At 40.1% G+C, this 72,089-nt stretch overlaps 1 pseudogene; it reads left to right on the top strand.

Moving 5' to 3' along the window:
* The first annotated feature begins 40,712 nt into the window (after positions 1-40,712).
* On the top strand, positions 40,713-70,818 carry LOC117078427 (annotated as a pseudogene).
* The last annotated feature ends 1,271 nt before the right edge of the window (positions 70,819-72,089 follow it).

The raw sequence follows: 72,089 nt of genomic DNA, 5'->3' as shown, positions 1-72,089 counted from the left end.
AAAAAATACCAAATGCTAGAAATAGATTACAGAAGAGAATATCTGAGGGCAAAATGCAAGGAGAGGGTTATATTCTCTAGCTTATTGGAAATAAAACCTTCTTCCTAATAATCTGTAGATATTTGCTATTATTATAGCTTTGAGTAGATACCATGTTTACATGGTTCAAAAGTCAAAGCAGTATAATAAGGAACCCACATAAAAGTCTTATTCTAACCCATAGTACAATTCACCCCACCCCTATCCTTATAGACTATGATTTCTTTATGGAAATGCAATAAAATATATATGTGTATATACAGTGTATCACACTTGCACACTGTGTGATACATATATCACACAAACAGTGACATACTATGTATAATGATTTGTACCATGTGCTTTTCACTTAGTGGTAATATTGGATATCTTTCTATATCAATGTAGTAGGAGTGTCCACATGCTCTTTTACAGCTGACGAGCGTCCTCCAGTGGGAATGTACATACCATAATGCATTTCACACCTTCTTTTTTTTTTTTTTCGGTCCAGGCTGAAGTACAATGGCGCAATCTCGACTCACTGCAACCTCTGCCTCCAGGGTTCAAGTGATTCTCCTGCCTCAGCCTCCCGAGTAGCTGGGATTTCAGGCATGTGCCACCAAGCCTGGCTAATTTTGTATTTTTTAGTAGAGACAGAGTTTTTCCATGTTGGTCAGGCTGGTCCCGAACTCCCAACCTCAGGTGATCCGCCCACCTCAGCCCCCAAAGTGCTGGGATTACAGGCGTGAGCCACTGTGCCTGGCCGATAGGCTATTTTTAAACTCTTACTTATTTTATTTAGAAGTAGTATTGGTTCAGACTTCTTTGGTTTTAAATGACAGAACTCAGCTTAAACTAGATTAAAAAATGAGATTTGTTAGAAAAAGACTTGAATAATTTGCATCATCAGGAAGAACTGCAGGAACTAGGGAAGTTCTGTGAACCTCAGGGCCTGGAACTGGGGTCTAGACATGCTAGAATACTCTCTTTTACTCTCTCTGTCTCTTACACTTTTCTCTGTCAGGGTGTTTGGCGACTATGGAGCCACATCCTTACAGAGGCAGGCCCTAGAGGAAAACAGATCTTCCCCTACTGCTCTACCAGAAAAAACCGCAGGTAAGATCTTGGGTTGACTTGGATCATAGGGACATCTGATGTAGTTTGGATATTTGTACCCTCCACAGCTCATGATGAAATTTGATCTCCAGTGTTGGAGGTCGGGCCTCGTGGGAAGTGTTTGGGTCATGGAGGTGGATCCCTCATGAGTGGCTTGGTGCCCTCTCATAGTAATCAGTGACTTCTCACTCTACTGTATATTCACCTGAGAGCCGGTTGTTTGAAAGAGTGGTTGTTTAAAAAAGCTGGTTGCATAAAAGAGAGCTGGTTGTTTAAAAAAACCACTCCTCCCCCTTGCTCTCTTTCCTTCTCTCTTGCCATGTGGCTGGCTCCCCTTTCCCTTATGCCATGAGTGGAGCTCCTTAAGCCCTCACCAGAAGCAGATGCTGGCAACATGCTTCTTGTACAGCCTGCAGAACTGTGAACCAAACAAACCTTTTTTCTTTATAAATTACCCAGCCTCAGGTATTTGTTTATAGCCACACAAAATAGACTAGGACAACATCTCTTGACCAATCACCATGGCCAGGGGGATAGATTACTTAATATAATTCAGTATTTGTCACATGTACCACCCTTGGAATCAGGGGTAGGATGTATTACCTAGAGGAAAAAGAGAAGCATAAGACAAATAAGACTACAGCCATCACAGCTGTGATTGTCAAGCTTGAGTAACCCTTGGTCCTATTTAAAGGGCAGAACATCTCAGGGACTGCCATCCCTCTGATTTAAATTAGGTTTATTATATATTACTTACATATGGAAAAATCTAACATGTGTAAGAGCTCCTAGCTCTTAATACAACAATAAAAGGAAAGTCAATTCACAAATTAAATAGAAATAAATCCATAAAACCAATAACATTGAAATAATCACCATTGATATGATGTGATGATTGATGTTATTTTGTGGACATTAATATAGGACTTGCAACTGAATATGACACAGATTTCTTTTGAATTATTTGGTATGCTTATACTACTAAGTGATAACTCAGTCTCTTTATTTTTTTCCCATTCCAACTACTATGAAATCTTTGCTGTTACAACAAACATCTGGCCTTTGCTTCTTTTCTTTACCCATTAGCTCAGTACAATTCAAGTATCACTGCTTGGAATCTCCTTGATCTTAAATAAATAGGAGACTCAAGCCCAGGAATCCTATGTCAATTCTCTGTTATAAGGTGGCCATCCGGATGATTTGTAACATGCCTACCTAAAGGTCTTTTTAGATAAACATCAAAATGAAAACACAAAATTTAAATATTCACATAGAAAACTCATATCCTCCTAGGATTATTTCTGGAAGTCCCAGTGGGGCAAACAGTGGACTACAGTATAATGTAGGTACAAAACTAAAGGTTTGATTACACAGAGAAAGAGAGCTTGATCTAAGACAAAAATAGGCATTCCTGTAAAATTAGAAGACTTGCCCAGCAAGTGGGAAAAATCTGTACTCAGGTACTTTAGGGAGCTGGGAAGTCCTGTCACCCTCAGAAATCAGCTTAGTGCGTGGAACAGTTGAGCTGGCCTGCATCAAAAAGGTCCTCTTACTCAGAGTGTGGAGAACTTTAAAAACAAACAAAAGAAGACATTTGAAAGGACTGGAAAATAGGCGTATTTTTTAAAAAAGGAAATGAATTGGTGTTAATCAGATTGAGGATGAAAAGAAAGAAGTAGAGTCAAATATATGAATCAGGATAATCAGTTCATCTCTGTAGGAGGAAGAGAAAATAAGCAACCTTCACTTGCAGGTAATTACCAATGAGTAAATAATACATGACAGTTAGAACGTGTGTCAATGGAAGAAAATGGAATTCCTTTGCCTACAGGTAAAAAGCAGTCATCTGTTTATGTGTGGAAGCGAGGCAATAAATCAAAGAATCTTGAAGCACCACTTTTAAGCATAATGGTAGTGTCTATGGCGCTCACTAAGGGTTGAGGTAAATGGGAAATGAACTATAGGTACCTTTGGGGAATTGAATCAGTAGACAGAACTTAAGAAAAGATGAACATCTTTTCCCCAAATCTATTTTAACTGGTGGAAGATTTATATTACAGATGTGTTCATGGAAGAAATGGTTGGACCTCTTAGAAGAAAGAGAACGATGAATTCTGCTATTTTGTCTACTCTTAGAAGAAACTGACAAGTTTTGTGTGTTCACTTAGTTAAATGAATTGTTTGGGATTAATCTTATTGCATTGTAGCTGCAAGACACACAATCTGACATTTTATCTGTTTGGAGATTTTTCTCCAAAATCAACCCCGTCCATATAGCTAGGATGACGTTGTTTTCTGAACCAGAAATGTAACACATGATTTGAGAAGAACACAGTTGGGACTAGTGATGTGGATATTTATATTTATTCATTCAACAAATATTCACTCATTGTGCACCTACTATGTGCCAGGAACTATTTTAGCTACTTGGAAAATGGGAATGAATCAAACCTGCGAAGATCCCTGCCTTCATGGAACTTACATTTACTGTGAGGGGATGGAGAGTAAACAATGGATATTTTTAAAGTAAGTAAATTGTATAATATGTTAGAAGGCAATGAATGCTACTGAAAAAAGAAAAAGAAAGCCAGACAAGGTGATGAGGCATGCTTGTCATGGGGCAAGAAAGCAGGTTGCAAGATTAAGCAGAGTGGTTAGCATAGGCCTCTCTCTCAGAGAGTGAGTTTTGAATAAAGACTTAAAAGAAATGAGGAAAGCAGCCAGGTGCCTATGGGTGCGGGAGGGGGGTGAGTGTCACAAGCAGAGGGGACAGCCAATGGAAAGACTGTGAGAAAGAACAGCAGGAGGACAGTGTGATCAGAGGGGAAGGAATGAGATACAGAGTAGAAGGGGAGAGGCAGATCATGAGGGCCTTGTAGATCACAGGAAGGCTTTGGCTGTTACTCTGAGGAAAATTGGAGTCACTGTTGTTTTGAGCAGAGGAGTGTCAGCTGATTTCTGTTTAAGAAAGATTACTGTGGGCTTGGGCATGGTGGTTCATGACTGTAATCCCAGTGTTTCAGGATGCCAAGACAGGAGGATTGCTTGAAGCCAGGAGTTTGAGACCAGCCTGGGCAAATAGCAAGACCTTGTCTCTACAAAAAAAAAAAAAAAAAAGGCAGATGTGGCAACATGTACCTGTAGTCCCAGCTACTCAGAAGGCTGAGGTGGGAGGGTCTCTTGAGCCCAGGAGTTTGAGGGTACAGTAACCTATGGTCATGCCACTGCACTCCAGCCTGGAGTTAGATTCTGTCTCTAAAAAACAAACAAAAAATGATTACCGTGGCTGCTGTATTCAGAATCACCTGAAAGCAAGTGGCATACATGGTTCCCATATCCATGAATTCAATGACCAGAGCTTAAATAACACTAGTCCCCGAAGAACACACTTCAAATCTTAGTTACCATCAAATATTGACTAATTGCATCAAGTACAGATTGGGTTGATCACTCTTTTCAGTCCACAGATCACTACATAAATAACAGATGCACGTCATGACCAGTGACTAATCATTTCTTTCAAAGTTTTTTCATGTCCGTTGGTGACTGTTTGCTATTCACATTACTCAGTTCATGCACAGACAGCAAAGTGTGTGCTTGTGTCATCTTGTCTCACAGTGATAAACTCATATGACATTTTATAAAAATGAATAATCAAGAAAGGGGAAATTGGCCAACAAAGATGCAAATACAGCAAAGAAATGAAAAATTATGATGCTGAAAATGACATTCAATCAAAAGTATACGGAGTTATAAAAGAAATAACTGACCGTGGGACCATAGGAATGTTGACATTGGCACCATTCCAGAAACCCTAGAAATGCAGCCAGAGAAACTTAGGGAAGGCGAACAAAATTGACATAAATGAGAAAGTTGTAACAAAAAGGATAAAGATGTCCCAGAGGAAGTAACATCAGCAAACAACTTCACATTGAAGGAACTCTTGGAGATGTTTCACACTATTAAAAGTACAAAACATAAAATGTTGGAAGCTGATCCAAACTTTAAAAGGAATATGACAGTTCACAGGCATAAAAATGATGCCGCTGGGTATTGTAAGTTATAAAATGAGAAGAAGAAGGCAAGTACTGTTCAAACTACCACTGATGAGTTTTTTATAAAGGAATAAAACATTTTAATGCTCAATGTTTCCAATGCTTTAAATTACACTGTACTAAAAAAGTTAGTTTCACTAATCTGCTTCCCCATATTTGATCCAGTTTTACTAAGTTATTCGATCCCCCATTTAGTACAGTGTAACATATATATTACATACATATATTATATAAATTACATAATATATAATATAAATTATGGATCAAAATAAATTAGTAAAATATATATAATACATAAAACTCATAAATTGTACATTTAATAAATTATATATATATTTGTGTTTTTTGAGACAGACTTTTCCTGTGTCACCTGGGCTGGAATACAGTGGTGCTATTATAGCTCACTGCAACCTCCACCTCCCTGGCTCAAGGATCCTCCTACCTCAGCCTCCTGAGTAGCTGGGACTACAGGCTCATGTCACCACACTCAGCTAATTTTTGCATTGTTTTAGTAGAGACAAGGTCTCACTATGTTGCCCAGCCTGGTCTCAAAATCCTGGGCTGAAGCGATCTTCCTGCCTTGGCCTCCCAAAGTGTTGGGATTACAAGCATGAGTCACTGTGCTTGGTCATTCCCCTATATATAAATAATGGAATGAATAGTAAAGGAGTTTTTTTAATGTTTTGGCAAAAATTTTTAAGGGTGACCAAACCATGGCACTTTTTCCATGATTAAGATTGCTTTGTACTGTTTCAGTTTTCATTTTCAGCATCCACACTACCATGCAGTAAGGACTGCCTGTATTTGGTGATAATGACTAGATCTGGGTTTTGACCATGGAAGTTAGTGGCTGTGGTGAAGTGGAGGTAGTCTTGTAGTTGAAGACTTTTTGGCCCTCCTTTTCAGTAGAAAAATCTAGAATCCATAACTGTTGGCAAAAAGAAAAAGACTGGAAGAAAAGGTGGCAAAATGTCATCATGGTTACTTCTGGGTGCAGGAATTGCAGGAGACTGAAATGAAAAGAAGTTCATGTGAATCGTTAAAACAAAATAAAACAATAATCCACAGGCTCTGGGGCCAGACTGATGACTAACTGCATTAACTTTGAGTAAGTTCCCTAGCTTCTCTGTGCCCTGAGACCTCATCTATGAAATATAGATAATAGTATTATCTATATGACCTCATAGGTTTATCAAGATAGAATTGATTAATACTTATAAAACATTTATAAGTTTGGTATGTAGTAAGGGCTCAATAAATGTTAACTATTACAATTATTATTGACATGTATACAGTTAAAAATAGAAGGTGTATTTTTTATTCATTCTCTACATTTCCACTCTTCAGGAATAATCATTGTTAACAATTTAATGGGTATCCATCCAGTTCTTTATTATGCAAACACACATACATATACATATATGTGTGCATAAATATATACACATACATATATGTGTATATGCTTATATATGTGTATATACACACACATACATATTTGAAATATAAATGGGATCATACAATGAACACTATTAAACAGCCTGCTCTATATATTTAGCAATATGTAAATATATCATTGACATCCTTGTAAGTCATAATGCAGATCTGCTTTTTTTTTTAATGGTGGCATTTGTGTTCCAGAGCATGTACTATATTTTATTTAACCATTTCCTTACTGATGAATACTTAGATCATTCTCAAATTTTTCACCTTTACAAATAATGCTGCAATGATTTTGACCTTCTGCATATTTTTAAACATTTATATGAGTGTTTTTGCAGGGCAGATTTCTACAAGTGAAATTGTTGAGTCAAAAGGTGTATGCATTTATAATATCTGCATATACTTCCAATTTCTCCTCCAAAGAAGTTGTACCAGTTTATCAATATATAAGCATGCCATTTCCCCTAGGGCTTCATGCACTCTGGATATTATCGATCTTTAACTATTTTCCTACCTATTAGGCAATGTGGTATCTATCTCTTTAGGGTTATAATTTGCATTTCTCTGATCGCTATTGAGGTTGAGCATCTTTTCATATGTATATCGGTCATTTGCATTTCCTCTTCTGTGAATTGCTTGCTCAAGTCCTTTTCTGTGAGTGATTTTCTTTTTTATTTATACTTTTCTGTTTTTAAAAAGAAAGGGAAATATTTTGTATTTTTTAAGTAACCTTGCGATCTCTTCTTGATCAACCATATAGCAGTGGAAAGCATTTACTGAATTCAAAAGAAAGGAAAAATAAATTTATATTTCTTGCTATGAGTTTCTTTGGGGGGAAGGGGACAGGAAACAATTTTAATTGCTAATTCTGCTTTTCTCAATATAAAAACGACCCTCCTTTCATTCCCTGGGCCTTCATACTGGAAGACACTATTTGGTCATTTCAAATTCATCGTGGACTTCTGACACATTCTTCTAAGTTGCTCAAGTTTAAACTTGTAAAATTTAACTCAATAGTTAATAGTTTAAGAGTTTTTTTTTAAAGCCATTTTTGAGGTTGATACAGAAGGAAGTACAGGGCTGCACAGTTATTTCATATATTCAGACCCACTCTAACAACCCATTCTAACTGTTCAGACAGAGGCAGATGTATTTTTTTCTCGGAATTCTTTCAGAATGACCTCATAATTGGGCTGCCCCTGTAGGCTCAGCATTGAAGAATAATGAGTTTTTGAACCGTGAGGAGGACATGTTTTGAAACAGAAGCAAATAGTGAAGATTATTTACAATGCTGTCATCAAGGGAATCTGTGCTAGAATGGCTTGAAATGCTTCTGGGACTGAAGCTGGGTATGGCCATTGCAAAGAGTCCAGAGTGGCAATGGCTGGCTTTTCCTAACTCTTCCTGACTCCATTTTTCCTTCACATGGGTAACACACTAATTGTTGAACAGCAGAGAGGCCAGCCCAAGCTAATTAACAGTCTGGCTTAGTGACAATTTAGTTGAGTTCCATTTCTTCTAAAAGATACTTCAGTTGTTCAGGGGAAAAAAAAAAAAAGGCATGGGGTAGGTATGTTTATGTTACCTTATTGTAACGTACACATAGGGGCATTTCTGTAGCCAAACACAGGAAGTATTAAAACTTTAGTAACCTGGTACCTCCTAGACCCTTTTCACTCATATATTGCATGAAAAGACATGCAGATGCTTTCTGACATTTTTACTCAGTGTCTTGACTATTAAATTCACCTTGAGCATTGTGTGTAATGTTGGATCCACCAGAAAGCAAGTATTTACCTTTACCATAATTAGTATCAAAGAAGTGTTATTAATATTTCAGGACACAAATTTAGATTACTAGAATCTGAAGCTTTAAAGGTCATCTGATCTAATCCCCCTCCCAGGCTTGAGTATGCCTTCCGGGTCTTCCGTCCCCCACACCCACCCCCCCAGCTCCCACCAAGTGGGAGATACATCCTCAGTTCAGCTAGACTCTCTCCAGTGATATGGAGATATGGAGATCACTGTTACATGAGACAGCCCAATCCATTTTTAAATAGCTCAGAGAGGTAGAAAGTTTTTTTTGTTGTTGTTTTGTTTTTTTTTTATTTTTATTTTTATTTTTTTTTGAGGCGGAGTCTCGCTCTGTCGCCCAGGCTGGAGTGCAGTGGCGCAATCTCAGCTCACTGCAAGCTCCACCTCCCGGGTTCACGCCATTCTCCTGCCTCAGCCTCCCAAGTAGCTGGGACTATAGTCGCCCGCCACCTCGCCCGGCTAGTTTTTTTTTTTTTTTTTTTTTTTTTTTTAAGTAGAGACGGGGTTTCACCGTGTTAGCCAGGATGGTCTCGATCTCCTGACCTCGTGATCCGCCGTCTCGGCCTCCAAAGTGCTGGGATTACAGGCTTGAGCCACCGCGCCCGGCCTTTTTTTTTTTTTTTTTTACTGAACTGAATTTTTTCTGTCTTTAGATTCAACCCACTGAGCCAATGGGAGTCTAGTGGTCTCTCCCAGAACATGTCTAATCTCTGCTACACATCATAGACCTATAAATATTTGAAGACGATTTTCTTCCCCCTCTTTCCTTAGCTCTACTACTGTTTCCACTCCAACAGTCAGATTAACTATTCCAGGCTTTTGTGACTTTTGTCATATCAAGCCCCTGGCTACTTCTGTAACCTAATCTTCTCCTCCCTGCCTGTGCTTCAACCACATGACCTCCTTCTGTTCCTCAAATATGAAGTGCATATTCTCTTATATTTTCTTTTCCCACTGATGGAAATATTCTTCCCTCACCTAGCAGCAAGGTTTATTTCCTTACTTCATTTTGCTCAAATATCAACTCCTCAGAGAAACCTCTCTTGACCTCCCCCATCTCCATCACTATCCCTTTCTCCTCATGTATGTTCTTCATAGTATACATCACTCCCTGAAAGATGATTATGTATCCGTTTTTGAGTTTGTATATCTCTCCAGCTAAATATAAGTATCATGAGGACAGGGACATCTGTCTTGTTTAGCATATAGTAGGTGCCCAGTAAACATTTGTTGAACAAATCAATAGGATATGATTTTTAATTCCTTTACCATTCTGATGACTCTCTTGACTTTGTCCATATCTCTGTCAAAGTGCAGTGGCCAGAACTGAGAACAGAAACCTAGCTATGATCTAACCAAAGCAGAATAAAGCAAAATAACCACATTATTTAATCCATGAGTATATCCTATGTAGCAGGCACCATCCTATGTCATGGATATATGACAGTGAAGAAACTCAACATGGTCCCTGCCTCCAGAGAACTCGTCTAATATCTTATAGACATTAGTCCAGTATGATGAAATCTTAAGATCACATTTGCTCTTTTGGAGGTTATATCATACATCACACTGGAGAATTTACAGTCAATTAAGACTTTAGCTTATTAGAATTTGGGGGCTCAATTCAAAATCACGTATTTTTCTAACTCTTAAACTTCATTGATTAAATTTCATCCATCATTCTATTAATTCAGATTATTGGGGATCTCAGTTCAGTCAATCTTAACCCTAGTCTTCCCAGCTTGTGTTATATCTAAATTTAATAGGTGGGCCTTCTACATATGCAAGTCATCTATAAAACATTCACTAGAACAAAGATAAAGACAGACCTCTGTATCACACCACCAGAAGATTCCTTTCACCTTAACACCCAAGTCACAATACTTACAAATGCCTTGATGCTGTTCAGATTTTCTGCCTACCATGTTTTCATACTTACCAATTTGAAAACCCTGTTAAAGAAGGACTTGAGGTTAGTCAGACATACCTTGTTCCCAGTGAACCCATGTTGGGTACCAAAGACTGTTTCTGGACCTGAGAAACCACTATAAATTCTGTTAGGTAAACAGAACTTTAGTACTAAATTTTAGTTCTGTTTTAGTACTTTAGTATTTCATTTGATATATTTATTTGATCTTAACATCAAGCTGTTTGATTTGTTATGTCCACAATCTAACTTTTTGCCATTTTTGAAAATCAAAGTAAATATCCATTTCCTTGATTCTAGATCTTCTCCTATTTGCTCTGATTCCTCAAATTGTGCCATAATAGCATTCTTTCTCTCTTTTTTCTCTCTCCTTGTGTTCTTTTTTCTAAGCTTTCTTAGATGGGGGCACAGTCACCTAGGTAATGAGCTTAAAACACATTTAGATAGCACCTATGTGTTCTCTTACACTCATCTCAATTTGAGGCTTCTGCTGCTTGTCACTAAGGTTTTCTCTAAACTTTTCTGTCTCAGCTCATTGTCTTTTACGAGAATGCAACTAATTTGGAGTTCTGGGGTTCTGCTTTTCTCGTCTTTCATCAGCAATACCCCTCCAGCCCGAAGCAGCACATCTCTCCCCTGACTTCTTTGTTCTTGCTCAGAAAAAAGTTAAAGCCCAATGCTTTTATCCTAGACATTGTCTCCTAATCTCAGCTCATTGGAGACTTTTGCCTTTCTGAAGTTATTTACATCAGCTGGTGATCCTCTTCAGGTTTGTCCTTAGTCTCATTTCCTACCCACTCTCTTCACACTCTGTTCAGCCACAAGCACCTCCTTGCTGTTCCTTGAAGATGCTAAGCGTATCCCCAAATCAGGGCATTTGCGTTTGATGAAATTTCACACCTGTAATACTCTTTACCCAGGTATTTGCAAGGTTTTGCCCCTCACCTCATTCAGATCTCTGCCCATCATCGGAGAGGCTATCCTTGACACTGTAGCTGAAACAGCAAAAACGTATTTCCACCTCTTCTGGTCACTCTCTGCCCCTTTCCCTGCTTCATTTTTCTTCTCTACTATTATCGCTATCTGATATATTTATTTGGCTACTGTTTGTCCCCTCTCACAAGTGGCACAAAAACAAGGATCTTTGTCTATTTTGTTTATTGCTACAACAGTGCCTGTCACATAATAGGTGCTCAATAAATATACGTTAAAAATTAGTGATGCCTAGGTATTTCTCTTAGAATATTGTTCCATGAGACCTACATATCATTTTTTCACCTTCAAGCTGACTTTGAAGACCCTAACAACAAATAATACTGCTATGAGAATATTGATTGAGAAGTGGCTGTAAATACCACTTACCACTTAGAATTTCTATGAACTGATCCAAATGATGTGCAAAGTCAACTTGAAGGTCTAGTACAGGGTGGTACAAGTGGGATTGCGGTATTCACTGGAATTTAGTGAGACAAATCTAAAGACTGGAGGCAGAAGAGGCTGTCTTATCTAAAAGGAGCGTATCTGCTAGGTGAAGTCATATGCCATATTAAATTGATATTCACTTAGATCGATAGGTGTTGACACAGAAAGAAGTCCATGATACTCTGTTACATTTAAAAGGCTGAAAATGGAACATGTGCAGTGTATTTCCATTTGTATGCAATTGAGTATGTACACACAGGTATCTGGAGGGATATATTAAAACATTAATATGGTTATCTCTAGATGCTGCATTTTATCTTAGATTTTAAAACATTATTTTTGTTTCTGAGTTGTTTGATTTTCTGTTAAAACAATGGTGTGGATTATTTACTCCCCTTTCCAAAAAGTATGGAGGTTTTTTTTTCAAAGGGTTCACAGGAACTGGAAAAAGTGTTGCCTCTGGAGAGTACTGGAGAACTAATAAAGAAGAAGGGGCACTCACTTTTCACATAACTTGCCATTATACTGGTTGATTTTATACCATGTGCTTGTGTTTTTTTTTTAATATACATGTGATTAGAAAGCTTTGAATTTGAGAATGCATGTTATGTATATTATATGTGGGATGTTAAAGGTCACCTGACCAGAAAGCAGCTGAAAGGTATTAAAATTGTGATGACACTTTCTGGAACCTAGAGAAAACAACTAGAGAGACTGTGAATCTAGAATTAATTCTGACTAATGGGGGGAGTGGTTCAGAAAGTGGAAGTGATGAAAATGTAACAAGAGAATGAATGAAGAACCACAAAGTCTTTGACCACCAGAAAGGGTGATATGGTCTGGCTGTGTCCCCACCCAAATCTCATCTTGAATTGTAGTTCCCATAATCACCATGTGTTGTGGGAGGGACTGGGTAATTGAATCATGGAGGCAGTTACCCCCATGCTGCTGTTCTCATGATAGTGAGTGAGTTCTCACGAGACATGATGGTTTTAAAAGGGGCTTTTCCCCCTTTTGCTCAGCACTTCTCCTTCCTGCTGCCACTTGAAGAAGGACCTGTTTGATTCCCTTCCATCATTATTGTAAGTTTCCTGAGACCTCCCCAGCCATGTGGAACTGTGAGTCAATGAAACCTCTTTCCTTTATAAATTACTCAGTCTCAGATAGTCCTTAGAGCAGCCTGAGAACAGACTAAGACGAGGGGTATTGGTGAGGTCTAATGTCCAAGTTCATAGCATGACTGTACAAGAGAAGATAATTCAAGAGGGTTGAGAAGCTCTCTAAAATGACACTCTGGCTACAACTACAAATTATCTATATAGAAGAAAATGTAGAGAGGTTCTTAAGGAAACCAGATAATTTGTATAGGGAAGTCTCAAAACTCAGATTTTTAAACATTAATATTTTAATAAAAAAGGGGCTTATATTTTACTGGGCAGGGAAGACAGTAACCAAAGAATATGTTGGATTATTATAATTGATAAAGAAGAAAACCAAGGCAGAGTAAGGGGGCAGAGGCTGACCAACAGGAGTGCATGTTAGTGTGTGCTCTTTCTGCTATAGTGGTGAGCATGGCCTTTTGGATGAGGAGAAATTGGGAAGAGATCTGAACTAAATGAGAGGGCAAGGCCTGCACGTATCTGGTAAAGAGCATTCCAGGTGGAGAGTTCAGAACATTTAAAGGTGCTGATATAGGAATATGCTTGGTGTGTTTAAGGAACCACAAGGAAGTGAATGGAGCTAGATCAAAGTGCTGGGACAGTAGTAGGGATGATCTCAGAGGAGTAGAAGGGAGCCAGATCACACAGGGCCTTGTAGGCCATGACGAGAACTTTTCATTACATTCTGAGATGGGTTAGCACTGAAAGGTTTTGAGCAGAGGAGTGGTATGATCTGACAAGAATGGAAGGAAGGGGGAGCATTTTAGAGGCTACTCTATTAATATAGGCAAGAGATGTTAGTGGCTTGGACTGAAGTCCCAATGATAGGGCTGGGGGACAGAGTTACTTTTCAGATATATGTTGAAGACAGAGTCAATGTGATTTTTAATGGGGGTAGATATAAGATACTAAAAAAAAAAGAGAGAGAGAGATAAAGGTCCAACATAAGTCCAAGATACTTGGTCTGAGTAACTAGATAAACAGTGATTGCATTTATTGAGATTAGAACATTTGAAGGATGATCAAGTTTTGGGAGATGGGGATCTAGAATGGGTTTTAGACATACTGAGTTTAAGATATCTATTCAAGTGGAGATGTTGAGTTGAAGATACATTCATGAGTGTGGAATGTAGGGAGTGGTCTTTGCTAGAGATGTAAATTTAGGAGTTCTCAGCATATACATCTTTTTGTGTGTGTTTTTGAGACAGAGTCTCACCCAGGTTGGAGTGCAATGGCACGATCTCAGTTCACTGCAACCTCCGCCTCCCAGGTTCAAGCGATTCTCCTGCCTCAGCCTCCTGAGTAGCTGGGATTATAGGCGCCCGCTACCAGGCCCGGCTAATTTTTGAGTGTATACATAATATTTAAAGCTAAAGGACTGGAGAAGCAAGTGGACAGGGCTGCTAATTAAGCTTTTCTTACCATCATCATCCCCCTTCCTTTTCCCTACCTGTACTATACCTCGCCACAGGGATAATTATCACTTGGACATATTCATGTACCTTTTCAATGTGTTCTGCTCGACTCTTTTGACCGTCAGATGACAAAAAAAAACAAAGGGAATGTGGTCAGCATAGAGAGTAGGAATTGAACACAGGAAAAATAAGCAGCCACTTTCATGAGATGAATTCTGGGGTCCTGAGAAAATCTATTACTCCCAATATGTGGTAGCTTCCTTAGCTGCTGGCAGAATCCTCTGATCATTCCTGCCCCACCCCACCCCACCCCCTTTTTTTTTTTTTTTTGAGATGGAGTTTTGCTCTTGTAGCCCAGGCTGAAGTACAATGGTATAGTCTTGGCTCACTGCAACCTCTGCCTCCCGGGTTCAAGCGATTCTCCTGCCTCAGCCTCCCGAGTAGCTGGGATTACAGGCATGCACTACCACACCCGGCTAATTTTGTGTTTTTAGTAGAGATGGGGGTTTCACCATGTTGGTCAGGCTGGTCTTGAACTCTTGACCTCAGGTGATCCACCTGCCTTAGCCTCCCAAAGTGCTGGGATTAGAGGTGTGAGCCCCTGCGCCTGGCCTTATTATTTTATTTATTTTTTTTTTTTGAGACTGAGTCTCACTCTGCTGCGCAGGCTGGAGTGCAGTGGTGTGATCTCTGCTCACTGCAACCTCTGCCTCCCAGATTCAAGCAATTCTCCTGCCTCAGCCTCCTGAGTAGCTGGAATTTCAGGCACGTGCCACCACTGCTGGCTAATTTGTATAATTTTTTTTTAGTAGAGATGGGTTTTCACCATGTTGGCCAGGCTGATCTCAAACTCCTGACTTCAGGTGATGTGCCCGCCTCGGCCTCCCAAAGTGCTGGGCTTCCAGGCGTGAGCCACCACACTCGGCCTTCTGATCATTTCTTTAGCTAATCTGGAAGTGGAGAACTCTTGTTGTTGTTGAACATTCATAACCTCTAGAGGGGAAATTTTGCAGGCCGCCACACACACACACACACACACACACACACAGCTTAAAGAAAATAAACTATTCAACGAATCTACTTTTAAATTGAGGAAACATTGATGGTTAACCACAGAAAGTATTAAAATTATGTTTCACTATCATATAATGGCTGGTTGTAGAGGGGAGAGAGGGGAAAGAAGGAACAGGGATGTCCTGTTTCCCTGCCCCCGCCCCACCCCCCACTCCCCACAGACACAGCAGAAGAAAAGGTGAAGAAGTCATGTTGTATTCCTATTTTATACAGTGTAGTGTTCTAGGCCTTGTACATTAGGTCAATAATCCTCACAACAATTCTATCATTGGACCCAGTTTACAGATGAGGAAGTTAAGGCTTAAAGAGTTTAAGTCACTTGCCCAAATTATCATATCTAGGTAGCAAGTGGCAAAGCCAGTAATCCAGCCTGGGGTTCCCTAGACTTTAAAGCCCATGTGCTGCCGAACAAGGTAGAGAGGTGCAGGAGGTGATAGTGTTCATCAGAGGCCACATCCTGGGGCTCTGGGATTCACAGTATTTATTGCTTGTTACCCCCCTCTTTGAAATGCTAATTAGCTATTGTTCCCTGCTTGTTAAGTGCTTTCATCCTTAAAGCTTTACAGGTTTTTTCTTTTTTCTTTTTTTACTAAATGAGGCAACCATCATTTCCCACAAAGCTGCAAACTATTTTCTACCCTTAGGCCAAATAAGCAGTCATCCCAGGTTTAGGTAAAGCCCAGCCCAAGGACCTTATCTGACCCCCCATTCTCCCAATGGTAAAGGTTTGAATTCCCATTAAAATGCAGATGCCTCTAAAAGGAGTTAACACTAGCACTGTCGGGTCTCTGCAGTCCTAGGGTATATGATTATATGACCTTTTCCAAGGACAGGTTTGAATGGGGATGAAGTCATATTTGCAAAAGAACCCTGGAAAGTGAGCTGGCCCCAGCCAGGAGAGCATATGTACACACCTCCCCCGTCTCCCCACATACCAGGTGGATTTAAGGCCGTTTAAGAGGAGGTGGCTTCAATTTAGCAATAAGAAGCCAGTGTCATCGCTTACAAACTGTGTGACTATTTGGCTAGTGGCTGGGAATCAGGGAGTCAGGACAGGATCTGTGTCCTGAAGGGTAAAGCAGAACTGTTCATTCTAGGTTTTGTCGGGCCTGAAGGAGTTTCTTTCTACCAATTAACCGCATTAAAGTGGAACTTGGGCTTCCAAGACAATGCAGGGGCCCCATCTAGGTACAGCCAGAATAGTCTAAAGTCTTAATGGCATTTTTTCCCCCTTTCAAGTTGTTAGAATAAAACGGTGTGTCATATTTATCCCTTCTTCTGCCAAGAAAGCTCTACTGATGTTCTCAGTTGAAATTAATTTTCCCCTTCCCATATTCCATAGCCTTTTGCTTGCACTTCTATTCCAGCGTTTCCCAGTGTCATCCTTATTAGTGTTATTTATGTGCACGTCTGTCTCCTCTTCCAGATCATGAGCTCCTGGAGGGCAGAAACTGCAGTTTATTCATCTCTATCCCCCATGGGCTGCACACAGGGCCCCGCACATCGTAAGCACTCAATAACTGCTTGTTGAATTGAATTATTACTCTGCACCGCTGTTGTTGTGATTGGCATTCATTCATTTAGTCCATTTGCCCCTTAAAAATCTCCTGCCAAGACTCAAAAGTAAAGATGCACCAAGTACAAAGAGACGCGTTTTTAACAGTTGATGTTTTTCACTTGTTTCATTTAAAATGGACCCAAATGAAAAGAAATGTTTTCTTAGGTCTTGCCAGCTAGACAGAAAAGGTTATCAGCAGATTAAGAGGAGTGTTCTCAAACAGCATCAAGTGTCTTTCAGTGTGCCCAATGGGTGAAGAGCTTTGTGTGGCCGTAAAAGCTGGCTTAAAGGCTACTTGGATTCATTCTGACATATGTCATATTTTCAAGAGAGGTGTTGAAAGCAGAGTCAAACAAACAGCCAGTCAAAGTGCCGCTCAGTGCACTGGAATTGGCATTACATGAAAGCGTTAGTGAGCACCTCGGTGAACAAGGTTGCCCCCAGGTCTTCCCCGGGAGCTACTTGAAAAGTTGAGAAGTGTACTGGGGGTCTCATCACATAGTCACATTCCCTCCATTCCACGCCATGTAGCTGGCCTCACGGACACTTTGTAGTGACTACATTCTAGCTGTCAGGTTGTATTTATCTTCAGTGCATTGATGCTATCAGTTGAAAACAGCACATCTTTATAGACCGACACATTTTAGGAAACTCCATGGCATGTAAAGTACAGATTCCCCTTGCTGTTGCTGACATAATTGAACATGGAAAGGGAAGACCTACTGTCTGCAGCACCAAAGGCAAGAAAGAGTTAAGGCAGGCAGGCAAGGTGTGAATATTTACTGTGCACCTACTATGTCCTGGTCCTGGGCTGGTGGTAACCACAACAGACAGTATTAGTCCTTGCGGAACATGGAGCTCTAGGCTGGGGCAGGGGGTTTGGGGGAGGGGGAGGTAGAGAACGGACAGGGCAGAGACAGGCATTTGAAAAGTAATTCTATAAATCATGAACGAATTCCACATATAACAAGAACTCTTGACAGGGATCCTAAGAGAGTTTGTAAGAGAAAAGTCAGACCAAATTTACAGGGTCAGGGTAGGTTCCTCTGAGGGAATATGCTTTCAATAGAGGCCTGAAGCATGAGTAGGAATTAACCAGGTGAAATACATGCATGCACGTTGGAGGGGGTAGTATTTAGGGAAATGGGACAGCATTTTCAACAGCACTGCAGTAGACAAGATCATTGCACATTGGAGGATTCGGAAGAAGGCCATATGCTTGCAGCATGGGAGGTGAAGTGAAGTGCTACAGGTGTAAGAGGTGAATTTAGAGAAGTCAGCTGGATTGTGTAGGGCTTCACATCTGGTATTTGTTTTTAATCTTGAGGAGTGACGGAGGAACAAAGAAATAGCTTTCAAATGCTATTCAGCAGGAATAGAAAAGGCAAGGGAATGAACTGCTGATACATGCTACAGCATGGATGAACCTCAAAAATATTATACTAAGTGAAGGAAACCAGTCACAAAATACCCGATATTGTTTGATTCCACTGATATGAAATGTCCAGAAATGGTAATGCACATTAGTGGTTGCTCGGGAGTGGGAATCGGGAATGGAAGAAAATGGGCATGAGATATATTTTGGGGGTGATTAATCCCATTATAAAAATTGAATTATGGGAATGATTGTACAATGCTGTAAACTTATTTAAAAATCATTGAAGTATATACTTAAAAACAAATCAATTGAAAGTTAAAAAATAAGAAATGAACTTTCTGCTCTCCGGTGTAAGGAACGTAAGACGTGTCAGATAAGGAGAAGAACCCTTCTTCCCATGCAGCCTAAACCACCCCAAGGGCTGTGCAGGTCTCAGACCCCACTCTTAGTCTCTACGGGCAAAGAAGGCTACGAGGAAATCTGTTGATTTCCTTGGTACGGTTAGCTCCATGTGGAGAGTGGGCACAAGCAGACCATATCTTCGGAACTATGAATTGGGCGCAAAATAGGGGTGGTTATTTACCCAAAAGATAGCTGTTATTTTCGTAGATAGGGAAACAGAAGTGTCCATGATCAGTCATCAGAATAGAGTGATTAGAGCTCAGTGAACACCTCTGCTTTCCAGAAGGTACACTCTCACATTGGTTCCTGGCCAGAGAGCCAAAGGAAGCTGGGCCATGATAAGAATTACAAGCTAACTGCCCATCCAGGTGTTAGGGGGACAGTGCCATCATTTATGAGCCTCTATGGTCCCTTGGCCTCTTCTGAGGGCAGCCTCTATCTATTAAATTTCAATAGTTTTCATAATAGTCATCTAATTAGGGGATTGAGAGTGAAATCAGGGGAAATCTGTGCCTCATTCACTGGAAAGCAGTGACTTTCCTGTACTGTGGATGAGAGACAAAAGATCATAATGATTTTCTGCCCTTCCCAAGGGAACAGTTTGTAATAGTCTAAAGCAATCAAGCAGAAAAATGCATTGGCTTTCCCACTCTGCAGTCCTAGGGGAAAGTATTATAAAAGGTCACCAAATTGCTATATTTGTGTAATTAAATCCAACACTTTGATCAATTCAATGAGGACAGCATTCTCTGTTGCCTTTGAGATCTGTAAACCAACTCTCTCTTCTCTGGCTTTGCTGACTTTCTAGCTGATGTTCATGAGTAACATCAAAGGCTCGCTTTTGATGAGAGCCCCTATCTTGCTTTCATACAACAGAATTGCACATGGAAATAATAAAATGACAAGAGTAAAGTTGAAGGAAGTGATAGGAATACAGAGGGAATGGCTTCAAATAAATGAGTTTCTGAATTACAGGCACCCTATAACCAGTCTGCTACTTGGGGAAGATTTTCCATGCGCCGTTTGATGAAATCAATGTTCACTTGAAGAAATAGACCTTCTGCTCCTCCAAGTTCTCTTTGCTGTTAAGTTAGCAATGAATGCCACCAAAAAGGGTATGACCGGACAAGACTAGACAAGACCACCATCTGTTCCCAATGGAAGGTTGCGCAAACAGTCTCTGTTCTGCCACTGAGATGCTCTCCGTGTAACTTTGTCTTAACTGACTTAACTTCTAGGAGCTGTGCTCTCTCTTCCCCCAGTCCACATTCTGCTTAGAACATAACTAACTGCACTTTTGTATTTCTTGGTCTCTCCTTCTGGTCTTCCTTCTGACCATCGGGGGATGCCAAAGAAAGAGCGCTCATTACACTTGCAGTGAATACCAAAAGTTACGAGTCGGAACTTGGCAGAAGATGAACCACTTACTGGTATGATGACCTTGGGCAAGTTACTAAAACTCTGTACACCTTCGTTTCTTCATTTCCAAAATTAGGATAATAGAAACAACCTCACAGGATTGTTGTGAGATTAAAAGTAGTTCGAAACCTGTAAGGTACTTAAAACATTGCCTATATCACAGTAATTGTACATTCTTCATTAAAGCAACCACTGGATTGAATACCTAGTATGTGTAGAAAGTGCTGTGGGGCATATTGTACATTACGTGGAGATTATACGAGTGTATGAAAGGCAACATAGTATAGTGGAAAGAACGTGAACTTGGACTCAGAAATCTGGTTTAAATCACAACTCTAACTCTTGCTGTGTGACCTCAAGCAGATAACCCAAACTCTCTGATTCTGTTTTCCCATCTGTAGCATGGGGTCGATGACAACTTACATGGTTTGGCTGATAGTTAAATAACATAATGCACATGAGAGGTTCACAAATCTACAGGGGGAACACCTATAGCCTAGTACATGAGGGATGAATAAATGTAAGACTGATTTTTCTTAGGCATGAACCATGAACCTCTCACCAAATGCACCTTCATAGCCAGGAAAAAGACAATTTCAAAGCTGCCTGTGTTTTCAACCATTATGTTACTCTGGTTTACTTTTAAGTTTTCCTGCTCCCTTATTTATAGATGGAGACACTGAGGCATAGGAATACTGTTGAAAAGAAATGGCAGGCAAGGATGTGACACTATCAATTCCCATCCTCTCTAATCTTGCCTCTTTGTTCCAAATAAACTGAAATTAAAAGTGAATTATTATCACTTAATTCACAAAAATGCCATGGCATGCATTATCTCTCCCTACGCTGTATCTGAAATAGTAGACTTTATTCAATTATTTTTTTAATTTTTATGTTTATCTTCTGTCTACTTGTAGTTTATTGGAAGCTTTTGGGAGTGCCCCAGTTTCTCCCTTTCATGAGGGGCTTGGATAATGAGACTCTAGAAGGTACCTGCCAGCTCTGACATTATGCGTTTACAGGGATGTCTCGAATTTTCAAGAATGCATGCAATGGTGTTTCCTTAGTAAATGTCCTTGTAAAAGACGGTTATGTCCACCTTTCTTTGTATAATCCCATCGGATACTTTGGGAAATCACTAGGAATAATTAGCGCGTTCTGGATGACGCGTGCTTAGCTAATTGGGCTGAAAGCCAGGGTTGGTTAGCAAGTTGGCCGAGTGCCAAGTAGCAGGTGTCTGCATAGAGTCAGCACTGATTCTTTATTCAAAGAAGGGAGGAAGACCTAGGCATGTTTTGTTTTTGAGCAAGTTTGTCTCGATTTTGCCCCACTCCCACACTCATTTAAAAATGGTGAGATTAAAAAAAAGTTTATTAGCACTAAAACAGAGATTATTTCTTTTACTATAGTTTTGTTTCTTTTCACCGTTTTCAGTCTGGATTTTAAGAGGTCACTACATGTTCCTACCGGTCTTTAATTACCTTATATTTTGATTGGGGGCATACAACCAAGATTATTTTGTGAAGTTTTGCTTCGAGGCAAGTTGAATTGGGGCTCTTTGCACAGAGATGACTTTTCTTAATGTACTTCCAATTGTTCAATGTTCTGCATTTCCAACTTAGTCTATCATTTTTAGCTTTGGGCTAATCTGTAGCATAGTTCTTCAAGCAACACATTTAAATTGTTCACTTTCCTCCTTCCAAGTATAAAATTTCTATTCATCAGAAGCCTTCCAAGGGAAAGTTAAGAACATTCAGTGATGGGCACATGGGTATTTAAGCAGGATTTCTGGATCTTGTAAGTGGGGAACAACATTCCCTACATACCACTGATAATAAGCATCTTGGGATATGCATTCAAATCACTGCCCTCAGGGGTCATTTGGATAAACACATGCTTGAGTTTATGGAGGCAGGATTTCCCTTGGCCTGAAAAAAAAAAACTGGGCTAGAGAAACTTTTCCATGAATTTTAGGAATTTTGCTGCAAATAATAGAATCCCACTTGAGCTAGCATTATAAAGATTCTAGAAGTCTCACAGAACTCTAGGGTAGGAAGTGAAAACCCACCAGGAAGCAAGGCAGCCATTGTCTGTCTTTTTCTCTCTGGTCTCTCACCTCCGCATCTTCTAGCAGCATGTCTTCTTCAATCTCTACTTGCAGAAGGCTTTTCTCAACATTCTCTCTTTGTCTATTGAAAATGTCCCCCAGTGTTTAGAAGTCCCTGGGCTCTTTTGTGAAAAGAAATGTTGTAATTTTAGAAATGCTCTTGGTGACATTGATTGCTTTTTAGCAAGGAAACAAGGGAGAGTAGTGGATGATCTCTTCCCACTCTTCTAACTCTGACTTCTTATGATCCTGTAGGGATCTGAATGTATCTTAGAAAATAGTCTAGCTATTAAGTAACATTTTTCTTCAAGTATACAATTTTATCAATTTGTTAGACATCTCAGATCACATTGGGCAGTAGTTGTGAATGAAACCGCTCCTCTGTCAGCAGGATAGAACATTTGTGGTACATGGGAAGCACCACAGCTCTGTCTCCCCCAGCACCTGACAGACACCCATGGCCATGGCTTTCTTCCCTCAAAATCCTTCTCAGAACCAACTGGATAAACAAAATGTGGTCTATCCATACAACGAAATCTTATTCAGAAACAATAAGGAATGAAGTACTGGTACATGATACAACATGGATGAAATTTGCAAACATGATGCTAAGTAAAACAAACTAAGGCGGAAAAGGCCACATATATATGACTCCATCTATGTAAAATGTCCAAAATGGGAAAATCTGTAGAGACAGAAAGGGCTCTGGTGGTTGCCAGGAGCTAGGGGGGGGATAATGGGAGGGACTGCTTAATGCATATGAGGTTTCTTTTTGGGGGTGATAAAAATATCTCGGAATTACATTGCAGTGATAGGTTGCATAATCTGTGAATATATGAAAGCCATTCAATTGTACACCTTAAAAGGGTGAATTTTATGGTATGTGAATTTTACCTCAATTAAAAAAGAATCCTTCTTAGCACAGCATTCCAGGAAACCACCACTAGTGGAATTAGCATGTGTCATAAAATCTGAAGTTTTGCTATTTAGCTTTTTAAGTCCACCTGTGCATGGGCTGAGATCCCTTCCAGCTATGCACTACACAATTACAGACCTTTGGGTTTTTTCTTCTACTGGCATGTTATACCATTTCCCCTCTCTATTTATTTTCTATGCCTCCAGCACCAGTGGAACATTCTCTGTGAAGCCTTTTTTCCTGACTCTCTACACCTCTACCTTCGCCCCAGAACAACTAAATTACCTGTTCTCTACACACCAACAGCACTTTGTGTATCACTCTAGCCCAGTCCATATCACACTGTATTGTAACTGTGTACTTATTGCTCAGAATTTCCTTCTCGACGGCCTTCCTCATCTTTGTACCTGCAACCCCTCTACAGAGCCTGGTCCAGAGCAGTCTCCCTCAGAAAACAAATAAATAAATAAAATATGGTCCCAGCCCTCAGGACAACTACAGATTATTAGGAGACAAATACTCAATTAAAAAGCATGTACCCAAAATTAGATGCTTGGATATGTGGGCCCTGGAAAAGAAAATGATTGAAGAGGCATCACAGAGAAAGTGACATTTGAGCCTGGCTTTCACATAAGGGAATAAGATTTCCCCAGCTGGAAAGACTAGGTGCAGTGCTGGAGTATGAGGAGGTGACTTCTAACATTCTAGGTGAGGAAATAACAGCTGCTGGGACAAGCATGCCAAAGTGCATGGCACATCCTACGGCTCCAAAAATAGGCTGCTTATGACTGGCAACCAAAGAGAGAGGTCAGGATCAGGGCATGAAAAGCTTTGTTACCATATGCAAAGGCTTAGACCTCTTTCTGTGGGCAGTCAGGAGTCATCAGAGTTTTTTTGGTTTTTTGTTTTTTTTAAAGGGGTGACATCATCAGATGTAAATTTTAACGTGAGTAAGAGAGGACCTAAGGGAGCTAAGAGGGGGCCAAGTAGATCACTATTTCGGTAGTCCAAGCAAAAAAATAATGAAAATTAAAAGTAGGGCAAGCTGCTATGATGTAAACGCCTATTGCAGATGGCCTCTAGGAGTTGAGGACCTTAACCCTATAGTCACAAGGAACTAAATTCTGCCAACATCCCCAAAGCTACGAAGAGGATCCCAAGCTTCAGATGGGAATGCAGTTGCCAACACTTAGATTGCAGCTTTGTGAGATTCTGAAAAGAAAACCCAGGAATCCCATGTTAGACTTTTAACCTACAGCACTGTGAGCTAATAAATGTCTTTTCTAAACCAGTAAGTCATGGCAATTTGTTGCACATTATAGGAAAACTAATACAGGACCATTCACCATTCATGATTAAATTTACCATTTGCCATTCATCATAAAGTATTTCAGCAAATTAGGAATAGAAGGAAACTTTCTAAAGCTGATAAAGGCTTCTATGTAAAAACTTGCAGTGAATATACTTTTTACTGGTGAAATATTTAATGTTACCTCCTTAACAATGGGGAAGAGCAAGAAAATCAGTTATCATCACTTCCAATTCACATTCCACTGCAGTTCTAACCAGTGCAATAAGGCAAACAAATAAATAAATAAAAGACACACAAATTGGAAGTGAAGAAATAAAATGGTCTTTATTTGCAAATGGTATGGTTGTGAGTAGAGAAAATCATAAGGAGTGCAAAAAATAGCCATAGGAACAGATAAGTAAATTCAATTAGGTTGTAGACTGCATGATCAATATGCAAAAACCTCATTTTTGTATATACCAGCAACAATTTGCAACTTTTCTAAAGTGATGCCACTCACTATAGCACCAAAATCATAAAATTGTCCCAAAAATTTTACCAAAGAATGACCAAATACAAACTACATAATATCACAGGGAGAAGAATGTTAAAACCTGAGTAAGTGGAGCCCCTTATAAAAGAGGCCTGAGAGAGACTCCTCACCTATCTACCATGTGAGCATACAGCAAGAAGGCACTGTCTATGAACCAGAAAACGGGCCTTCGCTAGACACCAAATCTGCTGATGCCTTGATCTTGGACGTCCCAAGTTTCAGAATTAACCCCATCAGAAACCTGTGTTCTGAGAGAGTGACATCAGCAAGATGGCAGAATAGGAGATACTAGACTTTGTTCCCCAACAACAACAACAACAAATCAATTATACAGATATCCATAAACAGACAGATCAGAGAGGGCTCAATAGTTTAACCAAGAACTTGAAGAAACAGAGTGGAGTAAAATATGGAGAAAAAACACATGAAAAGAATCACTGAATCGGCATACTTGAGACATCTGGAGACAAAGAAGGGTTAGGCCATCAGCATCAGCCATACGTAAGGTGCCAACATGATCCCCCATGGCCTGTCCTGCAGAGAACCCCGGCAGCCTTTGCTGATGAGGAACTTAACAGCCCTTGTGGTAGTCATGGACTCCCTGCAGCTTTCACAGTGGAGGTCCCCTTAGTGGTGGTCAGTGTGGATCCCATCAGCCTGCCCCATAGAGGATACCAGCAGCTTTTACCACTGAGCTATCCAACAATCATGGTCACTGCGGACTCCTCAGAGATAGAGACGCTACTGCACCCTGCCTGAAGAAGGAGCTGCTGTTGTGCCACCAGGACCAGGGTGACCCCTTGCCCACCACAACCCCAGCTCCTCACCAAGGCATATTCCAGGATCCAGGAACCACAGATGTCCTGGGTATATATCCAAAAGAAATAAAATCACGGCCGGGCGCAGTGGCTCACACCTGTAATCCCAGCACTTTGGGAGGCCGAAGCAAGCGGATCACGAGGTCAGGAGTTCGAGACCAGTCTGGCCAACATAGTGAAACCCCATCTCTACTAAAAATACAAATACCACGTGGTGGCGCATGCCTGTAATTCCAGTTACTCGGGAGACTGAAGCAAGGAGAATCACTTGAACCTGGGAGGTGGAGGTTGCAGTGAGCCGAGATGGCTCCACTGCACTCCAGCCAAGGCGACAGTGTGAGACTCCATCTCAAAATCAATCAATCAATCACTATCACAGAGATATTTGCACTCCCATGTTCATTGCAGTATTATTCATAGTAACTAAGATATTGAAACAACCTAAGTGTCTGTTGACAGATGAATAAAGAGAATGTTTTTTATACATATATATAATACACATACACACACATATATGTATATGAATATTATTCAGCCTTAAATGAAATCCTGCCATTTGCAACAACATGAATGAACCTGGAGGACATTAGGCTAAGTGAAAAGCCTGACGCAGAAAGACAAACAGCATGATCTCACTTGCATGTGAAATCTGAAAAAAAAAAGTCAAACTCAGAGAAATGCAAAATAGAATGGTGGTTACCAGGGTCTGTGAGGTGGGAAAAAGGGGAAATGTTGGTCAAAGGTTGCAAACTTTCAATTATAAGATGAAGAATTTCTGGAGACATAATGTACAGCAAGGTGACTATAGTTAATAGTAAAGTAGCCTGAGCAACATGGTGAGACCACATCTCTACAAAAAAATTTAAAAATAGCCAGGCATTGTGGCACATGCCTGTAGTCCCGGATACTTGAGAAGTTAGGCAGGAGGATGACTTGAGCGCAGGAGTTCAAGATTACAGTGGGCCATAATCACACCACTACAGTCCAACCTATTTAGAGACCCTGTCTCTAATAATGTAATAATAATACATAGTTAATCATTAATAATAATACTTGAAATTGCTAGGAGAATAGATTTCAAATGTTCTCACTATATAAAATAAAAAGATAACTAGATTAAGTGATATATATGTTAATGAGCTTGTGGTCATCATTTCACAGTGAACACATACATCAAAGCATCACACTGTAAATCTTCAATACATACAATTTGCATTTGTCCATCATACCTCAATAAAGTTCAAAAAATCTAAACAAATGAAGAGATATACCATGTTTATGAATTGGAATACTATATTGTTAAGGTATTATTTATTTACAAATTGATCGACAGATTCAATGCAATTCCGTTTAAAAACACTACAGTTATTTCTTTGTGGAAGTTGACAAGATGATTCTAAAATTTATTATAAATGCAAAAGAATCTAGACAAGAACAACCTTTTATGAAGGAAGAACAATTTTGGGAGACTTATACTACCCAATTTTAAGAGCTATTACAAAGGTAAGGTAATCATGACAGTGAGTGATTGACCCCTCACTAAGGATAGACTAACAACTAGTGGGAAAAAACAACAGAGGCCGGGCGCGGTGGCTCAAGCCTGTAATCCCAGCACTTTGGGAGGCCGAGACGGGCGGATCACGAGTCAGGAGATCGAGACCATCCTGACTAACACGGTGAAACCCCGTCTCTACTAAAAAATACAAAAAAACTAGCCGGGCGAGGTGGTGGGCGCCTGTAGTCCCAGCTACTCAGGAGGCTGAGGCAGGAGAATGGCGTGAACCCGGGAGGCGGAGCTTGCAGTGAGCTGAGATCCGGCCACTGCACTCCAGCCTGGGCGACAGAGCGAGACTCCGTCTCAAAAAAAAAAAAAAAAAAAAAAAAACAGAACAGAAACAGATCCACACACATATGGTCAATTGAGGACTCCATTGCAATTCAGTGAGGAAAGAACAAACTTTTATGCAAATGGTGCTGGAATGGCTGGATAAATGTATGGAAGGAAATGTACACTGACTCCTACCTTACAGTGTATACAAATATTAATGAGATTAATCATAGACTGAAAAGTATAAGCTAAAACTATAAATATTTTGGAAGAAAACATGGTATGGTATCTTTAGGACTTTGGGGTAGAAAAGGATTTTTAGGAGATGGTAGAAAAATAACTAACCATAAAAGAAAATTTGATTAATTGGACTTCATCAAAAAATGCTGTTCTTTTAAAGACATGGTTAAGAAGATGAAAAAACAAACCATACACTGGGAAAAATACTCACAATACGTATATCTGAAAGGGGACTCTTATCAAGAATATGTAAAGATTTCCCACAAATTGATCATAAAGATTTTAAAAACCAATAAAAAGTAAACAGTCTTGAACAGCGACTTCACAAAAATGATAAAGGGAACAGTAAGCACATACAAAATACTGTGCTCAACATTGTTAGTCATGCCAGGCCCGGTGGCTCACGCCTGTAATCCCAGCGCTTTGGGAGGCCGAGGTGGGTGGATCATGAGGTCACGAGTTCAAGACCAGCCTAGCCAACATGGTGATACCCTGTCTCTACTAAAAATACAAAAATTAGCCAGGTGTGGTGGTGCGCACCTGTAGTCCCAGCTACTCAGGAGGTTGATGCAGAAGAATCACTTTAACCTGGGAGGCAGAAGTTTCAGTTAGCTGAGTTCGCACCATTGCACTTCAGCCTGGGTGACAGAGCAAGATTTCATCTCAAACAAACAAACAAACAAAAGAAAGCACTCCAGCCTGAGCAACAGAGCGAGACTCAATCTCAACAAACAAACAAATGAACAAAACAAAACAAAACAAAAATTATTAGTCATCAGGCAACTTGATTATTCTGAATGTTTATACAGCTATTTGTTCCCCATGATGGCAGTATTCTTGGTGTTCCTTAGAGAGAATATGGTAGGCAACAAGTGTGGGTCTTGTAGCCAGCCTCGGGTTACACAGCACTGACTGGCCCCTTACAGCATATGGCAGGCTAGACTTTTGCCAGTCTGTCATGAGGTTGCATTTGGAACATTATAGACAGGTTCCAACCTCCATCATCTTTAACTCGATTACTACAATATCACTGGTCTCTTGCTTCTCTGTATAATCTGTTTTCAATACTGTTGCCAAAAGGATCTTCCTAAAATCTGTCAGATCATGTCATCTCTCTGCCCCAAGCCCCTAATCATGCCTATTCGATTAGAGCACAGAGCCTATATATAAGTGGCCTATGAAATCCCACAGGGTCTGTACCATTCCACCTCGTTGACTTCATATCCTACTTCTCTTCTTCTTGATTACTTAAATCCAGCCACCCTGGCCTTCATATTGTTTCTCAGATATGTCAGTTACACTCATGCCTCTGGGCCTTTGAATCTTCTCTCCTTTCTGTCTGAAATTTTCTTTCATCAAATAACCCTACAACTTAATCCTTCTCTTCCTTCAGGGCTTTCTGCTCAAATGTTACCTTCTCAGTGAGGTCTGACCTGACCACAGAAATGAAAATTACAACTCCTTTTCCTTTGTTGGAATGCCTTAACACTCTCTCTCATTTTATATTTTCTCTGTAGCACTTATCACCTTATCAACGCACTTATTGCTTTGCCCTTTCCCCCACAACTAAAACAGGAGATCTGAGAGGAAAGCAGAGACTGTCTGGATCAGTGCTTACTATATCCCAGTACTAATATGATGCTGGTACATAATGAACACTCAACAGATATATATTTAGTGAATGAATGGATAAATATATAAATAAATGAATTGAACAAACATTTTCAGGGTGCCTATTACTTGTCTGGTGCTGAGCTAGGCACTAATTACAAGAGGAGTAGGGTAGGTAGATTTCTCCCCAGCAAACAAGGGATGGTGAAGTGATAGGATGTTGAAGAAACCTAGGATAAGAAGCAACCTTAGATATTCTTATTTCTGGGCTAGGCTGGGCTAGTCCAGGAGACCCACTATCTGCAGCCTTTAATTGTATGTGCTCTCTTCTGATGATACTCTCTGGACAGATACTCCTCATGTGTTTCTTGTAAAAGGGTTGGAGCACTTCAATCCACTGGCATTTCTCCAGGAGTTCTGCCTTTCAACATCCTGCATCAAGAGCATAAAAATGAGGAATAAGTTCAATATTAAATAAGGGGTAATGTTTTTAAACAGAAATAAATCATTATACGATTTTTTAAAACTAAATTTGCATGGAAATGACTAAAAAGCCATTGCTACAAAATTGAGGCTACTACTGATGCCATGTAGTTCGCAAAGCAGTAGTGACTCCCTGCAATGGCATGTCATACGGACTCAATGCCTGAGGCCACAGGTTGGCACAAATTACATATTAAGCTCAATAATAAAATTATAAACTGCATTAACAACAATAAGATATGAACGCCAGCCTTCCTTCAATATGTGCAAAGTCTGTGTGGGCTGTTTACTGGAGTGTGCGTTGTAATGTGTAGCCAGAAGAAGATACCCTTATCAAGAAGTTCTGGGAGAGCTCAGAAGTATGACTTGATGAATTGCAAATACCACAAGAATATTAAGAGTGGGGCTTTTTAGGGCATCACACTGTGCCTGGAACCTTGTAGATGTTCTAGCAATTGACTAGGATTTAACAGGAACAGGTTTGCAAATGGCCCCATGATGCCAAGTCTCAACGCCAGAGGTGTTATTCAATGAGAGATTGCAAAGGACTCCAGGACTCATTTATTCTCTCTACATTTATTCAATCTACATTTAGTTATTGAAGGTCTCTATATGTTAGGCAGTGTTTCAGGCATTGGTGAATACAGTAACAAACAAGACATAAATACCTCTTTCCTCAGGGAGCTTGCATTCCAGTGGTGGGAGACAAACAATAAACAAATAAGTCAAATATGTAGTATAGTAGATGGTGATATATGCTATGGAAAAAAATAAAACAGGGAAGGGAGACAGTTAGGATGATATTAGGAACCTTATTAGACCAAAAGACATTTAAGCAGAGATTGTAAAGAGGTTATAGAATAAGTATTGTATGGGAGGAAAGTATTCCAGGTAGGAGAAAACAAGTGACAAGTCCTGAGCAGGAATTTGTCTAGTGTTTTGAGAACCAACAACACGCCAATGTGGCTGAAGCAGGGGAATGAGTCAGTGGAGGAATTTTCTGAGAGAAAAGTCAAGAGCCCATCAGTGGGGCATGTAGGATTTAGTTTTTGCTCTGAATGAGATAGAAGCCATTGAAGGGGGGCGGAGCAAGATGGCCGAATAGGAACAGCTCCAGTCTCCAACTCCCAGCGCGAGTAACACAGAAGACCGGTGATTTCTGCATTTTCAACTGAGGTACTGGGGTCATCTCTCTAGGGAGTGCCGGACAATCGGTGCTGGTCAGCTGCTGCAGCCTGACCAGCGTGAGCTGAAGCAGGGCGAGGCATCGCCTCACCTGGAAGCGCAAGGGGGAAGGAAATCCGTTTTCCTAGCCAGGGGAACTGAGACACACAACACCTGGAAAATCGGGTAACTCCCACCCCAATACTGCGCTTTAAGGAAACAGGCACACCAGGAGAATATATCCCACACCTGGCCGGGAGGGTCCCACGCCCACGGAGCCTCCCTCACTGCTAACACAGCCTCTGCGGCGATCTATCCGCAAGGCAGCAGCGAGGCTGGGGGAGGGGCGCCCGCCATTGCTGAGGCTTAAGTAGGTAAACAAAGCCGCTGGGAAGCTCGAACTGGTGGAGCTCACAGCAGCTCAAGGAAACCTGCCTGTCTCTGTAGACTCCACCTCTGGGGACAGCCACAGCTGAGGCCAATAGGGGAAAGCAGCGGGGGCGGTGCAGAGGCGAACGACTCTGTCTGACAGCTTTGGGGAGAGCCGTGGATCTCCCAACGCGGAGGTTGAGATCGAGAACGGACAGACTGCCTGCTCAGGTGGGTCCCTGACCCCTGAGTAGCCTAGCTGGGAGACATCCCCCACTAGGGGCAGTCTGACACCCCACACCTCACAGGGTGGAGTCATCCCTGAGAGGAAACTTCCAAAGGAAGAATCAGACAGGTACACTCGCTGTTCAGCAATATTCTATCTTTGGCAACCTCTGCTGCTGATACCCAGGCAAACAGGGTCTGGAGTGGACCTCAAGCAATCTCCAACAGACCAACAGACAGTCCTTCTGACTGTCAGACGGAAAACTATCAAACAGGAAGGACACCTATACCAAAACCCCATCAGTACGTCACCATCATCAAAGACCAGAGACAGATAAAACCACAAAGATGGGGAAAAAGCAGGGCAGAAAAGCTGGAAATTCAAAAAATAAGAGCGCATCTCCCCTGCAAAGGAGCGCAGCCCATCGCCAGCAACGGATCAAAGCTGGTCAGAGAATGACTTTGACGAGATGAGAGAAGAAGGCTTCAGTCCATCAAACTTCTCAGAGCTAAAGGAGGAATTACGTACCCAGCGCAAAGAAACTAAAATCTTGAAAAAAGAGTGGAAGAATTGACAGCTAGACTAATTAATGCAGAGAAGATCATAAACGAAATGACAGAGATGAAACCATGACACGAGAAATACGTGACAAATGCACAAGCTTCAGTAACCGACTCGATCAACTGGAAGAAAGAGTATCAGCGATTGAGGATCAAATGAATGAAATGAAGCGAGAAGAGAAACCAAAGAAAAAAGAAGAAAAAGAAATGAACAAAGCCTGCAAGAAGTATGGGATTATGTAAAAAGACCAAATCTACGTCTGATTGGGGTGCCTGAAAGTGAGGGGGAAAATGGAACCAAGTTGGAAAACACTCTTCAGGATATCATCCAGGAGAACTTCCCCAACCTAGTAGGGCAGGCCAACATTCAAATTCAGGAAATACAGAGAACGCCACAAAGATACTCCTCCAGAAGAGCAACTCCAAGACACATAATTGCCAGATTCACCAAAGTTGAAATGAAGGAAAAAATCTTAAGGGCAGCCAGAGAGAAAGGTCGGTTACCCACAAAGGGAAGCCCATCAGACTAACAGCAGATCTCTCGGCAGAAACTCTACAAGCCAGAAGAGAGTGGGGGCCAATATTCAACGTTCTTAAAGAAAAGAATTTCAACCCAGAATTTCATATCCAGCCAAACTAAGTTTCATCAGTGAAGGAGAAATAAAATCCTTTACAGATAAGCAAATGCTTAGAGATTTTGTCACCACCAGGCCTGCCTTACAAGAGACCCTGAAGGAAGCCTAAACATGGAAAGGAACAACCGGTACCAGCCATTGCAAAAACATGCCAAATGTAAAGACCATCGAGGCTAGGAAGAAACTGCATCAACTAACGAGCAAAATAACCAGTTAATATCATAATGACAGGATCAAGTTCACACATAACAATATTAACCTTCAATGTAAATGGACTAAATGCTCCAATTAAAAGACACAGACTGGCAAACTGGATAAAGAGTCAAGACCCATCAGTCTGCTGTATTCAGGAGACCCATCTCACATGCAGAGACATACATAGGCTCAAAATAAAGGGATGGAGGAAGATCTACCAAGCAAATGGAGAACAAAAAAAAGCAGGGGTTGCAATCCTAGTCTCTGATAAAACAGACTTTAAACCATCAAAGATCAAAAGAGACAAAGAAGGCCATTACATAATGGTAAAGGGATCAATTCAACAGGAAGAGCTAACTCTCCTAAATATATGCACCCAATACAGGAGCACCCAGATTCATAAAGCAAGTCCTTAGAGACCTACAAAGAGACTTAGACTCCCATACAATAATAATGGGAGATTTCAACACTCCACTGTCAACATTAGACAGATCAACGAGACAGAAAGTTAACAAGGATATCCAGGAATTGAACTCATCTCTGCACCAAGCGGACCTAATAGACATCTATAGAACTCTCCACCCCAAATCAACAGAATACATTCTTCTCAGCACCACATCGCACTTATTCCAAAATGACCACATAATGGAAGTAAAGCACTCCTCAGCAAATGTAACAAAACAGAAATTATAACAAACTGTCTCTCAGACCACAGTGCAATCAAACTAGAACTCAGGACTAAGAAACTCAATCAAAACCGCTCAACTACATGGAAACTGAACAACCTGCTCCTGAATGACTACTGGGTACATAACGAAATGAAAGCAGAAATAAAGATGTTCTTTGAAACCAATGAGAACAAAGATACAACATACCAGAATCTCTGGGACACATTTAAAGCAGTGTGTAGAGGGAAATTTATAGCACTAAATGCCCACAAGAGAAAGCAGGAAAGATCTAAAATTGACACTTAACATCACAATTAAAAGAACTAGAGAGGCAAGAGCAAACACATTCAAAAGCTAGCAGAAGGCAAGAAATAACTAAGATCAGAGCAGAACTGAAGGAGATAGAGACACAAAAAACCCTCCAAAAAATCAATGAATCCAGGAGTTGGTTTTTGAAAAGATCAACAAAATTGACAGACCGCTAGCAAGACTAATAAAGAAGAAAAGAGAGAGGAATCAAATAGACGCAATAAAAAATGATAAAGGGGATATCACCACCGACCCCACAGAAATACAAACAACCATCAGAGAATACTATAAATGCCTCTACGCAAATCGACTAGAAAATCTAGAAGAAATGGATAATTTCCTGGACACTTACACTCTTCCAAGACTGAACCAGGAAGAAGTTGAATCCCTGAATAGACCAATAACAGGCTCTGAAATTGAGGCAACAATTAATAGCCTACCCACAAAAAAAGTCCAGGACCAGATGGATTCACAGCTGAATTCTACCAGAGGTACAAGGAGGAGCTGGTACCATTCCTTCTGAAACTATTCCAATCAATAGAAAAAGAGGGAATCCTCCCTAACTCATTTTATGAGGCCAACATCATCCTGATACCAAAGCCTGGCAGAGACACAACAAAAAAAGAGAATTTTAGACCAATATCCCTGATGAACATCGATGCAAAAATTCTCAATAAAATACTGGCAAACCGGATTCAGCAGCACATCAAAAAGCTTATCCACCATGATCAAGTGGGCTTCATCCCTGGGATGCAAGGCTGGTTCAACATTCGCAAATCAATAAACGTAATCCAGCATATAAACAGAACCAAAGACAAGAAACCACATGATTATCTCAATAGATGCAGAAAAGGCTTTTGACAAAATTCAACAGCCCTTTATGCTAAAAACGCTCATAAATTCGGTATTGATGGAACGTACCTCAAAATAATAAGAGCTATTTACGACAAACCCACAGCTAATATCATACTGAATGGGCAAAAACTGGAAAAATTCCCTTTGAAAACTGGCACAAGACAGGGATGCCCTCTCTCACCACTCCTATTCAACATAGTGTTGGAAGTTCTGGCTAGGGCAATCAGGCAAGAGAAAGAAATCAAGGGTATCCAGTTAGGAAAGAAGAAGTCAAATTGTCCCTGTTTGCAGATGACATGATTGTATATTTAGAAAACCCCATCGTCTCAGCCCAAAATCTCCTTAAGCTGATAAGCAACTTCAGCAAAGTCTCAGGATACAAAATTAATGTGCAAAAATCACAAGCATTCTTATACACCAGTAACAGACAAGCAGAGAGCCAAATCAGGAATGAACTTCCATTCACAATTGCTTCAAAGAGAATAAAATACCTAGGAATCCACTTACAAGGGATGTAAAGGACCTCTTCAAGGAGAACTACAAACCACTGCTCAGTGAAATCAAAGAGGACACAAACAAATGGAAGAACATACCATGCTCATGGATAGGAAGAATCAATATCGTGAAAATGGCCATACTGCCCAAGGTTATTTATAGATTCAATGCCATCCCCATCAAGCTACCAATGAGTTTCTTCACAGAATTGGAAAAAACTGCTTTAAAGTTCATATGGAACCAAAAAAGAGCCCGCATTGCCAAGACAATCCTAGGTCAAAAGGACAAAGCTGGAGGCGTCACGCTACCTGACTTCAAACTATACTACAAGGCTACAGTAACCAAAACAGCATGGTACTGGTACCACAACAGAGAATAGACCAATGGAACAGAACAGAGTCCTCAGAAATAATACCACACATCTACAGCCATCTGATCTTTGACAAACCTGACAAAAACAAGAAATGGGGAAAGGATTCCCTATTTAATAAATGGTGCTGGGAAAATTGGCTAGCCATAAGTAGAAAGCTGAAACTGGATCCTTTCCTTACTCCTTATACGAAAATTAATTCAAGATGGATTAGAGACTTAAATGTTAGACCTAATACCATAAAAACCCTAGAAGAAAATCTAGGTAGTACCATTCAGGACATAGGCATGGGCAAGGACTTCATGTCTAAAACACCAAAAGCAACGGCAGCAAAAGCCAAAATTGACAAATGGGATCTCATTAAACTAAAGAGCTTTTGCACAGCAAAGAAACTACCATCAGAGTGAACAGGCAACCTACAGAATGGGAGAAAATTTTTGCAACCTACTCATCTGACAAAGGGCTAATATCCAGAATCTACAAAGAACTCAAACAAATATACAAGAAAAAAACAAACACCCCATCAAAAAGTGGGAAAGGATATGAACAGACATTTCAAAAGAAGACATCCATACAGCCAACAGACACATGAAAAAATGCTCGTCATCACTCGCCATCAGAGAAATGCAAATCAAAACCACAATGAGATACCATCTCACACCAGTTAGAATGGCAATCATTAAGAAGTCAGGAAACAATAGATGTTGGAGAGGATGTGGAGAAATAGGAACACTTTTACACTGTTGGTGGGATTGTAAACTAGTTCAACCATTATGGAAAACAGTATGGCGATTCCTCAAGGATCTAGAACTAGATGTACCATATGACCCAGCCATCCCACTACTGGGTATATACCAAAGGATTATAAATTACTCTACTACAAAGACACATGCACACGTATGTTTATTGCGGCACTATTCACAATAGCAAAGACTTGGAATCAACCCAAATGTCCATCTGTGACAGACTGGATTAAGAAAATGTGGCACATATACACCATGGAATACTATGCAGCCATCAAAAAGGATGAGTTTGCGTCCTTTGTAGGACATGGATGCAGCTGGAACCATCATTCTTAGCAAACTATCACAAGAAGAGAAAACCAAACACCGCATGTTCTCACTCATAGGTGGGAACTGAACAATGAGATCACTTGGACTCGGGAAGGGGAACATCACACACTGGGGCCTATCATGGGGAGGGGGGGGAGGGAGGAGGGATTGCACTGGGGAGTTATACATGATATAAACGTTATGCACATGTACCCTAGAACTTAAAGTATAATAAAAATAAAAAATAAAAAAAATAAAATAAAAAAAAAATTAAAAAAAAAAAAAAAAAAAAAAAAAGAAGCCATTGAAGGGGTTCGAACAGTACAGTACATATTTGTACTTATGTTTTCATAGGATCACTCGGCTGTGAAAACAGAAGGAGTTTGGGATGGGTGGCAAGATTAGAGGTTGGGAGACCTTTGAGAAGCTACATCACAATCCGATGAAAGATATGGGCACATACACCAAAAAAGTTGGTAGCAGTAAGGTTGAATAGGTTCATGGCAGTGGAGGTGATGAAAAGTAGGCATATTCTGGGTATACTTTGAAGAGAGAAACCAAGAGGACTTACTGATGGAATGAATGTGGAATGTGTTGGAAAGAAAGGAGTCAAAGAGGACTCCAAGGATTTGTTGGACAAGACAACTGGAAGGATGGAGTTGTTATTGCGAAAAATGGAGAAAACAATAGAAAATTAGGTTGGGGGTGGTGGTAATAAGAGGTGAGGTTTGGGACTAGTTAAGTCAGTCAGGCAGTCAGATATGGGAGTCTGGAGGTCGCGGGAAGATCACAGCCTAAATTATAAAGGCGATAGTTATCTGCTTAAAGTTTTATAGCCATGGGACTGGAGGAGTTTACCTGAGGAGTAAGTGGAGATGGAGAAGTAAAGTACATGGCTAGAGTGCTCAAATGTTAAATGAGTTAAAGAGCACATGAAGTGCGGTTGTGAATTTCTTTTACTAAAAGGAACAAAAAATACTGCTATGGTCTGAATGTTAATAACCCTCCAAAATTCATAAATTGAAGCTTAACCCCCAATGTGATGGTATGAAGAAGTGGGACTTTTGGGGGGTGATTAGGTCATGAGAAATCTGATTTCCAACTTTTTACTAATTATTTGTAGAACAACCAGGCCATCTCTTATTTTCTATCAAACAGATTGTTCAGCCTGGACCAGTGTCTGAACCTAATCTAATACCTCTGTGCCCTAATAGCTCTCAATCTTGGTATCTAAAGTGTATCAAAGCAGTGGTCTTTTGAGCCACACATTCTAACCTCTCACCTAAGTTTAAGTGCACAATTGATGAACCATGTACTCGATATTTTCCTGAAATGGAAATAAATCAGTTTTGACAAGTTGTTAAAAGCAAAATCATATATTTATGTTGTGCCCTGGGTTACAAGACTGCAATAATCAACAGTCAGATGTCTTTTCAGGATTTGGTAACATAAGTTGGTTTACTTCACTCTCCTCTGTTTAGTGTCCCAGTCTTCTTAAGGCATTCATTCTATGAGCCTACTGAACACCCATAGTGAATGCTAAACTAGGCTCTGAAGGACCATAAGACCTGTGATATGCTTTGGCTCTGTGTCCCCACCCAAATCTCATCTTGTAGCTCCCATAATTCCCACGTGTTGTGGGAGGGACCTGTTGGGAGATGATTGAATTATGGGAGTGGGTCTTTCTTGTGCTGTTCTTGTGATAGTGAATAGGTCTCAGGAGATCTGGTGGTTTGAAAAATGGGCGTTTCCCTGAACAAGCTCTTCTCTCTCATTGCCTGCTGCCATCCATGTGAGACGTGACTTGCTCCTCCTTGCCTTCTGCCATGATTGTGAGGCCTCCCCAGCCACACGGAGCTGTAAGTCTATTAAAAAGGGTCTGTTAGAAAACCTCTTTTCCTTCCCAGCTTCAGGTATATCTTTATCAGCACATGAAGATGACTAATACAACCTGCCCTGTGGAAAATACAATAAAGCTGAGGAGATGAAACATGAAGTACTGTGAGATAAGAAGCAACATAGCATATATAAAGACCCAATGTGACTAGGGAGCACTAGAGGAACAGAAGTAAGAATGGCTTCTCAGAGAAGCAAGTGAGGCTTAAGGGAAAATGGAAAAATATTAGGATTTAAATAGGAGGAATAATGAAAGGAACACATTTTTGGCAGTGTGAACAGCAAAATCAAGGGCTTGAATATGGAAGTTAGAAGAATTGCATGAGATATTATTGCATGTAAACCTACTAGTTGAGTATTGGACACAGTGTAGATGCAAAGTAAGAGCAAAATACATTTTATCAATCAGGCTAAGTGAGAGCAGGGCTCCAAAGGGAAGTGGAAGGCAGCATCAATTCATAAATGTAAGCTTAAGGAAAGAAAGAAGGCATAGCCTTACAGGGAGGCAATATGGCATGATGATTAAGGGTGCAAGCTTTAGAGTCAGACAGAGCTGGGTTTGAAGGCTTGCTCCTGGGATTTACTAGATCTGTGGACTTGGTTGAGTTAGTTAGGGTCTCAATTTTCTCATATAATATGGGGAAAATAATTGAACCCCTCTCAGAGTGGTTGTATGAATTAAGTGAACTCATCCATGTGAAGAGCTTCATATGGTACCTCACAAATAATAAACATACAAAGATTGTGATTCTAGATCAGGGGTATGCAAACTTTATCTGGAAAGGTCCAGATAGTAAATATTTCAACATATGATCTGTCACAACTGCTCAACTTTACCGTTACAGCATGAAACAACCATGAAAAATATGTAAATGAATGGGCATGGCTGTTTTGCAATAAAATTTTATTCATGAAAACAAGTGACAGATGCCACTGTTTAATCAAAATATATAGTGCGAACTACATGTAAAATTATAGATTTTCTGGTAGATATTTTAAAAATAAGTAAAAAGAAATAGATGAAATTAATTTTAATGGTATATTTAACCCAATATACTCCAATTACTATCATCTAATATGTAATCAATAGAAAAAGTTATTAGTGATAGTTTTCCTTCTTTATATTGAGTATTTAAATCCATATCATTTTATACTTAAGGCACATCTCAATTTAGAGTAGCCCCATTTCAAGAGCTCAAGAGTGACATATGCTGGTGGCCACCATATTGGGCAGCACAGTTCTCAATATTGAAATAGGTTATTTAAGGAATTCTTTTCACTTTTAGTACTCTATTAATTTAAGCCTCAAAGAAAATAAATTCTAGTTTGGGGTGTCATAATTTCAAAATATTTAAAAGTGCCTGACAGCATATCAATAAGACAAGAAGTAAGGTTTTGCATATCTTAGGGACCACACATATAGCCCAATTTCCCATGCCCCTCTGGCTTCTACTCCAAACTACATTCAGGATTGATTGATCACAATACTTTTCTTTTTAAAGCTGATTCTAGTCCCAACCTCTGAATCCTTAATACAGAACTTCACACATCCACTACCAATGAATCCATGCAAGTAAGCAAAATGCTTTCTATGGACGCTTTCTCAAAGGCAAAAATATGAGCTTGGGAGTGAAAAGATTTGGGTTCAGGTTCTAGCTCTGGTATTCACTGACTCTATAATCTGTGAAAAATCACTAGCCCATTTTGGACATCAGTTTCCTTACCTGCCAAACATACATTAATAAAAGTCCTTCCCAAAATTGACAGCATATTATGGATACTACATTGAAAAGTGATATGTAGTTATAAAAGATTGTACATATGTGACATTCCCCACTCTGGAATTTCAACCTACACTTGTAACTACCAGACATGGTGGTGCTTTTAAGAGATCAGTTAGATAAAACATTAAAGCCACTCATGCAGGGGAAATTGACATTGCATGGGGTTGAGAGATCTATGGGAACCACAGAAATAGTGGAGAGTGAGTGAGAAAACCCCTGGTACTTTAAAGGAGGTCACAGCAAAAGCACAGCTTACCAGGAGGAAGTACCTCAGCCATCTTCAATAAGTAGTAAAGTGGGAGCCTGAGGCCCTTCTTAAAGGCCCCAGAAAGTGAGTGCAACATCTTGACATGTGGAAAACAGCACACATGTAAATACAGGCATAGTTCTTACAGTGGTGACGTACTCATGCCTTCAGGAGGTTTTGCCTAACTACCAAACACTAAAAGAACCCTGAACTGAGACTGCAGGATTGCTCGAGGTCAGGAGTTTGAGACCATTCTGGGAAACATAGCAAGACTCCATCTTAAATTTTTTTTTAATTAGCTGGGTGTGGTAATGCACACCTGTAGTCCTAGCTACTCAGGAGGCTGAGGTGGGAGGATCGCGTGAGCCCAGGAGTTCGAGACTGCAGTGAGCTATGATCATACCACTGCACTGCAGCTTGGGGGACTGAGCAAGATCCTGTCTCAAAAATAAGAAAATAAAAAATGACCTGGATTGGTGGTATGAGCTTCTGCTTTCCCTAAATCACAGGCATTACACAATCCCGGTGATGTCAGTTGCAATTCTTGACAACCAGGTCCCAGACTCAGTGCATTTGAAGTTGAAAGCGCCCTTGTAGATCATCCTGTGATGATTGCTGCCTTGGGAATACTGGTCTATGAGGTGTTAGTAGCATTAAGATGTGTGTCATGGTCATATACTTTAGTTAAAAAACACTAAAGGGTGGTGCTACTGCAGGACTTCTCAGAGCCTTTATAACGTGCTGCCATAGTTTGAATGTGCCCCCACAAAGTTCATGTGTGGAGAAACTGATCGTTAGTGCAGCACTGTTGGGAGGTGGGGCACTGCCCTCATGAATGGATTAATGATGTTATCTTGGGAGTGGGTTTGTTATCACATGAGTGTGCTCATTCTAAAAGGACAATTTTGGTCTTTATTTTGTCCCTTTATCTCACCTTCTTTTGCTTCTCTGCCTTCTAGCATAGAATGAGGAAGCAAGAAGGCTTTTGCTAGATGCCAGCCCCACAGGTTCTCAGGCCCTTGGCTTCATACTAAGAGTTACGCCTTCAGCTTTCCTAGTTCTGAGGCTTTTGGACTTGGACTGAGCCATGTTAGCAGTAACCCCTGGCCTCCAGTTTGCAAATGACCTATTGTGGGACTTCCCAGCCTCCAGAACCATGAGCCAATTAAATTCTTGTTCATTATAAATTACCCAGCCTGAAGTATTTTGTTATAGCAGCATAAAACGGACTAAGAGATATGCCAGGGAATAGTGTGACATTCTAAGAAGGGCGTATAGAATGGAGTGATAACAGAACATATTTTACTATTGAACTGTTTGATTGGGTTTTTTCCTCCCCAACTGGCTTCACATCTTAAAATTTGCATGAAATATATATTCCAGTAAGTTCATTTTACATCTGTAAGTCTAGGGCCCAGAGAGGGAAAGAAGCTGGTCATTCAACTAGTCAGTGGCAGAGCCAGGACTAAACCTTGTTTTCCTGATTCCCAGATTAATGTTTTTTCACACACACCAGGCCAACTCACTCTCAGTTTCCTCTGGATGCAAACTATAAACCAAACAAGAAGTATTCTTGATCAGAGAGTAGAAAAATGTCATAGGAAGCTTTCTTAGATGTCATTTCTCATAAATAAGGCTGCAATTATTCATGCCATCATTGGCTCATTATTGAACCTTCGGTTTACTCACGAGCTTTGGAATTAGTAATAAGCCATGAAAAATGACACTTGTCAATCAGCGCAATCAAAGCAAATCACTTTTGGATGAGGCTTACCCCAAACAAACAGCATTTTTTTTTGTTTCTGATTTAAACAAAAGGTCTCTTTAGAGCAAGGGACATTTGTGACTAACTTTCCATTGACACTAAATTGTGATGGGAGGAACATGAAGATAGCAAGTTTAAACTCTCATTAAAGCAGTAGTTCCAGAAACAGCAGTATCAACACCAGTTAGGAGCTTACGAAAAATTCAAAATCTTCAGCTTCACTCCAGACGTACTGAATCAGAAACTGGGGTGAGGTCTAGCAATCTCTCTCTCTCTCTCTCTCTCTCTCTCTCTCTCTCTTTTAACCAAAACTTCTAGGTGATTCTGAATGTACAGTCAACTTTCAGAATCAATACATTAGAGAAAATGAGGCTCTCGAACGAAGAGAAAAAAAGGTGGTCCAATTTCAGGTGGAAAACTGTATTAGTTCATTTTTGCACTACTATAAAGAAATACCTGAGACTGAGTAATTTATAAAGAAAAGAGGTTTAATGGGCTCATGTTTCTGCGGGCTGTACAAGAAGCATAGATGCTTCTGCTTCTGGGGAGGCCTCAGGAAACTACAATCATGGTGAAAGGTGAAGGAGAAGCAGGTACATCTTATGTGGCCAGAGCAGGAGCAAGTAGGGGGGAAGTGCTGCACACTTTTAAACAATGAGATCTCACAAGAATTCACGATCATGAGAATAACATCCGAGGGATGGTGTTAAACCATTCATGGCAGCAGTTGCTCCCATGATTCAATCTCCTCCCACCAGGCCTCACCTCCAACAGTTGGGGTCACAATTTGCCATGAGATTTGGGCAGGGACACAGATTCAAACCATATCAAAAACTCAGGCAAAAGACACACCTTGTAACAGCATGAAAGTTTTTTTTGTTGTTTGTTTGTTTTTTCCCCCAATTTGGAGCTTAGGACATAAGTGAAGATTAGGTAACAGGCAAGAAAATCGTATAGAGCCATTCAAGAAAAGAAAGGGAGCCTGAATAGGCCAAGGCAATCGTAAGCAAGAAGCACAAAGACACAGGTGTCACATTGCCTGACTTCAAACTGTACTACAGGGCTACAGTAGTTAAAACTACATAGTACTGTTACAAAAACAGGCACATAGACCAATAGAACAAAATAGAGAGCCCAGAGTAACAAGACTGCTCACATAGGGCCGTCTGACCTTTGATGAAGCAGGCAAAAACAAGCAATGGAGAAAAGACTCCTTATTCAACAAATGGTGCTCGGATAACTGGCTAGTCATATGCAGAAGATGAAGTTGGACACCTTCCTTACACCGTATACAAAAATCAACTCAAGATGGATAAAAGACTTAATGTAAAACCCTAAACCCTGGAAAACAACCTAAGCAATACCATTCTGGACATAGGAACGAGCAAAGATTTCATAATGAAGATGCCAAAAGCAATTGCAACAAAATCAAAACTTGACAAATGGGATTGATTAAACTTAAGAGCTTTTGCCTAGCAAAAGAAACTATCAACAGAGTAAACAGACAACCTACAGAATGCAAGAAAATATTTGCAAACTATGCATCTGACAAAGGTCTAGTACCCAGCATCTGTAAGGAATTGGAACAAATTTACAAGAGAAAAACAAACAACTCCATTAAAAAGTGGACAAAGGACATGAACAGACACCCTTTAAAAGAAGACATACATGTGGACAACAAGCGTATAAAGAAAAGCTCAATATCACTGATCATTAGAGAAATGCAAATCAAAACCACAATGAGATACCATCTCACACCACCAGTCAGAATGTCTATTATTATAAAATTAAAAAATAAGAAGGTTGGGTGTGGTGACTCATGCCTGTAATCCCAGCACTTTGGGAGGCAGAGGCGGGCGGATCACCTGAGGTCAAGAGTTCGAGACAAGCCTGGCCAACATGGCGAAACCCCGCCTCTACTAAAAATACAAAAATTAGCCGGGCATGGTGTTGCACGCCTGTAATCCCAGCTACTAGGGAGGCTGAGGCAGGAGAATTGTTTGAACCAGGAGGCAGAGGTTGCAGTGAGCGAGATCATGCCATTGTACTCCAGCTTGGGTAACAAGAGCAAAAACTCCAAAAAAAAAAAAAAAAAGATACTGATGATGTTGCAGAGAAAAGAACACACATACATTGTTTGTGGGAGTGTAAATTAGTTCTACCATTGTGGAAAGCAATACGGCAATTCCACAAAAAGTTAAAAGCAGAGATACCATTAGACCCAGCAATCCCATTACTGGATATATACCAGAAGAATATGAATCATTCTACCATAAAGACACATACATGCAAATGTTTATTGCAGCACTATCCACAATACCAAAGTCATGGAATCAACCTGAATACCCATGTGTGACAGACTGGATGAAGTATGGTACATATATACCATAGAATACTATGCAGCCATAAAGAAGAATGAGATCATGTCTTTTGTGGGAACATGTATGGAACTGGAGACTATTATCCTTAGCAAATTAATGCAGGAAAAGAAAACCAAATACCCACATGTTCTCACTTATAACTGGGAGCTAAATGATGAGAACTCATGAACACAAAGAAAGGAAAAATAAACACTGGGGTCTACTTGAGGGTGGACGGTAGGAGGAGGGAAAGGAGTAGAAAGAAAAAATAACTGGGTACTAGGTTTAATACCTGGGTCACAAAATAATCTCTACAGCAAACCCCCATTACATGAGTTTACCTATATTACCAACTTTCACATGTACCTCCCAAAACTAAACTAAATGTTAAAAATAATATGTGCTCAATAAACGGGAAAGTGAATGATTATGATGAAAAAAAATTTGAGCACAAATAAAAGGGAAAGGTGCTTTACAATAGATTACCTTTCAAATCCTTTCCAAAAAATAAATAAATAAAGAGAGAGAGAAGAAAAAGGAAGGAATGAGAAAGGACTAAACGTAGAAAAGATGAACAACCATGAGAAGGAAAATGAAAAAAAAAAAAAAAAAAAAAGTCCGTTGGGCCATTTAGAAGATCCCTTAAGACTGGAAGAGTGTACGTTCTAATGTTTTCTTGCTTGTTTTGGTTTTGTTTTGTAATTACCTGTTTCCACACTTTGTGTCTGTGGTTCCTAGAACACAGGGGGATCTAGGGAGATCATGGCAGCTCTGTGGTGGGAAGGCAGGGGGTTGAGACCTGTCCCAGTTCAAATCTACCATTTACCATTGGTATAATCCTGGGAAAGTCACTTAATCACTCTGTACCTGTTTCCTATTCTAAAAAATGGGCATGCTCATCTCTGTTCACTTTGAATGTTAATCCTAGGGCTAGAAAGAAGTTTTGAAATAATCCAGTTCAGTCTCTCAATTTGTTAAGTCTGAAGTGTGAGCCCAGACAGGTGGTCTCCATTTGAGTTTTCTCTGAGGTGGGGCTTGTTAGTGACCATTGCCAGAGTAAAAGCCAGATCTGCTGACTCCCAGGCCAGCGCTTTTTCTCTATGTAGGCACCCTCTTCCTATATTCACTACCTTTCCTGCTGGGGCAAGGATGTGAGGCTATTGTACAATGTGTATGTATGGGTGTAGTGGGGTGGTGTGAAGGGAAGAATGTGTTTAAGCACTGTAAGTGGGAATTGGAGGAGGGTGCACTGCTACCCTGTCTGTCTTTTCTCTTGACTTTGGATGCAAATTGTTAGTGCTACAAAGCCTGAGTAATAGAGAGTCAAGGAGCAAAGCATAAACTTCCAAGGCCTTTGCTTATATCCAACTTCTGTAGTTGTCCACTGTGCATTAATTGCAGTATATACAAGGATAATCAGTTGAGACAGCCCCATCTACTCTCTGCTATGAAGCCTGGAGATGCCTGCCTACTAGAGAAAACCAAAGCCAAGAAAATCAAAGGCCCAGTGGCCAGGAATGGTGGCTCACACCTGTAATCCCAGCACTCTGGGAGGCCAAGACAAGCAGATCATCTGAGGTCAGGAGTTCAAGGCCAAACTGTCTAACATGGTGAAACCCTGTCTCTACTAAAAAATACAAAAATTGGCTGGGTGTGGTCTTGCACGCCTATAGTCCCAGGTACTCGTGAGGCTGAGGCAGGAAAGTTGTTTGAACCCGGGAGGTGGAGGTTGGAGTGAGCCAGATCGTGCCACTGCACTCCAGCTGGGCAACAGAGTGAGCCTCTGTCTCAAACAAAACAAAACAAAAAAATGGTGTAAGGCAAGGATGTCTTCTCTCACCACTCCTATTTAACATAGCATTGGATCTTCTGGCCAGGGCAATCAGGCAAGAGAAAGAAATAAAGGGCATTCAATAGGAAGAGAGGAAGTAAAATTATCTCTTTTTGCAGACGACATGATTGTGTATTTAGAAAACCCCATCATCTCAGCCCAAAAACTCCTTAAGCTGATAAGCAACTTCAGTGAAGTCTCAGGATATAAAATCAATGTGCAAAAATCACAAGCATTCCTATACACCAATAATAGACAGCCAGAGAGCCAAATCATGAGTGAACTCCCATTCACAATTGCTACAAAGAGAATAAAATACCCAGGAATCCAACTTACAAGGGATGTGAAGGACCTCTTCAAGGAGAACTATAAACCACAGCTCAAGGAAATAAGAAAGGACACAAACAAATGGAAAAACATTCCATGCTCATGGATAAGAAGAATCAATATTATGAAAATGGCCATACTGCCCAAAGTAGTTTACAGATTCAATGCTGTTCCCATCAAGCTACCATTGACTTTCTTCACAGAATTAGAAAAAACTACTTGAAATTTCATATGGAACCAAAAAAGAGCCTGTATAGCCAAGACAATTCTAAGTAAAAAGAACAAAGCTGGAAGCATCACGCTACCTGACTTCAAACTATACTACAAGTCTACAGTAACCAAAACAACATGGTACTGGTACAAAACAGATATATAGACCAATGCAAGAGAACAGAGACCTCAGAAATAACACCACACATCTACAACCATCTGATCTCTGACAAACTTGACAAAAAGAAGCAATGAGAAAAGGATTCCCTATTTATTAAATGGTGTTGGGAAAACTGGCTAGCCATATGGAGAAAACTGAAACTGGACCCCTTCCTTATACCTTATATAAAAATTAACTCAAGATGGATTAAATATTTAAATGTAACACCTAAAACCATAAAGACCCTAGAAGAAAACCTAGGCAATACCATTCAGGACATAGGCATGGGCAAGGACTTCATGACTAAAACACCAAAAGCAATGGCAACAAAAGCCAAAATTGACTAATGGGATCTAATTAAACTAAGGAGCTTCTGCACAACAAAAGAAACTATCATCAGAGTGAACAGGCAACATATAGAATGGGAGAAAATTTTTGCTATCTATCCATCTGACAAAGGGCTGATATCCAGAATCTACAAGGAGTTTAAACAAATTTACAAGAAAAAATAACCCCATCAAAAAGTGGGCAAAGGATATGAACAGACACTTTTCAAAAAAAATACATTTATGTAGCCAAGAAACATGAAAAAAAAGCTCATCATCACTGGTCATTAGAGAAATGCAAATCAAAACCACAATGAGATATCATCTCATGCCAGTTAGAATTATCATTAAAAGATCAGGAAACAACAGATGCTGGAGAGGATGTGGAGAAACAGGAACACTTTTACACTGTTGGTGGGAGTGTAAATTAGTTCAACCATTGTGGAAGACAGTGTGGTGATTCCTCAAGGATCTAGAACTAGAAAAATACCATTTGACCCACAAATCCCATTACTAGGTATATACCCAAAGAATTATAAATCATTCTACTATAAAGACACATGTACACGTATGTTTATTGTGGCACCATTCACAATAGCAAAGACTTGGAACCAATCCAAATGCCCATCAATGATAGACTGGATAAAGAAAATGTGGCACATATGCACCATGGAATGCTATGCAGCCATAGAAAAGGATGAGTTCATGTCCTTTGCAGGGACATGGATGAAGCTGGAAACCATCATTCTCAGCAAACTATCATAGGAACAGGAAACCAAACACTGCATGTTCTCACTCATAAGTGGGAGTTGAACAATGAGAACACATGGACACAGGGAGGGGAACATCACAAAATGGGGCCTGTCAGGGGTTGGGGGTCAATGGGAGGAATAGCATTAGGAGAAATACCTAATGTAGATGACAGGTTGATGGGTACAGCAAACCACCATGGCACATGTATACCTATGTAACACACCGGCACGTTCTGCACATGTATTCCAGAACTTAAAGTATAATAATAATAATAATAAACCAGTTTTCAACAAAAAGTAAAAAGAAAATCAAAAGCTCTGCCACCTTCCTCAGTTGTGGCACCATCCTCTTAGGGAATTAATACATAATATTAAATATTGATTGCTAACACTTACTGAAACATTACTTTGTGTCAAGCACCGTTCTAAGTATCCCATGGGTACTGGTTTACCAGGTGTTAATATATGCAGCATGAAAAGGAGGTGTAGATTCTATGATTTGGAGAAACATGGAATTATGTAACAATAATAGGGTTGCTTTACTGCAGGACTTGCCAGAGCCTTTAGTCATATGCCTAGGTGCATTGTGACTCTCTAAGAAGGATATTTAGTGTGCAGTGACTCCCAAACTTATTTTCCATTGAACTGTTTCTGTCATTTTGTTTGATTTTCCCCAAACCCAGCCACACCTACAAAAATCTCATGGAATATAAATTCTTATTTAAGCCCCAAACAACTCTTTGAGGTAGGAAAAATTGTTACTCTTACTTTACAGATGGGAAAACTGTGGCTTAGAAATGTTAAATGACTTGCCCAAATTCACACAGTAAGAGGTAGAGCCATTATTGCAGCATAGCAGACTGGCCCCAGACTAGCTCCTGACCACTATGCCTATTGCTGCTCTGATCATAGTAATAGCTACATTTTTTTTTTTTCTTTTTTTTTTTCAATCCCTCCCTCCTCCCCCCTCCCCATGATAGGCCCCAGTGTGTGATGTTCCCCTTCCCGAGTCCAAGTGATCTCATTGTTCAGTTCCCACCTATGAGTGAGAACATGCGGTGTTTGGTTTTCTCTTCTTGTGATAGTTTGCTAAGAATGATGGTTTCCAGCTGCATCCATGTCCCTACAAAGGACGCAAACTCATCCTTTTTGATGGCTGCATAGTATTCCATGGTGTATATGTGCCACATTTTCTTAATCCAGTCTGTCAACAGCATTTACTATGTGGCAGGTACCATGTTGAGTATTACACACACATGATCTCATTCACCCTCTTAACAACACTAGGAGATGTGTGTGTATTACTATTATCCCACTGAATATGAAGTCACTGATGCTAGAGAGGTTAAGTATCCTGGTCACATTGCCTGACAGATAGTAGAATTAAGATTTGAACATCGCACTTATTCCAAAATTGACCACATAGTTGGAAGTAAAGCACTCCTCAGCAAATGCAAAAGAACAGAAATTATAACAAACTGTCTCTCAGACCACAGTGCAATTAAACTAGAACTCAGGACTAAGAAACTCAATCAAAACCGCTCAACTACATGGAAACTGAACAACCTGCTCTTGAATGGCTACTGGGTAAATAACGAAATGAAGACAGAAATAAAGATGTTCTTTGAGAACTCAAACAAATATACAAGAAAAAAACAAACAACCCCATCAAAAAGTGGGGAAAGGATATGAACAGATATTTCTCAAAAGAAGACATCCATACAGCCAACAGACACATGAAAAAATGCTCATCATCACTCGCCATCAGAGAAATGCAAATCAAAACCACAATGAGATACCATCTCACACCAGTTAGAATGGCAATCATTAAGAAGTCAGGAAACAACAGGTGTGGAGAGGATGTGGAGAAATAGGAACACTTTTACACTGTTGGTGGGATTGTAAACTAGTTCAACCATTGTGGAAAACAGTATGGCAATTCCTCAAGGATCTAGAACTAGATGTACCATATGACCCAGCCATCCCACTACTGGGTATATACCCAAAGGATTATAAATTATTCTACTACAAAGACACATGCACATGTATGTTTATTGCGGCACTATTCACAATAGCAAAGACTTGGAATCAACCCAAATGTCCATCAGTGACAGACTGGATTAAGAAAATGTGGCACATATACACCATGGAATACTATGCAGCCATAAAAAAGGATGAGTTTGCATCCTTTGTAGGGACATGGATGCAGCTGGAAACCATCATTCTTAGCAAACTATCACAAGAAGAGAAAACCAAACACCGCATGTTCTCACTCATAGGTGGGAACTGAACAATGAGATCACTTGGACTCGGGAAGGGGAACATCACACACTGGGGCCTATCATGGGGAGGGGGGAGGAGGGAGGGATTGCATTGGGGAGTTATACATGATATAAATGATGAATTGATGGGTGCTGACGAGTTGATGGGTGCAGCACACCAACATGGCATAAGTATACATATGTAACAAACCTGCACATTATGCACATGTACCCTAGAACTTAAAGTATAATAAAAAAAAAAATTGAACCTGAATGTTCCCTAGTGAGAGAATTGTTAGATGAACTAAGAAGTGCCCATATAATTAAATATATCATACCAAAAAACAACAAAAAAAAGATGTTCTTTGAAACCAATGAGAACAAAGATACAACATACCAGAATCTCTGGACACATTTAAAGCAGTGTGTAGAGGGAAATTTATAGCACTAAATGCCACAAGAGAAAGCAGGAAAGATCTAAAATTGACAACCTAACATCACAATTAAAAGAACTAGAGAAGCAAGAGCAAATACATTCAAAAGTTAGCAGAAGGCAGAAATAAATAAGATCAGAGCAGAACTGAAGGAGATAGAGACACAAAAAACCCTCCAAAAATCAATGAATCCAGGAGCTGGTTTTTGAAAAGATCAACAAAATTGATAGACTGCTAGCAAGACTAATAAAGAAGACAGAAGAATCAAATAGTTGCAATGAAAAATGATAAAGGGGATATCACCACTGACCCCATAAAATACAAACTACCATCAGAGAATAATATAAACACCTCTATGCAAATAAACTGGAAAACCTAGAAGAAATGGATAATTTCCTGGACACTTACAGTCTCCCAAGACTAAACCAGGAAGAAGTTGAACCCCTGAATAGACCAATAGCAGGCTCTGAAATTGAGGCAATAATTAATAGCCTACCAACCAAAAAGAGTCCAGGACCAGACGGATTCACAGCCAAATTCCACCAGAGGTACAAGGAGGAGCTGGTACCATTCCTTCTGAAACTATTCCAATCAATAGAAAAAGAGGGAATCTGCCCTAACTCATTTTACGAGGCCAACATCATCCTGATACCAAAGCCTGACAGAGATACAACCAAAAAAGAGAATTTTAGACCAATATCCCTGATGAACATCAATGCAAAAATCCTCAACAAAATACTGGCAAACCGAATCCAGCAGCACATCAAAAAGCTTATCCACCATGATCAAGTGGGCTTCATCTCTGGGATGCAAGGCTGGTTCAACATACGCAAATCAATAAACGTAATCCAGCATATAAACAGAACCAAAGACAAAAACCACATGATTATCTCAATAGATGCAGAAAAGCCTTCGACAAAATTCAACAGCCCTTCATGTTAAAAACTCTCAATAAGTTTGGTATTGATGGAACGTATCTCAAAATAATAAGAGCTATTTATGACAAACCCACAGCCAATATCATACCAAATAGGCAAAAACCGGAAGCATTCCCTTTGAAAACTGGCACAAGACAGGGATGCCCTCTCTCACCACTCCTATTCAACATAGTGTTGGAAGTTCTGGCTAGGGCAATCAGGCAAGAGAAAGAAATCAAGGGTATTCAGTTAGGAAAAGAAGAAGTCAAATTGTCCCTGTTTGCAGATGACATGATTGTAATTTAGAAAACCCCATCGTCTCAGCCCAAAAACTCCTTAAGCTGATAAGCAACTTCAGCAAAGTCTCAGGATACAAAATCAATGTGCAAAAATCACAAGCATTCTTATACACCAGTAACAAACACAGAACCAAATCATGAGTGAACTCCCATTCACAATAGCTTCAAAGAGAATAAAATACCTAGGAATCCAACTTACAAGGGATGTAAAGGACCTCTTTAAGGAGAACTACAAACCACTGCTCAGTGAAATAAAAGAGGACACAAGCAAATGGAATAACATTCCATGCTCATGGATAGGAAAATCAATATTGTGAAAATGGCCATACTGCCCAAGGTAATTTAGAGATTCAATGCCATCCCATTAAGCTACCAATGACTTTCTTCACAGAATTGGAAAAAACTGCTTTAAAGTTCATGTGGAACCAAAAAAGAGCCCACATTGCCAAGACAATCCTAAGCCAAAAGAACAAAGCTGGAGGCATCACGCTACCTGACTTCAAACTATACTACAAGGCTACAATAACCAAAACAGCATGGTACTGGTACCAAAACAGAGATATAGACCAATAGAACAGAACAGAGCCCTCAGAAATAATACCACACATCTACAACCATCTGATCTTTGGCAAACCTGACAAAAACAAGAAATGGGGAAAGGATTCCCTATTTAATACATGGTGCTGGGAAAATTGGCTAGCCATAAGTAGAAAGCTGAAACTAGATCCTTTCCTTACTCCTTATACGAAGATTAATTCAAGATGGATTAGAGACTTAAATGTTAGACCTAATACCATGAAAACCCTAGAAGAAAACCTAGGTATACCATTCAGGACATAGGCATGGGCAAGGACTTCATGTCTAAAACACCAAAAGCAATGGCAACAAAAGCCAAAATTGACAAATGGGATCTAATTAAACTAAAGAGTTTCTGCACAGCAAAAGAAACTACCATCAGAGTGAACAGGCAACCTACAGAATGGGAGAAAATTTTTGCAATCTACTCATCTGACAAAGGGCTGCTATCCAGAATCTACAAGGATTTAAACAAATTTACAAGAAAAAAACAACCCCATCAAAAAGTGGGCAAAGGATATGAATAGATACTTCTCAAAAGAAGACATTCATACAGCCAACAGACACGTGAAAAATGCTCATCATCACTCGCCATCAGTGAAATGTAAATGAAAACCACAATGAGATACCATCTCATACCAGTTAGAATGGCAATCATTAAAAAAATCAGGAAACAACAGGTGCTGGAGAGGATGTGGAGAAATAGGAACACTTTTACACTGTTGATGGGACTGTAAACTAGTTCAACCATTGTGGAAAACAGTGTGGTGATTCCTCAAGGATGTAGAACTAGAAATACCATTTGACCCAGCCATCCCATTACTGGGGATCTACCAAAGGATTATAAGTCATGCTGCTATAAAGACACATGCACACGTATGTTTATTGTGGCACTATTCACAATAGCAAAGACTTGGAATCAACCCAAATGTCCATCAGTGACAGACTGGACTAAGAAAATGTGGCACATTTACACCATGGAATACTATGCAGCCATAAAAAAATGATGAGTTCGTGTCCTTTGTAGAGACATGGATGCAGCTGGAAACCATCATTCTCAGCAAACTATTGCAAGAACAGAAAACCAAATCCCGCATGTCCTCACTCATAGGTGGGAATTGAGCAATGAGATCACTTGGACACAGGAAGGGGAGCATCACACACCAGGTCCTATTGTGGGGAGGGGGGGGAGGAAGGGGGAGGGATAGCATTAGGAGATATACCTAATGTAAATGATGAGTTGATGGGTGCAGCACACCAACATGGCACATGTATACATATGTAACAAACCTGCACGTTATGCACATGTACTCTAGAACGTAAAGTATAATAAATATACATACATATGTAAGTAAATAAATGAATAAATAAATGAAATAGAAAAAAAAAAGATTTGAATCCAGTTATCTCTGTCTCCAAAGCCCATGCTCTTAACTATGTGCTGCTATCTAAATTCTTCATGTACTTAGATACTTTGATGACCCCCAGCAACTAGTATTTCTTGTGTTGATGGATCACATTGTACTTTAGTTTTTCTAAGTAGTTCAGGCAGTGGATTCAGGTAATTCCACAGAGGCAGCTAGGAAGTGCCCACAGGAAAGCCAAACTGGATTCTTGTCGTCTGTCATGCTGTGTGAGTGCCCCACGGGAGCTATTTATCACCTCTATCAAGGAGGAGTTCGCCACCTGTGTCTTAGTCAGCTTAGGTTGCTCCAGTAAAGTGCCATAGACTGCATGGCTAATAAACAACAGAAATTTGTTTCTCACAGTTGCAGAGGCTGGAAGTCTGAGATCATGGTGCCAGCATGGTTGGGTTTGTGTGAGGGCCCTCTTCTGGGTTACAGATTGCTAACTTCTTGCTGTGTCCTTACATGGTGAAAAAGAGGACAAGAGAGCTCTCTGGGTTTCTCTTATAAGGGCACTAATCCCATTCACAAGGGCTCCACCCTTATTACCTAATCACCTTCCAAAGGCTCCATCTCCAAATACCTTCACATAGAGGGTCAGGATTTCAACAAATGAATTTCGGGGAGACACATTCAATTTATGTATCAGAAATTTTTTTAAAACTCCATATTTTCCTGATTCCTCAACATCCCCACAAACCAGCTGTGAACACCCCACCCAGGTGACCATATATACTTGTGTGATAAGGCTGGGCCCTGCCACAAGTTCACCTTCTCTTCCTCCCCCAACTGGGACCTAGAGACATTCAGATGCACCAGTAAAATCTCCTCATGCCTTTTACTTACTCTGACTCCCCATAAATGTGCTTGACCACAGGTCCCTGCTTTCTCAGCTCCCCACCTTCTTGGTTAAGCCTGCTCCCTGGAAGCTCCTCCCATATGGTCCTGTGTGATATGCCATGCCTTCTGTCTCTAGGGCCTGTGAGTATAATGAATCCTTTCATTTCATGTCCTTTCCCAGTATAATTTCCATGACTGTGTTTGGAGTGATCCTTAAAGACCCCACAAGGTGGACTTACTCCCCTTTACAACATGATCCATAACCAGCTGCTCTGCCTCAGAGACCCAGCTGTCAAATAGAGGCCTTCCCCTGGGATGAGGACAGTTTGTGGGCCTTCATTGGAACATCCAGCTTTGAGAAAGGGCCCCGTGCATTCCCTACTTAGGAGGTGCTCTCATTAGCAGGGGGGCAACCGTGTCCAACCTGTGGCCTGCTGTGTACACATCCAAAGCAAGCTGACCACTTGCTACATCTGATGGCTAGTGGATCCTGCTCCATACCAGTTGGGCTGATTTTGAAGCAGTGAAGGAGCACAAGCAACTAAGAGACGCTCACCATGTGTTGACAGCCAAAGGTAGACTCTGTCTATCATACAAATGGTAGACTCTGCTCTAACACTGGCAAAGCTAGCCTCATGCCATGTGGGTATACAAGTTAAGACCCACTGGAAAACATTCAGGCTTGATGATGACAGTGCAACCCCCAATCTCAGCTCTATAGCCTCAACTCCCTTTTGTTAAATATTGTGAGTAAAGGTGTTCTGACTGCCTACAGAGCTGCTGGGGCTGGTGCCTGCCTAGATCCCCCAATAGTAGTAGTTTCTGGGAACCAGGAGTCGCATAGACTTGGCTTTGCTCCAGTAAGCCCATTTATCAACCCACACCAATCCCGTACTGCTGATTTGGTTTGTACGTCTGTTAATTAGCATGAGCAGGCACTATGCTAGGCACAGGGGATAAAGTGGGAAACAAGCCAGAACAGAATTCCTGCTTTGAGGGGGGCATGTTTAGGGCATGAGATGGACATTAAATGAATATTACACAATTTATCAGATTACGTGATAAATTCCCCAAGGAGGTTACAGGGCAAGGCCTTATGCGTCTTTTGAATACTGATTTTCTGTGCTACCTATGGGTGCTTGGTCTTGCCTGGCTCTAAGTCCCAAGGCTGTAGCTTTGACTACACCCATCAGTGTTGCTGTGGGCACTCCAGGAAGCTTCCCGGGCTGGTTTATAAATGCCCTGAGTACCAAGAAAGTCTACTACCAGCACATTATTTGACACAGGAGTTGACCTCAAAGACCAGTAACCTGAGGCCAGGAACCAGTACTAATTGTCAAGCATGAAACTAGACACCATGACTTTACAAGACCCATCGAAGTCCTACTGCAGTAATGGATGATAGTCAAGTTCCCCTTATCCTAGAGCCCTTGGATTCATGAACTTGAGGAGGTCAAAAATCAACACTCTCTTCTTTTCCTTCTACACGATAGGCCACTCCTTCTCAGTGTCCTTTGCTGACTCCTCCTCTGCTTAGCCTCTTAACGTTGAGGTGCCCCAGAGTTCAATCTGTTTCCATCTTTTTACTATATACACATTCTCCCTAGGTGATCTTATGAAGTCCATGACTATAGATAACAACATATGCTGATGACCTCCAATTTATGTTTTTATCCCAGATTCACATCTCCAACTGCCTAACTGGCATCTCCATGTAGATATTTCAAAAGGCTTTTCAAACTTAGCAAGTCCAAAATTGAACGTTGATTTTTCCCCCCAAACACTGTTCCTTTTCCAGCCTTCCTTGGCTCAGTGACTGGCACCACCACCCACCGAGTTATTCAAGCCCTAAATATATGATTCATCCTAGGCTTCTTCCTTTCCTCAGTCCCCATATCCATTTTATTAGAAGTCCCTTGAATCCATCTCTAAATATCTCCTAAGTCCAGCCCCCTTTCTCCATCTCTACCATCATCACCCTAGTCCCAGTCACCATCATCGCTTCCTTTACACTTACAATGGAGGCCCTCCCTCTTCTGCTTTTGCTTTCTTCCAATCCAGTCTCCACAACTGCAGCCAGTGATCTACCTTCAGTGACTATCCGTCATGTCATTCCTCTGCCTAAACCCATCCAGTTTTATCTAAAATGGGATTCAAAGTCTTTACCACAGTTTGGGAAACTCTTTACGATCTGCTTCTAACCCTCCCTTCCACCTCATCTTGTGCCACTACTTCTCATTCACCATAATCTTGACCTTTTTCTATTCCTTGAACATACCAAGCTCTTTTCAGCCTCAGGGCTTTTGCACACACTGTTTCCTCTGTCTGGAATGCTCTTGGCCCCACACTTCATGTGCCATCCTGTCCTGCCTTAGAGAGGCCTGAAGTAGATATGCCCCTATTATTCTCTATCTCAACCTCTTTCTTGTTTTCTTCATAGACCTCATTAGAACTTGCAATTATCTGTTGCTTCCTTTTTTATCTGTTTACTCGATTTTGAGTAGGGGGATTCTGTCCTCCCCACTAGAATGTGAACTCCCTGGGGGCCACCACCACTGCCAGTTGTACTTGGAAGTTAAAATAGGTTAACTAGGAAAAATAAGTCATTTCCATCAGAATTATTACATTTATCAAATAATTACCAGGTTTCTTTCAACAAAAAGCTCTTCTTCAGCATCTAAAGTTATGTGATTTATAAATGCCTGATTCATTCCTAACTTTCCTGGCAATCTCCTATCTCAAAATAAATAACATATATATTTTCACTTTATTTTATTTGGTGTGAAAATGAGAAAGAAATTTTGTGAGTGTATCAAGATGGGAAGGATCACCCTTTTTTATCCTTCTAATGACCTTCAAAGAAGGCAGTGTGGTATAACAGAAAGAACACTCTCTGGCTTGCAGACGAATGGAAGAAATGGCCATCAATCTCAGCTCTGCACCGATGACCTGTGTGACCTTGCTGAAGGTACTTGACTTCTCTGAGCCCCATTTTATACATGAGAGTATTTTTTTTTTTTTTTTTTTTTTGAGACGGAGTCTTGCTCTTTCGCCCGGGCTGGAGTGCAGTGGCCGGATCTCAGCTCACTGCAAGCTCCGCCTCCCGGGTTTTACGCCATTCTCCTGCCTCAGCCTCCGGAGTAGCTGGGACTACAGGCTCCCGCCACCTCGCCCGGCTAGTTTTTTTTTTTTTTGTATTTTTAGTAGAGTATTAATACCTTAAGACAGTTATTTTAAAGATGAAGTAAGGTTAAGGTCTTATAAAGGTAACTGGCATGTGGTAGGTGAAAGTTTATTCTTTTTCCTTTAGGGTTAGTCACTGAGAAAAGCATTGCTTCTTCATTACTCTATTTTTATTATGTTTTTAGTTTTTTTTTTTTATTTTAATAGTTTTTGCGGAGCAGGTGGTTTTTGGTTACATGGATAAGTTCTTTAGTGGTGATTTTTGAGATTTTGGTGTACCCGCCACCCAAGCAGTGTACACTGCACCAAACATGTAGTCTTTTAACTCTCACCTTCTTCCCTCCTTCTCCCTGAGTCCCCAAAGTCCATTTTATCATTCTTATGCCTTTTCATCCTCATAGCTTAGCTCCCCTCATAAGTGAGAACATGTGATATACGGTTTTCCATTCTTGAGTACTTCACTTAGCACAATGGTCTCCAACTCCATCCAGGCTGCTACAAATGCCATTAGTTCTTTCATTTTTATGGTTACCTTACTCTATGTTTAAAAGGTATGTCCTAGGCTAACTACTTGATTTTTTTCTTTGGGGTTATTTATGGCTCTTTGCAAAATTCAAATTCACCCCGCAAAGATATAGGTTTGTCACCATTGAAGAAATTCTTAAGAATATAGTGCACACTCTGAAGGTAATCCCCAAAAAGAGGTCTCAAAAATATTTTCAATAGTGTCAGTATCACTGTAATAACTGGCCAGACCCCTGTGAGCTATATAGGTTCACATACATTTATTGAAATTAAAACAGCAGCATCCGGGCTTGTTACTTTCCAGGCATATCTTTTGATATGAGACCATCATTTCAAAGTGAATCTAACCCATATCATGCACTTAAAGATCCTCTTTCAATATGACTGCCTTTGTGGGAAGTATTTCAGGAGCAAAGACCCTGCACTGGGTAGCTCTTGGCAGACCCTATGGTCTGTTAATAGAGCTAGTTCCTACACTGAGACCATCTTGAACTCAGGAGTGGCCTTGAGGCTAAAAGATAAAAGCAGACTTTAGAGAAGTTAATGAATGAATTCATGCTGGCAAATGTTTCTCTTGGGCCAGAACTCCCATTGATTCCTTTCACATTCCCTGTCCCTGTTTCTCAGAGGCCTCCAGTCACATATGACAAATGGCTGATCATCCAAGCGAAGTGACCTGCCATTCAATAAACTGTATCTCAACCAGTGTAGAAACCAGCTGATTTTTCTCCTTAGGGATCTATTCTCCCTTCATCTGTATGAATATCCCAAATGGGATTCATTGAGGCCGTTACCTGTGCTGAGGGAAGACAAGCTCCTCTGATCTGCCTGCAGAATCTTTCTTTCCTGTAGAAAGATCTTGGAAAGGCTCTAAAAGTTTTATTACTTCAAGTTAGGCTTGGCCAAATTACTCACAAGTGCTGAATCCTCTTAGGGGTGTCAGCCTGAGGGAAGGAGACCTATTCAGATTGGGGACTGCATTGAGGCTGCCAACAAAGACCAATTAGTCTTGATTGTGCTGGTTGCGTTTGGAGGGTGAATGCCCTCAGACCACCAACTCATGCCACCAAAGTGCTCATCCCACCCAGGAGTCAGCTACTTTCTCTCAGTTCCCACTTGGCTTCACATGACCTCTGGGTCAAACGCCTCTCTCTCGCCCTTGCTTTGGTTCCGGCTAGGTTGTGGATAGCGTGCTTGCTCCCAACTGCATTCTTTTCCCACTCTGTCTGAAAGCTGGTCAGGTTTGTATGATTGTTGTAAGAGACTAAGCAATGTAACTCTCCTTGTGAAAATTCATGTGACTTTATTGTGACGTATTTTACTTCTTAGTAGCCCAGACTATAAGCTTTATTTGGAGGAATTCAGATCTAATCTTTAGATTATAGCCATTTACAAGGTTCTACATTTCTGTAACTGGAAATATATTTAAGCAATGTGGTGATGACTTTCTCCAAAGACCATTTATTGAGCACTTACAAAGTACAATTCAATGCATGGGGTTGGCTGTTTAAGACAAAACCTCTTCCTCTCCAAGAGCTCGCTGACAATAAAGGGTTAAAGCCAAGTACACAAATGATCATGTAACAATAGCTTAATTTCATTAAGCATTTATTATGTGCTAGCACTATGTTAAGTGCTACACATATTTTATTTAACCTTCACAAGTCCACAGTCTTTTATCTATAATCCTAAAGTACAAAGTTTTTAAAAACCCAAAGTTGATTCATATGATTTTTCCAGAACCAATTTGGCAGTAAAAGCTGACCTGAACTGACATGAGGCTCTTTGTCATTTTAACCTACTTTGTGTAATTATTCATTTGTTTCACTGTAGAAGTACTAAGGTGTTTGCTTTCAAGGCAGTATCCCTTCTGAGGGATGTTTTGTAGTGTACAAAATGTGCGCTATACCATTTAAAATCCCCAAATCTTTGAATTCTAAAACTCTCATGTCCTCATGATTTGAGAATGAGGAAATAAAACTATTATTGTGTTCATTTTATAATAATGAGACTGAGGCTCAGAGAAGTGATGCAATTTTCTCATAATCACACCACGAGAGATTAGAAGCACCAAGATTGAAACCCAATTTTGTCTGACTCCAGAGTCCACACTATAAACCACTGTGCAATACCAACCTCTCATCAGAAAACGGTGTAGCAACTATCACAGAAGAGGCTCAGGCTGAGGCTCCAGGGGATCTGATGAACAAAAGGGGGCCTCTCATTGGGGGGTTAGTAAAAGCTCCAAAAAGGAAATGTGCATGTGGAACTGCAGCTTGAAGGAAAAAGAGGACTATGAAAAGGGGAACGTAATCTACCCAAGGCACATTTGGGTAAATAGCAAGTAGCCTTGGCTAGAGAGGGGAGAAGCTGGAAATCAGACTGAGAAGGTAGGTAGGGGCAGAGTAGGAAAAGCCAGGGTGACTAGAGTAAGGAGTCTGCGATGAGAACCAGTTATGATCCCATGTGTATCCCGAAGCATATATTGGACATCATGTCATCCTGCCTCCATCCTGCCTTGGAGGAGGAAAGTGTGGAATGAATATCCCCATACTTTTTGACTGGCATTATTTTATTTATTTTTATTAAGCAAATTAACAGAATACATTGAAAAGGCAGCCAAGAAATTGAGGAGTCAAGAAGAGCAAGTTATAAACATCTAGAATACAAGTGTCTGTGCTGGGCTTTGTTGCTTCTTTGCAAGCAGAGAGTTAAAATTTAACCAGGACACTCATGCCTCACTGCAGCTGGCAGGGATTCAGTGGGAACCCGGCCGGCACCCACATGATAACTCACAATCCCCCTCCTGCGCTTAAACAACTCTTTCCTCCTCCTCTTATTTGGAATCCCAGTAAAGGTCACAGGGGAATACATCCGTTATCAGGAATTTAAACCTAAAATCTTAGTATGTTCTCTTTTGTCGAGAATAATCGAAGTTCTAAATTGATATTTTAGAAATCAGGTGCAGTTCATGAGTAGTGAATTGAGTGTGTCTAATTACATTTTATAGTCATTTAACAGCTGTTAATAATGTAATTTTGTGTTATGCCCAATTTGCACTGAATTACTTTAATAGCACATATTATATTTATTTTCCTTTTGGTGAAACAGTAATCAAACACTAGGGAATCAAGTTGGACATGGAAATAAAGGATTTATATTTTTACAAATTTGAAGAACAGGGATTTTTGGAAAGAAAATAGTAAATCCTATTATAAAACTAAGAGTAGTCAAACACACCCAAGTGCATTTGTTTTCTCAGGCATTCCTTTTCGTAAAAATAATAATACTAATAATTTAATGAGCACAATACATTTGTTCCCTATCCAAGTCTGTATTGTTTGATGTGCACTAAGTGTTTGCGAATATACATTTGGCTGACAAGCTAATGAGATTTCCCCCCCACCCCCAAATATCCTTCTCAAATGAAAAGGCCAGATTTCTAAGTTTCTGGTATATGAGTAAAAGAGACACAGCATTCATTAAATAGACTCCGCAAAGGAAACTTTCCAAGGTGAGGCTAGACTAGAAAAGCAGTGTAAAGACAGGACGGAATACAGCTTTAATAGAAGAAAAAGGCAAACAAGGTGAGCAGGTATTTCTCCCACAAATTAGAAGAAACTGCTATGTGAGATCTTTATTAGGGTAAAAAGAAGGGTCAATCCTCGACCCCCCCGCCCCCAAAATGGTGGGATAATTGGAACGGTACCTTATGAAAGGCCTGCTCTACATTTCCCATTCACTTTAAGCACTTGAAGACCCAAGCATCTAATACTGTGCCCATATGGAAGTGTTTTCTGCAGCCCACATGGATCAATGCCCTTTGTATTTGAAGCAAGCTACAAGAGTAGAACAGAAAGGAATTCTCTCTGGCTCTGGGATACTGGCTGCCCTCACTCCATCCAGGACTTGACTTAGCATTTTCTGCCTTTGCCCACTTGCTTCCTAGAGCCTATGTGGGAAGAACTACAAATGGATGGCCTTCCCTCCAGGAGAGCCACAGTTATTTTGCAATCTGCCAATAGTAGGAGGCTAATTTCATCTCCACTGTTTCTCAGGCCCTAGTGATTGGGGCAATGTTGTGCCAAGTGGGGGAGAGGTGGTGGGAGAGTTCCACCCCAGGTGCAGGCAATAAGGAGGAGAGGGCGGCACTGCCTGTGGTGAATTTAAAAACAATAATAAAACGAACTCAAAGTCTGTCTTCTTTTCATGCTCATCATGTGCTAGCCATCCTAAACAATGTCAGTGATAAAATCCTTCTTCCTGCGGGGTTGCCTGCTCCCACTGCTGCTGTTCTCACGTGGGTATTCCATTGGGTTGTGGGTGGGGGTGGGGCTCTGAGCCCTCGCACTATGGGAGAGTTACTGGCCCCCAAGCCCTCCAGGCTGTACCCCTCTCTTGTAATGGTGGGCATTATTATATTATTTGGAACTAGCATCAAAGTCACTCTCCTATAGGTCTCCTGCTGGTCCTGATTAGCAGCTGCAAACTTCTGTACCCATGTTCTTTAGCCTTTGCAGGGCTCTTCTCATCACTGCTGTTGCTCTTGCCAGTGTGTGGGTGGGTTCTCTTCCTGCCAATGTTTGCAGCTCTTTATTAGCTTCGTAAAGGGTGTTGTGGCTCTTTGAGTTGACAGAGCCTTCTGTTGAAACATTTGGGACAAGTTGCCAAGGGCTGGCTTGAGGGCATTTAAGTGACACCACCTGATGTCTTACTTCTGCCAACAGTCAGCCACTGTCCCCAGCCAAAGCACATGGCCTTTGGATCTTTTGTGCTTCCGGGTGAATGCTTTCCTTACCCAGAGCACTAGTCTTAGAAGTTAGTGGATAAAGGGATAGACTTGAGGCTTAATCCTGGGGTCCTGGAGACTAACGCCAAAGGTACGGTTCTTTTCACCTGACCAATCCTTCAGGGCTGTTAGGACAGAGTTCAAGATTTGACTGTGTGTGTTGAGGGATGGGAATTGGGGGGCAGTACCTATGCTTGAGTCAAGGAGCATCTAAACCAATGCAACTGCTTCTATAGTCCATAGAAATACAGAGACTGAGTTAATCTACAAGATCTGGCATGGGATTCCTTAGTACACCTTCACTGCAATAGATGGTCTCCTTTTTCTTAATCTGTTTTTGGAAAATGGATCCCTTTGAGAATCTAATGTAAACTCCGCATGCTTACCTCAGAAAAATGCACATCTCTACATATGTCCAGAATTTTCTATACCACTTAATTGATTTCAGTGATTCAGATTGTCTATAATTTCAGGTTATGAAATACTCTAGCAAGTCTTCCTGCTCTTACTGCATCACTCTGTCCAGAAAAATATCCAGGGCCCTCTTCTCCATTAAAAACAGGAGGCACAAAGCCTAGTGTCCACAATAATTTTAGGAACTCATGAAAATGTCTTAATTTATTTTAAAATCAGAAGAAAAACTTTGGACTATTACATCAAAGAAAATGTTTTAATATATAATAAAACATATTCATCTTTATAACAGTGCAGTAGTAAAACATAAGTTTTATGTTTTTATATACCTGGATGCTCCAATGGTGGGTGCACTTTATATTTTTATGGAGGAAGAGGCCCATAACGTCATAAGCATTTAGGATTGATGAAAGTCATAATGCAGCCCAGAAAAGACCTATTGCAGTATTGTGGAGACAAAGGATAGACAAAATTGTTGTGCATGTACACCTCTCCATGCAAGGAGACAAGGGACCTGCACTACCTTCTCATGAGGATGGTAGAAAAGCACAGGATTTAAAATTGGGGGATGTGAATTCCAATCGTGACTCAGCTGCTGACTGCTTGTGGGACTTTGAGAGAGTTATCTCACCTCTGATTTTCTTCATCTGCTAACTGGATTTAAATCTAAAAACTCTATCTGGACCCCACTCGGGTGTCTAATACTCTGGTATATAACAAGAAAACATATGTTGAAAAGTGCTTCATAAACCTTAAAGTACACGAGATTGTAATTATTAGCATGACAATCCCAGACGGGAAGTATTAGTGATGGAAGCCACTCTAAAGTGAGTGGCATGTCTACTCTTGCTGTTGATGAAGCTCACAGATCCCCAGGATAGTAGAGAAAGAGATGTTTCTGGAAGTAATGACTAGAGATACAAACCCACAATCCAATTCAGATAACTGAGTATAAATGTGATTGTAAAGTAGCAAAGCTAACTTTTAGACGGAGGTAACATTTTTTGAATCTTATCTAAATAAATACTGTTCTTCTAAGTATTCATCCTGATGGTTATACACTATTCCTACCCATGCTAGCTATCAAATACCTTAATAACTCTTTTGGGAACTGTCTTCAGGTCTAGATTATAAACTCCATGCAAAAATTATTGTCATATATAAAACTGGATTTAAAATTGGAAGATCTAGTTTCATGCTTCAGCTCTGCTGTTAATCAGACTGGATCAAAACAAAAACAAAAACAAAAACCAGGCACATGAGCTGGAAGCTGCCCACTGACAAGGCCATTTCTTTTCAGCCCGTAGGCCCTGATTCACCTCTTTGATTTCTGTGTAGTCTTAAAGACCTATCAATTTACTTTGTGATCTAGAGAGCGAACAGGGCTGGTAGCAGCAGCAGCAGCAGCTACCATAAAGGGCTTAAAATCATGAGAAACAGCAGGAGTTGCTCTACTTATATGAGAAAAAAATAGCTTTTAAGGCAAAAACTATAAGAAGGGACAAAGAAGGTCACTATGTAATGATTAAGGGGTCAATTCAGCAAGAGAATATAACAATTTTTAAATATATATGCACCAAACACTGGGGCACCCAGATATATAAAACAAATATTATTAGAGCTAAACAGAGACATAGACCCCAATACAATAATAGCTGAAGATTTCAATACCCCACTTTCAGCACTGGACAGATCTTCCAGATAGAAAATCAACAAAGACACATCAGACTCAATCTGCACTACAGACCAAATGGATTTAATAGATATTTACAGGATATTTCATCCAAGGGAGGCAGAATACATATTCTTTTCCTCAGCACATGGATCATTCTCAAGGATACACCATGTTAGGTCACAGAACAAGTTATAAAATGTTGAAAAAAAATAGAAATAGGCCAGGTGCAGTCACACACACCTGTAATCCCAGCACTTTGGAAGGCCAAGATGCTCAGATCACTTGAGCTCAGGAGTTTGAGACAAGCCTGGACAACATGGCAAAACCTCATGTCTACAAAGAAATACAAAACGTTAGCCAGGTGTGATAGTGCACACCTGTAGTCTGCACTATCTGGGAGGCTGAGGTGGGCAGATCACCTGAGTCTGGGAAGTTGAAGCTGCAGTAAGTCATGATTTCACTGCTGCACTCCAGCCTGGGTGACATAGTGAGACCCTGTCTCAAAAGAAAAATTGAAATAATATCAAGCATCTTCTCTGACCACAATAGAATAAAACTAGAAATTAATAGTGAGAGGAATTTTGGAAACTACACAAGCACATGGAAATTAAACAATATGCTTGTGAATGACTAGTGGGTCAATGAAGAAGTTAATAAGGAAATTGAAAAAAATTTTGAAACAAATGATAATGCAAACACGACATATCAAAACCTATGGCATAGAGCAAAAGCAGTACTAAGAGGGAAGTTTATAGCTAGAAATGCCTACGTTAACAAAGAGAAAACATTTCAAATGAACAATCTAATAACACAACTTAAAGAACTAGAAAAGCAAGAGCAAACCCAAAATTAGTAGAAGAAAATAAATAATAAAGATCAGAGCAGAAATAAATAAAATTGAAATTTTAAAGAAAGTACAAAATATCAATGAAACAAAAGTTGATTTTTTGAAATGTTAAACAAAATTGACAAACATTTAGCCAGACTAAGAAAAAAAAAGAGAGAAGATCCAAGTAATAGAATCAGAAGTGAAAAAGGAGACATTACAACTGATACTGCAGAAATCCAAAGGATCATTAGTGGCTACTATGAGCTACTGTATGCCAATAAATTGGAAAATCTAGAAGAAATGGACAAATTTCTAGACACATACAACCTATCAAGATTGAACCATGAAGAAATACAAAACCTGAACAGACTAATAAGAAGTAATGAGATTGAAGGTATAATAAAAAGTGTCCCTCAAGCCTGTAATCCCAGCACTTTGGGAGGCCGAGACGGGTGGATCGCGAGGTCAGGAGATCGAGACCAACCTAGCTAACACGGCGAAACCCCGTCTCTACTAAAAAATACAAAAAACTAGCCGGGCGAGTTGGCGGGCGCCTGTAGTCCCAGCTACTTGGGAGGCTGAGGCAGGAGAATGGCGTAAACCCGCGAGGCGGAGCTTGCAGTGAGCTGAGATCCGGCCACTGCACTCCAGCCTGGGCTACAGAGCGAGACGCCGTCTCAAAAAAAAAAAAAAAAAAAAAGTGTCCCAGTAAAGAAAAGCCTGGCTTCACCACTGAGTTCTACCAAACATTTAAAGAAGAATTAATACCACTCCTGTTCAAACTATTCTGAAACATAGAGGAGGAGGAGGGAATTCTTCCAAACTCATTCTATAAGGCCAGTATTACCCTTATACCAAAACCAGGCAAAGACACATCAAATAAAGAAAACTACAGGCCAATATCTCTGATGAATATTGATGCAAAAATCCTCAACAAAATACTAGCAAGCCAAATTCAACAATACGTTAGAAATATCATGTACCATGACCAAGTGGGGTTTGACCCTGGAATGCAAAGATGGTTCAACATATGCAAATCAATTAATGTGATACATCACATCAAAAAAAGATGGGTAAAAACCAAATGATCATTTCAATTGATGCTGAAAAAGCATTTGATAAAATTCAATATCCCTTCATGATAAAAACCCTCTAAAAACTGAGGATAGAGAGAACTTAATGCAACATAATAAAAACCATATATGACAAGCTCACAGATAGTACCATACTGCATGGGGAAAAATGGAAATCCTTTCCTCTAAGATCTGGAACATGCCAAGAATGCCTACTGTAACCACTGTTATTCAACATAATACTGGAAGTCCTAGTTACAACAATCAGACAAAATATATATATATATATATATATATATATATATATAGGGCATCCAAACTGGCAAGTAAGAAGAGAAATTATCCTTGTTTGCTGATGATATGATCATATATTGGAAAAACCTAAAGACTCCACAGGAAGACTATTAGAACTGATAAATAAATTCACTAAAGTTGTAGGATACACAATCAACATACAAAATCAGTAGCATTCTATATGCCAAGAGGGAACAATGTGAAAAAGAAACAAAAAAGCAATTGCATTTACAATAGCCACACATAGAATTGAAAACCTAGAAATTAATTTAACCAAAGAAGTAAAAGATGTCTATAATGAAAACTATAAAACACTGATGCAAGACATTGAAGAAGACACCAAAAATGGAAAAATATTCCATGTTCATGGATTGGAAGAATCAATATTGTTTAAATGTTCATAGTACCCAGAGCAATCTACAGATTCATTGCAATCCCAATGACATTCTTCGCAGAAATAAAAAAGAAAATCCTAAAATTTTTATGGAACCACAAAAGACCCAGGATAGCCAAAGTTATCCTAAGCAAGAAGAACAAAGCTGAAGGAATCACATTACCTTACTTCAAATTATGTTACAGAGCTACATTAACTATAACAACATGGTACTGGCATAAAAACAGACACATAGACCAATTGAGCAGAATAGAGAAACTAGAAACAAATCCACATACCTACAGTTAACTCATTTTTGACAAAACTGTCAAGAACATACACTGGGGAAAAGACAGTTTTTTCAATAAATGGTGATGTGAAAACTGGATATCCATATGCAGAAGAATGAAACTGGACCCTTTCTCTTGCCATATACAAAAATAAAATAAACATGGATTAAAGACTTCAGTCTGGGACCTCAAACTATGAAACTAGTACAAGAAAACATTGGGGACAATCTCCAGGACATTGGTCTGGGCAAAGATTTCTTGAGCAATACCTCACAAGCATAGGCAATCAAAGCAAACATAGATAAATTGGATCACATCAAGTTAAAAAGCTTCTGCACAACAAAGGATACAATCAGCAAAGTGAAGAGACAACCCACAAAATGGGAGAAAATATTTGCAAACTACCCATCTGACAAGGCATTAGTAAGCAGAATATACAAGGAGCTCAAATAAGTCTATAGGGAAAAGTCTAATAATGTGATAAAAAATGGGCAAAAGATTTGAATAGACATTTCTCAAAAGAAGATGTAAGAATGGCAAACAGGCATATGAAAAGGTGCTCAACATCACGATTATCAGAGAAATGCAAATCAAAACTACAATGAGATATCATCTAATCCCAGTTAAAACGGATTATATCCAAAAGACAAGCAATAGCAAATGCAGGCGAGGGCGTAGAGAAAAGGGAACTCCTGTACACTGTTGGTGGCAATATAAATTAGTGCAACCACTATGGAGAACAGTTTGGAGGTCCCTCAAACAACTAAAAAGAGAGGGAAATGTCGACTGTGCTGGTGGGAATAGACATGCCTGCAGTGAAGAAGCAGAAGCTGAGCAGTGACGAGACCAGCAACCCTCACCTCTCTGGAGAGGAGAATGATGACGCTGTCAGTAGAAAGTGGTACAATCACTGAACACCCTGATACACCTATAAACATGCCAAATGCACCTGGAAGGCAAAGTTGGGGAAAGGGAAAATGGAAGTCAAAGAAATGCAAATATGCTTTCAAATGTGTAAATAGTCTCAAGGAAGATCATAACCAACCACTGTTTGGAGTTCAACTTAATTGGCACAGTAAAGAAGAAGATCCATTACTATTAGGAACTGTAGGAAGCAACAGAGTTACCTTGTGTGAATGTCATTGACAGGAGAATTTTGGTTGTTGCCATCTTACATGGATGCTGATGCTGATGAAAACTTTTACACTTGTGCATGGACCTATGATAGCAATAGAAGCATAACTGGGATGATTAATCCCATAACAATCCAGCGTAAAAAGCACTATGTTGGCCGCGGAAATGCTATCAATGAGCTGAAATTCCACCCTAGAGATCCAAATCTACTCTTGTCAGTAAGTAAAGATCATGCTTTATGATTATGGAATATCCAAATGGACACACTGGTGGGAATATTTGGAAGCATAGAAGGGCACAGAGTTGAAGTTCTAAGCCCTGGTTGTGATCTTTTGGGTGAAAAAATAAAGTCCTGTGGTATGGATCACTCAAACTTTGGTGGATCGATTCAAAGAGAATGATGAATTCAATTAAGAAATCTTATGATTATAACCCAAATAAAACTTACAGGCCATTTAATTATCAGAGAATCAATTTTCTGATTTTTCTATCAGAGACATACACAGGAATTATGTTGATTGTGTGTGGTGGTTAGGTGATTTGATACTTTCTAAGTCTTGTGAAAATGCAGTTGTGTTGGAAACCTGGCAAAATGGAAGGTGATATAGATACAATTCAACCTGGTGAGTCTAATGTGACTATTCTTGGGTGATTTGATTGTAGTCAGTGTGATATTTGGTACATGAGATTTTCCATGAATTTCTGGCAAAAGATGCTTGCACTGGGCAATCAAGTTGGAAAACTTTATGTTTGAAATTCAGAAGTATAAGATCCTCATAAAGCCAAATGTACAACACTAACTCATCACAAATGTGATGCTGCTATTCAACAAAGCAATTTTAGCAGGGATAGCAGCATTCTTATAGTTGTTTGTGATGATGCCAGTATTTGGCGCTGGGTTTGACTTTGATAAAATACTTTCACCTAATCAAAATTAGAGTGTATTGTCTGTGTAAAATAGAATTGATGTAGTTTGCTAGGAAGGGCACATAGAGCATTTAGAATTGTCTTCGGCATTCAATCGGGTTGAGCTGAATGTAGTGATGTTTACACCGTTTACATTCTTTGTACTGTCTTCCTGCTCAGATTCTACTGCTTTCTAATAAAAATTTGTTTTTGTAAAGCTGTGTGTTACTTTTGTTATTTTCATTGTGATGGGAAAAAGTTGAAAGTGTCACTATAAAGCAACCACACAAACAAGCCAACATCATAACCAGCTAACAACAAAATGACAAAATCAAATCCACACATATCAATACTAACCTTGAATGTAAATGAAATAAATGCCTCACTTAGAAGGAACAGAGTGGCAAACTGAATTAAAAACAAACCAACCAACAAACAAACAAACACAAGACCCAGTGCTATGCTATCTTCAAAAAACCCATTTCACATGTTCTGACACCCAACGGCTCAAAATAAAGGGATGGAGGAACATCTACCTAGCAAATGGAAAACAGAAAAAAGCAGGGGTCACAATCTTAATTTCAGACAAAACAGACTTCAAACCAACAAAGATCAAAGAAGGGCATTACATAATGGTAAAGGGTTTGATTCAACACAGAGACATAACTCTCTTAAAAATATATTATATATGCACCCAACACAGGAGAACCCAGATTTATAAAGCAAGTTCTTAGAGATGTACAAAGAAACATAGACTCCCACTCAATAATAATGGGAGACTTCAACACTCCAGTTACAGTATTAGACAGATCACTGAGGCAAAAAAAAAAAAAAACAACAACAAACAAAGATATTCAGGACCTGAACTCAATCAAGTGAATCTGATAGACCTCTACAGAACTCTCCACCCCAAAACAACAGAATATACATTCTTCTCATCACCACATGGCACATACTGTAAAATTAACCACATAATTTGACATAAAACAATCCTCAGCAAATGCAAAAGGACTGAAATAATAGCAAATACACACTCAGATCACAGTACAATAAAAATAGAAGCCAAGACTAAGAAAATCACTCAAGACCATACAATTACATGGAAATTAAACAACATGGTTCTGAAGGACTTTTGGGTAAATAATGAAATTAAGGCAGAAATCAAGAAGTTCTTTGAAACTAATGAGAACAAAGAGACCATGTACCAGAATCTCTGGGGTGCCGCAGAACCAGTGTTAAAAGGGAAATTTTTAGCACTAAATGCCCACA

The sequence above is a fragment of the Trachypithecus francoisi genome, unplaced genomic scaffold, assembly GCF_009764315.1.
Source record: "Trachypithecus francoisi isolate TF-2019V2 unplaced genomic scaffold, Tfra_2.0 Lachesis_group6, whole genome shotgun sequence".
Taxonomy (NCBI): domain Eukaryota; kingdom Metazoa; phylum Chordata; class Mammalia; order Primates; family Cercopithecidae; genus Trachypithecus; species Trachypithecus francoisi.
This window is presented reverse-complemented; position numbering and strand designations above follow the sequence as displayed.